The sequence below is a fragment of the Pseudoliparis swirei genome, chromosome 7 (assembly GCF_029220125.1).
Source record: "Pseudoliparis swirei isolate HS2019 ecotype Mariana Trench chromosome 7, NWPU_hadal_v1, whole genome shotgun sequence".
Lineage (NCBI taxonomy): Eukaryota > Metazoa > Chordata > Actinopteri > Perciformes > Liparidae > Pseudoliparis > Pseudoliparis swirei.
This window is the reverse complement of record NC_079394.1, coordinates 7047115-7119203: the sequence shown is the minus strand read 5'-3', so window position 1 is coordinate 7119203 and position 72089 is coordinate 7047115. Positions and strand designations below refer to the sequence as shown.

At 44.2% G+C, this 72089-nt stretch overlaps 1 protein-coding gene across 1 annotated transcript; it reads right to left on the bottom strand.

The window, feature by feature from the left end:
* Positions 1-15532: 15532 nt before the first annotated feature.
* On the bottom strand, positions 15533-61555 carry lmx1bb (LIM homeobox transcription factor 1, beta b). Its single transcript, XM_056418175.1, has 8 exons — positions 60770-61555; positions 60097-60283; positions 23406-23638; positions 21274-21449; positions 20724-20801; positions 20280-20346; positions 17995-18156; positions 15533-16899 (listed from the first exon to the last, which is right to left on the bottom strand). The coding sequence occupies exons 1-8, from the start codon at positions 60906-60908 to the stop codon at positions 16742-16744; spliced, it is 1200 nt and encodes a 399-aa protein (XP_056274150.1). The 5' UTR covers positions 60909-61555; the 3' UTR covers positions 15533-16741.
* Between the last annotated feature and the right edge of the window lie 10534 nt (positions 61556-72089).

Here is a 72089-nt window from a genome sequence, read left to right as displayed (position 1 = left end):
TTTTCTTCCGTGAAGAGGTCCTAAAATGGTTATGGGAGGGAAATGTCAGAGAGGGGATCAGTTTACAGACACGGCACACTTCGGTGAACATGCGCACCGAGATCAAAGCGACCCCCTTTTGCCTACCGCAGTGCATCCCCAACAGATCTGACAAAGTGCCCCCATTGTGTGACCCGGGCCCATTACTGAGAATGGATCGCCTCCAGAACCGCCCCCTCGGAGGCCGAACTGGTCCGGCACATGGACCTGCGGTCTGCGCTCCGAGGAGAGCTGCGGCACGCTGATGAACACACACGATATGACTTGTCAACTTTCATGCAGTCGGACAGCCCCGATCAGGCCGGGGGCCGATGTGAAGTTGTTCTTTCTCTTCGGCGTCTCCCTTTTAAAAATGTGTTTTTTAGATCACCGCTTGGAAATTGGATTCGTACCCTCATGATGAATTCTGATCACCCTTTAGCCACAACTATGCATTTATCAGAAGACAGGATTATGTAGAACTTCAAAGACGATGGACGATTGCCAAGTTTTGCAGAGTTCCTTCCAATTGTTTGATATTTCTGCTGAAGCAGCAATGCCCAGGATTTGGTTTCCAACCGAGCTTTTTCTTTCACTTGCGAGGAAAACCTCCACACATCTGTGACCGTTCGGCGTTTAAAATCGGCTTCATTTAGTTACTCAGCGGTGCCACGGTTTCGGTGTCACCTGATGTCATTATGTTGTTTGTTGTCGAACGAACTCTAGTTGAACAAATGTTGCGCCTAGATACAGGAAGGCACAACAATACATAACCTAGATACTATTGCGGTCGGTCTGATCCGAGTTGTGAACTATTTAAATTATGTGTTTGGGTGTTGCTTGTGTTCTTACTGCGGATACACACACACACACACGCCATGCACACGTAAAACCATTTACAAAACCCGTTACCGTTGTGCTCTTTTACTCTACCACGTCCATGGCCTCGGGCATGTTCTCCGTCCCTCCCTCATAATTACTTTAATGATCAAGGTTGAGCAGTAGTAACGCATACTAACCCTTTAACCTTCCGTGAACTCTCCCATTAGTCCACTGTGGAATCTGATGCACGGTGTCAAACACTGTCGCCCACAACAAGACGGCGAATTAGTCTTGGCATGAATCTAAGAGACGGGTTTAGAGGGCTGCCGATGCCCCCGCGTGAATCAGACGCTGCGGCAGAGACAGCAGGAGCATTAGGGGGTCAAAAATGCAGCGTTATCAAACAATCCCCCTTCTCTGACCCCCTGCCTGGGCTTACAGAAACAGGACAGACTCCCACAACGCACCCTGCCATTCTGCCAGCCCCAAGGGCTCCTCCAGACAGCTCAGGAATTCAGGATAGTGATCCAACAAGGTCTACAGCTGGGAGGAGAAATTCTACCTTTTTCGCCCTCTTATTGTCTGGTACTGGCATCCCGGTGTTCCCTGTCTGGCTCTGTCGTCCTCCCGGCTCAGGGTTTTGATATTATTTTTCCTCAAGGGCAACGGTCATGTTGGTTGTGACATCTTCGTTTGACGGGGAATGAATCGCATACACCGATCGTAATAGAGGTGAAACTTGAAAACTGCAGTTCACCGTGACAGAAAGAGAGATTGAATGAAAGGAGTCTTTGTTATTAGCAAGCGTGCTAATCAAAAAGATATCACCCCGACAGTTACTGTGGATAATCCTCACAATGAGCACACGATTAGTCTGGCTTTACATGTGTGGTTTAACTGCCATCTGGACAGAAATGTGTCCTAAAATGTCTCAAAATAAAGCGTAAACAGTACCTGTTTAGAACTTCAATGGAGGCAGATGGGGAGACTAAGCGATCGGCCCAGGGGGTTGCCATCTTTTCACACTGATCCAGCTTGTTTAGCTGCAGTGAACACACTTTGTTCCAGGGGGCACTATTGAGCTAAGAGAGAGATACACCTTTAAATGTTGAGCCAGAGAGAAACACTTGAGCTGTGTGGAGGCTGGACACATGGAAGGTTAAAGGCAAATAATCAAACCCGTATCATATTCAGCCTGGCTCTTTGCAAAAATGGAGAAAAAAAAGATTCAGCAGCTGAAATAAGTGTGAAAGTTCACTTTGTCACAGGATAGCCACCATCATCACACTGGAACAACGTGTGTGGAATAGAAACCTGGAGTTTGTCAAGTGAGTGCGACTGAATGTTTCCGCGGGGATGGATCCGATAAACCACAGTCATCCAAGTGACGCGTCATCATTTGTTTCATAAGATAATTGATGTTCTGACAAACAGGACAAATATGTAAGAGGAGAGAAGTAAGTGCTTTGACATATGTCTACTCTTTGATGTTGCATCGGATTAACCGGAGTGGTGCTGCAAAAACATATGAACGAAAACAAAATACAACCTATTGCAAATTAGCCACCATATTCTAATATACATCGACGAGACACTCAAATATGACGTGACAAAAAACAAACAGTTTAAATCACAATCTGAGGGGAGATTAAACCAATTTTTTTTTTTAAAGTGCACAATTCATTGTCACCGCTGAATCTTAAAATCAGCTCGGCACCAGCTCGGTGACAGGATGGAAGGAGTGTTCACAGCTGAGGCCACAGGGCCGCCGTCACATCGAGTTTAGACCGGGTGATGGACAGATCAGATTGACTGGGCAGATATTAGGAGTGGGAGTAGGATATGACTGGGATGCAGATGAGGCTTGTCAGAGCCGGGTGAAAGGGGGTGGTAGTTGAAGTAGCCGAGGAAAGGGTGGGGGGGGGGGGGTCATATCCAGGGAGACTGGGCGAGCAGAATGCAGGTGGTGGCTGCGGCTGCTGCTCCTCAGCTGGGACCGCCGCCAGCTTGGCCCCTGGGTGCCCCGCTTTGAATTCAGCCCTTTGTACTGCCCCGGGGAGGTCAGACAAATTCACGTCTCATCATACACTGAGATAGCAATGATACCGGGTAATGACTCAGCTGCAATTTCAACCCTGTCGCCTGTGCTGTAAAAAATGTTCATCAAAACAGCTTATCTCATGTGGCGCGATCAGCTAATAGATTTTTTTTTTTTTTATAGGTGAAAGACATTTTAGAATAACTTAGTTGCATGTTTTTGTGTGCAATGGAAACACAAGCAACCTCGTTTTATCTCTTAAATTAAATGCAACACGAATAATTGATTTTATAGATAATATGTGTTGCATGTGATATTCAATGCAGTTTAGCAATTGGAATGACAAATATAATTTTAGCCATGAATTAATTCAATGTTGCTCGGTTTGGTCCATTTAATTGACAAAAGGGTATTTGTCTTCATATTAAAGCAGTACATATTAATGCTGCCTAATGCCAAAGTAAAATGTTTAATTAGTGGAATATTAATTTCAGTAAATTATTCATGCATATTCATTTGATAGTAAATTGAGATTTCTATGAATTAAATCTTCTTTACTAATACACTTGCTTGGAAACTCACAAAGTCACATAAATTACAGTACGTTTAGTTTTTTTGTGTTTTTTTTTTGGAGGACCAGTACGTCAGTGGACTGGGTGGCGGCCTACTTAGACCCAGTCAGACTAGTGGACAGGCTCTAATGAGAAGCAGGAGTCGTGAGGTGGGAGTGGGACTGCTCTAGGGAAGGGTCACATGGGGTTAACTATCAAAGATGAGTGCAAACCTATCCCTGTGGAAAAGACTCTGAAGAAAACATCACCCTGCACATGCTAAGCTCCCCAAACTGGGAGTTCCTCATCTTAATTAATCCAAGACACAACCTCCCTCCACCCGAACAAACAATTTGCTTCACTCCAGAGAAGAGGGAATGCTCACACACTTTAATGTCATGGTCACTTAGCTCGTAGATATTTCTTAGGCTACACTGTTCATTTTTATCAACTTTGATTGTGCCGGACTGGAAACAGGTTGTGCTTTAAAGCTTTGAAATAATCATATTTGGAGAGCATTACTGTTTTTTTAGACACTTTTATAGTTTCTAATAAAAGAATTTAAAGCACAAAAAGAAGTGAAACATATTTGTGCATTTGAACAAATATCTGGAGAAAAGAAAAGGTTAACCACAGAAAAAAATATTAAAGTAAATCTATAATTGCAGTCCACATTTTGATAAATAGTTAAAACCCACAATAAAAATAAAGACGGGTATAAGTCAATAATTAAGTTTGTCAAAAACAGTGGTTGCAATTAAGTTGTCTCGACGGCTGATTTGTATGATTAAGAGCGGTCTACTCTACCATAATAATAGTAATCATACAGTACATTACATTTTAAGTTTGTCAAATAAACTATAATGATCTAAGCTGTCAGCAGCTGTCACCAAATGTAACTGTGTATGCTACTGTGTAAATCTTTATTCTCAAACACATTCATCATCAAATCTAAAGCGTGTGAAAACAAATCTATGAGTCACAAGATGTTCATTACCATTATAAATGTTTCTGCAGATTCAGATTGTTGGAACAAATGTGAACAAAAACTGTCAACACAATAGGAAACTACTGCAGCATTTTGAAGGAATTAATGAGCAAGTAAACCAATTGGCATACAACCTAAAAAACTTTCTATGTTTTAATGATGAGAACTACACTCAGGAGCAACACACACACACACACACACACCGCTACACTCACAGCAACTAGCTTCATTTGCAGTTGATCTTATCTCCCATATTTGGCTCTTTCTGCAACCCTCACAATGAGAACCTTTCGTCACAGTAACACATTAGTTTCCCTCCGCTTGTCCAGACAAGGATTTCACTGGTAATGGCTCTGTAATGGCCTACAGGTCCGTGGGCATGAAAAGTCTGTAAAGTCTATATTATTGAAAAGTCACTTCTTGACTGACAATTTCTGTACATCTTGTAGAAATTGTCAGGCAGTGACTCCAACCGTCCGCTCAATCCGCCACATTGAACACGGGGCCGCCAAGAATGAAACTGATGAAAGAGAGAGTAGAAGAACACGTCAGAGGGCCAGAATCAGCTCCGCCGACACGACTGTCAGCTTTCTCTATCTGGAACAAGCTGTCTTTCAGCTGCCTCGGAGCACACAAAAGTGTTCTGTTCAGACATGCAGAAGTTTTTTTTCTCCACACCTCCTTTCATATCAAAGAAATGCAACGGAGGCCGAGCAATGATCAGCTAACTGATTGGATTCGTGAAAAGACACAGAAGGACAATGTCTTCGGTGTCTTTGTCCAATTTTGCCACCCAGTGTAAGAACTCTCTTCTCATTACAACATTGCTCAGTACTGACAGTTTACCCCATTGGCACACGTAAGTACTCCCCCATATCCGCCTCAGATGACTTTATTGTTATAGACCGGGGCTCCTCCTGCTGAGATCATTTACTGTTTCAGATTGGTTTCGACTGAAGTTGAGCTGAAATTCAAGCTCCCAGGCATCATGTATTAATCCAGTCTGATCACCGTGATGCCATTTGCTGGAGGATCTTTGTCGAGAACACTAAAGATGGCTGGCACCTGTCTCTGCAGATGCAGCACTGCAGCGGCACCCCGTGTACTTTGCATATTTATGTTTTAATTGTATTACACCCAGCATGGTCTATTAATGTTGTTCTGTTCCAATTGCTTGAGTGACAAAAATATGCCGCGTTCCCCGTCAGCTCCTGTGTCTCTCTGCTCAGGCATGCGGCAGACAAGACACAATGTCGAAGAGTTGGGGGCTTTTCTGCAAATAGAAAGTAAATAACAATGCGCATTATATAGATATTTTCAGCAGGAATTCTAAATCATAGCCTCACCTCAAGATGTCAGACCAGAATGTGGAGACGACTGGCGTATACATTTTTTTGGGAACGGTTAATATTGACTGAGGATTAATGTGTTGCTTCCCTGAATGACATTGAAGTGGTTTATATCTTCTGCATCATCCCAGACATTTTGAGCACAAACTGTGGACCAAGAGGATGGAATACAATGTTCCCAAGGCAAGTTGACAAGAAACGTCAAGAAGAGACATGCACCTTCAAAGGGCAAGCCACAGGCAAGGGTTTGTGGGTAGGTGTCTGCTGTGCACAATGGCAGTTCTCTGTCAGGGCATGCTGTCTCCTCCCGTTCCAAAACACCTGAAGAAGAAAATCAGAATCGTCTGTCAATCTGACGGTGAACACCACTGCTGCACGGCCTTACAATCCTCTTCTTGTTTGGGGAGTTATGAAATAATGAAACTATTTCATCACCATGCATGATGGTAGGACACTGAGATCACAATCTTAAAGCAATATAATTTGACATTTTAGGAAATATTGTCACTTTCTCGCTGAGAGTTCGTGGAGAAGGTTGATATCACCCTCGTGTCGGTTCTAATTGTCTGTATCGATACCAGCAGCTGGTTAGCCTAGCTTAGCTTAAAGACCGGTCTGATACAAACTCCAATGTTAATCCATCCATGTCAGTCGGGGCGACTGTGGGTGGGTCAGTGGTTAGTGGGTCCGTTTTTCAATCAGGGGATTGCCGGTTCAATCCTAGTCAATGTGTTCTTGAGCAAGACACTTCGCCCCCTGTAGCTCTGTGTATGAGTGTAACATGATCATAAGTCAATGAAAAAAATACTTATTTTACCTCACAATCTTCCTCACACTCACCAAGTGTTTGTGTCCACAACTGAGTGTTTTCATAAGTATTCATAAATAGGTTTTAGAATGTGTTGCCGAAGGTAAAAAAAAATCGACATAGCAGCGGCTAAAGGCTTCGCTGATTTCCTTTCAACAGCGTGCTGATAGAACAACCAATAAATAATGCGTTAATTAGGGAGATTTAGGAGAGCAGGGAGGAGGTTGCCATAATTACAGAAAGGTGGTATTAATCTTCTCATTTAACTCGTGTCAAGGAAGAAAATATCTTCCAAAATACCCGTAAACTATTCTTGTAAGGGATTCAGAACCTCTTGCATGCGAACGAAACGCCACCGCCCCACAGTGTGGGATGTATCGTGAATTTTGCAAGGTAACATATTCCATACAGAGTTGTACTTATTCTATTTCAAGGCCCCGCTCGGTGGTTAGCGCTCAACGCCATGGAGCTGATCACGTCTCGCTTGTCAGCAGAGGAAGTCAACAGAGAGCCTCCATTGAGGCGGGGCACGGCCGGTCCGATGACATGTATGAAGGCGGGGGCGAGGACCGTGTGGACTCAGATACGGCTCAGCCACGTGCCCTGAGGAAGCCCCAGAGCACGAGGACTTGGAGATTCAGGAGCCTATTCGGACGCGCCGCCGCCGCGAAGGTCCGACTGCACCAAGCAGGAGCTCTGAGAAACCCGAGCCCGACGCGGAGCGGCACATGCTGATATGCACAGCAGAGAGAAGTGCACCGGCTGAGGCTGGGATCAGGCCAGATATTACTCCTTTCAAAAAAAACACCACAGTACACGGCTGTGTTCTGCTCTGGTGGCTCCACTTAGCTGACCGACTGTAGTGTAATCAATATTTACTCATAACGGCCTCACTGGGAGGTCACGACCTCTCGGTGTTCATGACTGGTTATAATCTTGAGTTCGAGCTCATAGATCCATCAAAGTGTAGAAAAAAACTCTCACTGAACAATTACAGTGCAGGCGTTCAATAATAAATATATGTTGTGGATTAAATATGTTGTAGTTCTACTCAATCAGTAAAGAACACTTCTTTTTTTTTTAAACTGGAAGCATTTTATTTGTCTGTACAAGCCATCAGTGTGTTTTTCGACTTGTGGCGAGGCCTTAAAGGTCACGCTGTTTTTATTGCACCCTACATTTCATCTCGAAATCCATCTTCATTAGACACAGAGGAAGGACAATGGCCTTCTTTGCACTCTCAACACTTAACCTCACCAGGCACAACAATATTGTAAAGGTGCAAATCTCTTTCCAAAATGGTCCCACAGTTAATAATTAAGCCGTGACATTTGGGAGAGACACCAACAAATCCATATGGTGAAATTTACTAACCTTTTGAAAAGCTAGCTTGAGGAGGCTGTTTATATGCAGGTTTATTTGGGTTGTTTTAGTACTTATAATAAAACTGTCAAAAACACACCAATAGGCGGGGCGGTGGACAAAGGATGATTGTCTGCTGTTAACTGGAGGAGAGCGAGAGGCTAATCAATGCACCCCAAATCAAAGCTCTATTAGAGGACCGCCTTCTCGGGGGGGGGGGGGGGGGTTCGGGGGGAGTTGGACACGAAGACACGACTGACAAATGATATTCATATGTAACATTATGGATTATAATTGTCGTGATGAACTGATAATCATGTTGGTTCTTGCTACAATAAAAAAGGTCACACTAGGGCAGAGGAGCACAGACCTATGTCTCGTGAAAACACTGATTATCAAGTTAGAACGGGTCATGCAGGAGGTCAAATGTGGCCCCGTGGTCATTAGACGATCTCTGTGCAATAGTGTGTAGCACTCACCAGATACTGATTTATAGTTTTATAACTATATCTAGGAATCACGAAATTGGATTTAATTTATATAAACAAACCGACGATATAACTTTCAAGCTGGTGGACAGAGGTCAAGCTTCATTTTCAAAGCAACTGTATTTCTTATAAGTTGTTGATGGCATCCAGAAAGCCTCTCATTGGAGTCATTAGGGTATATAATAAATAGGGCATACTGTACATGACAGGAAATGTGCCATAGACAAAATTCCTCACAGTTTGGTTAAGCCCTCACCGGCTGTTGACTTTCAGATTTACTGTCCGTGCTTTGCTCTGAGCGTACACTGCGAGTGATTTATTGAGCCTCACAGGTGAGTTCTGTCGAAACACCCAGGGCTTAGACGTAGAGCTCAGGGCTCACCTTGTCCGGCACCGTGTCCCACATCCAGAGCTAATGTTTTGAAACCGTGTGTGTGAGCCAGAAGAGACGGCCTCCCCTCCTCTACAAGTTCACCCAGACAGAAATAAAACGAGTTATTCTGAAGTCAAACTTTAACAAGCTTTCACATTACACTGATACAATTTCTCTTTTATATGCAAAAATGTTTTGGGGAAGAGGAGTAACACACGTAAAAGGGGATCTTTATTGACACGATTAAATTGCTGAGTAATCTGAACTGCCTCGCGTACTCTCCTCCAACTCTTGCGGTTAACGTGATTGCTGCCTTTATCTGCCTCAGTGACAGGTTTAATTCAGAGCTCCGGTTTGACATGGAGGCCCACGCTACACAAACTGACGAACAACAGTTTGCTTTCCCAGTGCCTCCCTTTTGCCAGAATGTAATTTAAGACGAGTAACAATTATAAACATGCTTCACAAAGTAGTGGTTGGCTGCACATGTCAAGAAGGGCAAAACATATCAGTGCTAATTGCCAACCACTTTCTACAAGTGGAGTTTTAAATCTCTGTTGTCAGAGTTTTGATTTTTACATCCTCTGTACTTGAGAGGACCAGATCTCCTCCCCTGGAGCTAAAGCACCGCCCGATGAATACACCACCGCACAGCCCGGAGCTGATGCACTGATTACAAGAGCAAGATATAGTTTGGGGACAATTAGGACGTCTGTTTGAAGTGTGATTTATTTAAGGGTCTTATTGTGCAGAATAACACTCATCACAGTTCTGAGAACTGAACAAATAAACATGGCACTGACTTCTTTTGAAATTTTCCATCCTATTTGTTTTCTGCTCTCGCGGCATGGCTCATCAGTGACTATGTTCTTCTGTCGGCTCACGGTTCCCAGATCATTTATCCGAGTGACTCGTGATCCCCGGACCTTTCCTCCAGTGTCACCTTGGAGTTCATATTTGTGTTTTTAAAGTGTAACGTTCCGACAACTAGGGGATGCCTTGTCATGCAATGTGCCAACGACATTCTCGCCCCACTCAGATTGAAATGTAGCAGATTTGGTGATCCCTGCAGTTTAAAAAAATGTTCCTTGCAAAAATAATCGCATTCCCTGTAACAGTTTAGCTGCACGCCTTCCTTTTTGTAATAGTTGTTTTCATCCTGTCACACCATCTCGTCAATCCAACTCCCCTCACCTGCCTCTGATCACCTCGTTAGTCCCTCATTCCCTTCACCTGGTCCTCACGCCCTTCTCACCTGCAGCCCATCCCCTCATTAGTCCCTCACTATTTAGCTCCCTCACTTCCACTTGTCCTCCGCCAGATTGTCTTGTGTTTTCGTGCCAAGTTCTCCAGCGTTATTAGAGTATATTCCTGACCTGCCTGTTCTGACCTCTGATTCTCTGCCCCGCCCCTTTTTGGACTTGTTTGCTTCTTCGACTGATCTCCCGGTTTTGACCCAGCCGGTTTCCAACCAAAGACAGTCATCTTTGTTACTCCTATCTGAGTCGTGCTTTTGGGTCCACTCTAATAGCGTCGTGACATTCCCATACTCCCGAGTTGCGCTTTGTATTTAGTGCTAATAAGCAAATGTGAGCATGCTAACATGCGTAACTAAGATGGTCAACATGGTGAATGTGTGCTAAACATCTGCATCATAACGTTGCCATTGTGCGCGATGTTAGCGTGCTGATGTCAGCGTTTAGCTCAAAGCACCACTGTGCCAAAGTCCAGCCTCACCGAGCAGCTCTTATTTATTGCTCTTGCTGTTATACACTTAATATGATGACACACATCATTGTGGTAGCCGATCAAGTTCACTGGAACGTGTCGAAATAGACACATAAAAGTGGTTATAGTTTACGTAGAATGGTTTAAACTAGTTTTCTGGGAACGACCGCAAATAACATAGTATTATTTTGATGTGATTATGAGACTTGTTCTTTAGTTCATCGTCATACCAGAAACTCACATGACTGCTACTCAATTGCCAGATGAATTGGCGAATTGCAAACTCGACAGCGTCTTCGGCAGACAAGAGTGCAGGACTTGGGTTCCGACTTCAAGGGAGAGGCTGCTGGAGGTCAGGAGAGCTGGCTTGTGTTAGACCTTAAGGTCATCATTCCTTCAACTAATGCCCCTGGCATCACCTTCCGCCTTGACTTCAAACACCCTGGCTACATTCCTAGTCCATGTACCAATAAGCACTAATAATGCAGAGAAATAAAAATCAAAACAGATGGGCTCCGATAGTGGAGGGGATTACTGAGCCCTATCCAGGGCTCTATCTGCACCCCTGGGCTCTGAGAAGTGAATCCCACACCATCCTTTTCTCAGCACAGGAACAGAAGTAAGAGGGGAAGAAAAAAAACATTTACAGGTCAGAGAAATGTCTCAAGGTTCAAATGGTCGGTTGTTCTTGGACATGAGGAATGCATGGAATGGACTGCATCTGAACCTTTGAATTGTGGCTTGTAATTTTATTATGTACATGCTTTTGTGTATTGCCACTGCACTCTCCTCTACGACTAGTGTCCACATGTCTGTGTCGAATCCCTTGTGGTGTTTCATTAAAATGGTTTCCTACTGTGGGATCAATAACAAAACGGTAAGCATCTACGTGGGAGCTGTAGCGTTCACACAATGCCTCTCGCCGTTGCCGTGTTCAGTGCTGCTGATTGACACAGTAGAGCAACACTCCTGTGAGGACGTGCTTGGAGGTTTGGCGGTGACCCCTCTCTGTGGTCAAAACCACAGCAGAGTCTGTCATTTGATTCTGCACAAGCCCTCAAGGCTCAGAGAATATGTGTCAGACGTTGGTTCAAAAAATGTCCCGTAACAATTAACCACGAGCCATTGGAAAGTGTTTAAGGAAAACAGCCCCAACGCCCCCCTGTGCCCATTGGGGACTCACGGTGAACTCTGTGAAATCATGAGAAGAAATCTAGACTGTCCTGAACCCACACATATCTGAGTGTCTTTGGCCCTGCATAACAACACTTAATTGGGCTTGGTTTGTTTACAAAAATGTAATGTGGGTCTGTTGTCAATGTGATGTTGAGAAATGAATTAAAATGCCAATTAAAATTACGGTTAATTCAAAACAATGTTGCAAGATTTGAATGAATCACTCCCCGACTGATTTAGTGTGATGAAGCGATTGTGGGACATGCAGCTGTTGTCTACTCTTCTGCTACTGTTTTAGGTCATGCTGTGCTTTTATGAGGCGGCTGGTGAGAATCTGGCTTTAAATTACCCCGAATAACAAATCCAGTTCCGTATGTTTTTCAAGGGCAGGCCAGGAGGAGCTAACAGTTAAGAGGAAAAAAATGAATCACAAACCTCCAATTGTGTGGAACATTTCAGGATGTTGGTTATCTAATGAAAATATTGTCACTAGGCTCATTTCCTATGAGGTGCCAGAACGGCAGAAGAGTAAATGTGTGAACAGTTTACTGAAGGTCGACTCTTAACTCTCCGTGAGTTTGTGTGTGTGTGTCTTCAGTTCGGGTTTCAGCAGGACTGTTTTCATATTGAGGCCACACTTACCTCGACTTCTATGTGTCGTCTTCGGTCGATTCACGGCCAAGCGCCAGTGAACGAGCAGTGACGTCGGTACAAATGGTGAATATAATGCCTACCGGGAAAAGTGTATTTTTGTTTTTAGTTGTTCTACTCCCACGACGACGTCTAACCAGAGTAGACTAGATACTCGATTCATTATTGGTACAGAAATGGTTAATAAAGTCATAAAGTCAGTTTTTTATTCTTGACCTGATGATCTGTTTCCCCTTTCTCACGATGGCCTCTATGGAAATAAAATAAGTGTTGTTGTTTTTTTATCCTGGAAAAAGTCAGAAGTATGTCAGAAGTGACTGCAGTCTTGTATTAAAAAAACTACTAATAATATATACAAATATATATATATAGTAAAGGAGATTTTTAATCTCAATGAGGCATTTCCTGGTTAAATAAATTAAAAATATACCTTATAATATTGCCAAAATAATATCCTTTTCTATTACTCCATTATAGGAACAAATAAGTTTGAACAGAAAAAAGAACAACAATATTTTGGAAAAGTCATCATGTGGGAGAATGTATGGCTGTTGAGGGTCTACTCTCACCTTTCCACTACAATGTCAGCAGCAGAGCCTTTTGTCCTGGGCCTGAACACCTCACTGTAAGCTCACCTGGCCTGCTCTGAAAAGGGAGAGGTTCAAACCAATTGTACCGTCTATCCTGTGCAAACACAACATGTACGTAGCAGCCTCATCCATGTTTACTGTCAATGGGAGCCTTTGTCGCATCTGTTTACTCAGTCTTTCACACTTTTATCCACATCTATACTAGAAACCTGACGCCATCCCGCTCATTGTTCTCAAAAGTCCTGCTTATGGTTACACACATGCACACACTTAAACACAGACAGACAGACTGACTGAGTGTTTCCTGTCCCACATGCTTTTCTTATATCTCAAACAAAGCAACGTCAGCCAGGTAATGAGGAGAAGAAACACAAAATCCACAAACTCATAACAGATCTCATCCAATCGGGTTCTAGACTAAAATGACATCACAGCGCGGCGCTCCTGGCTGTTCTCACCTTCAGGTGTGACAGGCGAAGATAAATGGCAGTGTAACCTTGCAAACAAGTCCAACACCTGGCTGTCAGATTGAAGACGTGATACTATATATATGTATATATATATATACATATATATATATGTATTAGGTCTGTCAGCGTTAACGCGTTAATCTATGCGATTAATTTGGCCGCGATTAACGCACTAAAATATTTTAACGCAATTAACGCAACTTTGTTTAGTTCCGGTGTGCGTTGAAGTTTTTGCACTCCTCTGAGTGTCGAACCGCGGCAGTCCGCCTCCTTCCTCCCGTCTGCTCCTCGATATTCACAGAGAAGCAGAGGGCGACGTGTCGGTGACGCGGGGCGGAAGGTGCAGGGGACTTTTTTTTCTTCTTCTCCGCCACGATGCGCGCGCAGACACGCCGGCATGGAGCTCTGCGGCGCGCGAGACGGAGAGCCGAGAAGAGTGAACGACACGTCGAGACAGAATGACATGCTGGTGTGTAGAGACGATCAACAACAGACGTTTAGTTTAATACAAGAACAAAGACGTCTTGAAGAAAAGAACCTGACATTACTTCTGCTGTAATGTGGCGCTATAGAGAAAATTTCAGGGGGGCGGGGCCTCACCCTGATAGAATGGTGGGGGAAACACTGATATGTGTCATATGCAAAAGACTTTAAAAGGTGAATTTACATAGTTTTGTAAAATCGAGAAAATGAGCCCAGACTCCAGAGGGTTAACATTACATATCAGTCAGTTCCCAAGGCCACTTGTTCTGCTGCTGTTCAATGATAAAGAGGACAGGACCAATGGGGTCTCTAATACACCTTTGTTTACTAATCTGATGTTTCACTGAAGAAACAATTTATCATCCACAATATTAAATACCTCGCTGGCCCTTTATAGGTAGGAGCCTCTTTAAAAACACAGCTCTGTGTGAAGTTTTGTCTTTAAAAAAAGAATACAATTAAACAAGTGTCTAAAATACACGCTGTCTGAAGGGATTACTCGTTCATTTAGAAGATTTAGTCTTTCGAAGAAAAAAAATCTTTTAATCGCGATTAATGAATTTCAAAATGTGCGATTAATTAGTTACTTTTTTTTAATCGATTGACAGCCCTAATATATATATATATACCGCTCTAAACCCTCACAATTTGACAATGTCATGAGCTCCTTTTGCCCAGGCACAGCAGCCAATATTATTAAAGCCTGTCTTGAGTATGACACGAGCAATATATTGAGTAATAGTAAAACAGATTCTCATAAACGCGCTGTATATCGGCGTGGTCATGTGACAACACAGACAGTGGGTGGAAGCTTGCCTGGCCACATTGAGGAGCTGTCAGAGAGATGAAGGAGCACCCAGATGGCACTTCCAAGAAGCCGCCACACAAGCCCTGAGGTTATAGGTGGGGTTCGTACTCCAGTCGTGCAGCTGTATTCGTATGTCACCTGAAGTTCTCGCCGACCACACCATAACTTCACATACGTGTTTCTAACGCAACGTACAGTTACTCTTATCGACAAGTAATTAGTATACTTACACGATTCTAATTGACATTAGGTTCATATAAATGCTGTTCTTTGGCACGGCGATGCAAACGTGTAATACTCTGTAAACATGTTGCCACATTCCTCTAATCGGATTTGAGTGTTGGTGTGCTTACATTGGTTAATTACGGAGCCAAGAAACACTCTATGGGAAGGTCATGAGTTTCCTCGTCAGTTGTCACGATAACATATTTGTGCCACATGAAAAGTCAGGGGAGCATTGGGTTCATGGTTACCATGAATGTTTGTACCAAATAGTGTGGCAGGCTATCCAATAAGTGAGGTAATAATATGTAGGGTTGAGCGACATTCATTAGCATACATTTAATAAAATATGTACGACTATTTTTTCATTAATGTACATCTCAAAATAGGAATGGTTTCCTTTCATATCTAAGAGGGAGCGGGACCTCGACAGAGTTTACACACACATCCTGGCTCCAGTCTTCCACGTATTTCAGTTGGATGCAATCAAATAGAAGTGGAAGTTCAGAAACTGATTTTTATATATTCTATATTAAATCAGACTGATGGCACAGTGCTGTGTATTACATATTTTTATCAACCAGAAATACTTTGCACAGGGGGGGGGGGGGGGACTTGGCTGGAAAAATATTTCACAGGGGGTACATCACTGAAAAAAGGTTGAGATTCTATACGGACCAACATGCCGAGACCTTTATCCTCAGAGCCACACTGCTAGCGTCCGGCTGAAATTAGTGGAGAATACATTGAAATAGGTGATATTTGGGACATGTTACCATTAGAATGATCACTGGATGGCATTTATGTAATGTTATCAGGAGAAAGACATTGTTTATTCATCAAACCAGTCAACTTTGGTCATTTAGCAACTTTAACATTTTGAGAATGCACATATGACAATGACAACAAAAGGTTTATGGTCTGTACGAAATAAATAGCAACATTGCTCATTTACAGCTTGGCTGAAGAAAAAACAAAACAAAAAGGGTTAATCTTCATATTAAAAAAGGCATACAGATAAGTCGAGGAACTCATGAACTCACTAATTGCTCAACGAAAAGAACAAAAATGCTCTCCTTTTTTTAAATAAAGCTTTTCATGTTTAATATGCACCTTCAAGAGCCTGTTATAGTTAAATAAATAGAATGCTTTCCATTTTGTAACATGCACATCCAATTTGCCTGGGGAAAGTATTTACACTTCACTGATCCTACTTGTCCAACACATTCTCCTGTTTCTCTCTCCTCTACACAACTCTCTCACAAACTCTCATACATACACAAATGTACAGTCACTCTTGCAGACATGCTGCACCTATTTACTATTAACACAATATCTAAACCTATTGAAAGTGATCAAAATGCTAACGGTGAACATGGAAATCCATGTAGTGTAAAGAAGAAACAGTCCAAACACCACATCTTAACCAGGGGACAGGGGCTTACAAAAAGCTTGAGTTTACAATTGATCATGCACTGGATGAATTCACTGTGTCATTTGGTTTGAGAGTGTGTAATCAGTGGCTTCAATATATACTCGTTTTCTTTACGGGACCAAAAAAAAGACTAATATCTCCTGTGACAGGTAAGCAATCCTACTGAATAATCTCTAACAATATTTAAGTCTTTTCCCCAGGAATTGCCACTGTCCTACATCAAGTGGTTTTTACGATCTTTGAGTCAGCGTCAGCACATGACCAGGAGCTACTGCCGGGTTTCCTCCGTCGTGTCCGTGTTGGTGTGGAAACTCCCGGGCCATGGCGCTCTAGGTTGAGATGGGCAGTTTATTCTTTGCTGATTTGTGTCGCTCTTCTCTTTCATGATGCGAAGTAAGAGTTCTGCATGGAGTAGAGGCGGTCGATGGGGTTCCCCACGCGGGCCTGCATGGAGTTGACATCCGACGACGCCATGAAGCAGTCGCTGAGGCTGGTTAAAGACGTGTCGCTGTCGATGTCATGGAACGCAGAGTCGTTGCCTGCGAACGACACAGAGGTGGCCGTCAGGATTTGGTGGCGTCATTCAACAGACATACAACAACAACAACCCCGCTCCGACTGTGAAATCAATGCAATCTTATGTTTGAGATTCATAGCAGCGTTGGGAAATTACAGCGACTAATAGTCACTTTGAGAAATGGCCGTTGTGGGTCATCATAATTGGGAGAGCGGTTTTGTTCGATATCAAAGCTCACTTTTTGCTGCCCTCGGTGGGACAATTGCGGTCTATGAGGGAGCATGTAAACAAGGGGCATCCTCCTAAAATATCTGGTTAATAGCAACTGCGTCCGCCTTTCATAAGCCTCAACATGTTATTTCTCTGGAGGGAATAGTTCACTTTATTACACTCTGGATCTTAATGATAGTGTTGCACAAAATGGGGACAGGGTTTTGAGACGTATCTTTTAATGCCTTGCCAATATTGTTCTTTTCCCCAAACCAAAGGAGTGATGAGACTGGGGATTTGGGTTCCTACTACCGAGATGAACTAAATGGAGGCAAATTATAAGGAAGTTATGAACTTCCGCAAATGGTCCCTCTGGGGCTTGTTGAGGACATCGTTCAGAAATGCGTTATTCCAGTAATACTTGATTGACTTATTCCCCCTCCTTATTTCATTTCTGGGTGATGTAGGAAATAATTAAAAAGCAAAGACTTTCCCCCCCTATTGATTAATTAGCTCACACAACCCTCAGTCATTGTCAGGATTGAGCTTCATCTCAAGCTGTCCACACTGACCACATGTTTTCACCGCCAGTGGAACACATCACCATTAACGGGGCATGTCTCCGAGGTGGAGGCGGAGAGTTAAAACGATATTAAACAGATTTGAGAATAAACTTCAAACCCCAATAGCTTCTGAGTGTACGTGTGTTATCTCGTGTGGGAGGAGAAGCCGCCCGTACGTCTCCGTGAGCGGCTTCAATCAGGGGAGCTGTGGCCCGAACACATGTCCCCCACCGGGGCGCGATGAGGTTGATCAAGGGACAGGCATGTGTGTGTGTGCTTTTTTTTGGGGGGGGGGTTTGGTAGAGGGAGAGATGGGGGGGCGGATGGAGTTGGTGAATGCTCACCATATGGGTTCATGTGGTCCCCGGGCATCTGTGGGGGGGTGAGTCCCTGTTGGAACGGGTCTGTACTGTAACCGTTCTGATCCATGGCGACCAGCTGCTGCTGCGGCGGAACCAGCGGTGTGAAGGAGTTCATCATCCCCTCCATCCGATTGGACATCACCTCTGCAAGACGAGGAGAGCAAACGGGAAATAAAACGTCACAGAAGATGACGAAGAAAAAAAAAAGAAATTTGGAGGATTTTTCAGTGGGCTGAAAGGTGTGGCGGACAGGGGGAAACCATGACGATGAGAGCATCGACAGTCAGGACACGTTTCTTGGTAATCTTGGGATTCCCATCCTAATTTTAGATCTTCAAATTCCCCTAAACATACAGTTTGGGTTCAAGTTTTTCAAAAAAAGCTTTTTTTTTTAAAAAAAAAAAAATTTTTTTCAAAAACATTATAACATTAATCAAAATATTCAATTTCAATTATTCAATTTTTCCAATTCACAAATTTTCAAATTCCCAATTAATCAAATTACAAAATCTGTACAATCTGTACACTGCCCCAAAACCTAAAAACTCGACTCACAAACCTCCAGAAAAAACTCCCAAATAAAAAAAGAGGGGAAAAAAAAGAAGGAGAGAGAGGAGAGGCCTCTCAGGATGGGGAGATGCAACAGATGTAATGTGTGTAGAAGGAGAGATTGGAGTTAAAAAAATACATTCCAAAATGAATGACACAGGTAATATGAATCATTAGTAGCATAGTCACGATCCGACCTCACGATCCATCAGGCAGATGGCGGTGGGGAGGAGGGTGGGCGGAGTCTCAACAGGACAGTGGGCAGGACGGTGCAGGAATTCAGAGCAGGAAGATCCATCAGGCGATCCATAGATGCAGTGGGATCTATGCCGTCTCCCCCCCCATGAGGACCCCATCGGGGTCAGTCAGGGGGAAAGCAGAGAGTTAGGAGTGTGATTGATTGAGAAAATGAATCATTCAGAGAGAAAAAAAAGGAAAGAGGGAGATAAGTGCATCCCTAAATCCGTCCCGGTCCCCGGCAGCTATAAGCCTATATCAGCATATGAGGGGGGCAAACCTGATCAGCCCCAAAACTATAATTACTATAAGTCAAAGGGAAGGTCTTACTTCTACTCTTAAGCGGTGTGAGGGTGACTGTGTGACCTCGGGGACTGGGTTGGTTGGTTCCATAATAAGGAGCTTGATAACTAAAGGCTCTAGCTATTTTTCTTTTTAAGACTCTAACTACAAGTCCGTCCATTTAGTTAGTGAGAGCTCTAGTAGAGGCAAATATGGTACGAAATCGAAGACTAATATCTGATGAAAAAACCTTTGTGTGCAATTATGTTAGCACACTAAAAACAGTGAATAGTAGTGTAAATGTCTTTGCCGCACTCCTGTCAAAGCAAGAAGCTCGGACGATTAAAGTTCTGGTTCCTGTCGGATGGACACAATACTCCCAAATACCTGGATTGCTTGGCTGCCTCTGTTAGTATTTCCATGGAAACCAACAGAAGTCTTTCCTGTGGCTTCTCCCACAATTCCCTTCACAAACACACCGCTCTTGGCTAACTGACTTGTGAGAGAGACACAAAAGTCTTGTGGCTTCATCCCTCTGGAACCCCTCCCCCCCCCCCATTCAGCGGTCTCACAGAATGACGTCTGCCATTAATTCCGTTTGGCTAACAGAAAGACTTTCTCGTGTGTTTGATGTTCAGTGTTCTTGTTTACGCATTGACATGTTTGTTATCTGTTATCGAGTGCAACCATTGCACACATTTGACTTTACAGTAACGGAACGCGGCTCGTATATTTTCGGATTCTGCGATTTCACTGATATTTCAGTTTAGCAGACAACAAAAGAAACACTCTAACTAGATTTATGTCTATTTAAAACAATGTATGTTACCTAAAGACTCCCCTCTGACATGTTTTATGACAGAAGAACAATAACTAATAATTTGTGTGTGAAAAGAGTTCAAGCACCTGGGTAAAATATATCGAAATAACATCTCCTGCTCCAGTTGCACTGATGGGACTTTGCTCGGAAGCACAGATTAACTTTCTCCCTCAAAGTGTCAAACTCTGCTCAGTGAAGCTCATACAATCAAATGAAATGACAATCGGCGAACTAAGTGAGTGAAATGGGCCTTTCGAAAGGTAGAAAACGTGAAAGAGAAAAATGAGAATGAATATCTCCCTCCTAAATAGTTTCCCAGAGAAAGAGCCGTGAGACAATGATCTTCCATTGTGTGTGCAGGGTAAGTACAGTCTCCTACCTTGGCCAAGTCTCTGAGAATTCTGTTGTTCTTGTTGTTGCTGCTGTCTTCGTGCCAACTTCTTCATCTGAAACGGAGGAGTCAGAGTGGTGAGGAACCCCCAAAACTAACATGGGCTCTTTAATTTGAAAAGGATGCTCCTCGCTGTTCACCCTCAAATGAACTGCACAGGGTCCGTATCGGAGTGCACTTCATTGTCAAGTATCAAAGGTTTCCACCAGATAATCATCAAAAAAGAGGAGGGCGGAGACATTTAATGCGAGAGGGAGCAAGATTTGCAACTCCTGGTGTGTGTTTTTCTTTTTTTTTTACATTTGAGAAAGGAATGCAGTGATAAGTTTAACACACATAGTTGTGGTGATTTATTAGTTGGACTCTTAAGATGGAACAAGGCTGTTGTATGCGGACGCAAAATCCAATTCATCCCGCGTTGGCTGCTCTCACCTTAGCTCTCTGGTTCTGAAACCACACCTGCACCACCCGAACACTGAGTCCCGTCTCTGCAGCCAGCGTCTCCCTCACCTGAAAGCAGCAAGACAAAAGATTTCCAGCATCCCACGAGAAAGAAAAAAAACACTTCCCAGCACACTGAACTAGTTTGCCTCCTTAACACATCTTCCACATTCCCCGATGGGCACATTGCTTCTCTGATTTCATTGAACTGGTGAATGAATACAGTGGTTCTTTTTGGACCTCTTGGTCAATGCCTCTTCAAAGCCGAGGACCGGGCCTGTTTTAGGGCCCGATAGAACCAGTTCTCCTATCTCAGTGTGACATTTGGTGCAGGCTGCCTCAGTTAACACAGAACAGAAAGCTGCTCGCCACTTCAAAGCAGAGCTCTGAGGTGGGGGAGCCTCTTTTTAATTTGAGAGTTTAATTTGTGAAACTACTGTAGGGCTCGTGGTCGGCACCCGAACACCACAATACCCCAAACACAGTCCAGGGAACACGACTTTCTTTTTTCTCCTCATAGATTATCTAAGCTTGGTCTTACCTTTCTGCAGGGTTTTGAAGACACCTCAAAGGAGGCCTTGAAGGCCCGTCTCTGTTGAGTGGTCAGGATGGTGCGTGGTCTTTTGGGCCTCCTGGGATCCTTCCCATCATCCCCCTTCCCCTGGCCTCCTATGCCTTTCTCCGGCTTGATATCCAACTCCTCATCGTCGCTTTTCTCTGCAGAGGGAGACATTTTTCTGTGTCATCAGCACAAGCTTGAACTAACTACACCCTCTAGTCAGTGACAGTCTGCTGATAAATATGTTTCCTTCTACCCTATACCGGGAGATTCACACACCACAAGTGCATAATCAAAGGAGACATGTGTTTTTGATACTTTGTTATCAATTTATTACAAAAGGAAAAGGCCACATGTACGATTAGACTTACAGAAGTGTGCAGCTCTTGTTCTTGGAGAATGCAGTTAAATATGCACATTTGTCATTGAACTGGACACTGTGTCAAACGTAATTTATTGCACTCAGCTTTGTCTGATTTACACCAAATCAATCTCTGATAAGAACACTACATCAAATGCAACATGAAAAACCAACACGAGCACAAGTGAGAAATGACTCTTCCACGACACGGCAAGAAAATCCATTTATTTGCTCCATTTCAGACCTTAAAATAATAATTGGATTGCTAGATTTGTACCGTCAGTAGCAGGATTTTACAGTTTTAGGTTGTAAAATATGTGTCATTTTTTACGCTTCTATACTAAATGTAATAACTATGTTATTAAATTTCTCATATTAAGAAAATGCCTGTTAGGTAATTTAAGTCTTCTTGCTGTTTGCAGCTGCTATATATCATATAATAAATATTCTCCCAGAACAATTCATTACTTTCACAGTAGTCGAGTATATGATTTTGAGCATCTTTGTACTGAAAAGTGCATTAAAACAACGTGAAACTTGTAAACTTGTGACACACACACACACACTGTGTAAAGTTGATCCTTGATTAAAAGGCAAATTCATTATAATTTTTGCTTCTGATTAAACTTCTGCAGCATGACATAAAATGGAAAATGTTTTACTTAATTCAACATTATCATTATCATTCTGCATCTTAGTTTTACCTGCCACAAAGGCCACAGTGCTATGTAAACATAGCATCAAAATTAATGAATTAAAACAAAAAATCAATTATCCATCTATGTAAGGCTGAAAATAAGTGTTTCTTTATCCAAACCAGCAGCACTGTTCATAAATCCAAATGACGTTGAGGTCTACAGGCTGTCGGGAGGAGAGCACATGATGGCTCGGTGTCTCCTGGTGTCTGGTTCTGATGAGCGTCGACATTTCTCCACTGAAAACCGACATGCTGTCTGTCACAAGGTTAACCTCTGTTCATGTCAACATTTTCTCCATCTTGAAATCCGGAGACGTGCACAAAGGACATGCCTGTGCGACGCACTGGGACACAACCCAACGAGGAAGACGCAGAGCAAATATTCCCACAAGTTGACAAAAGTTGACATAGGCACAGATGTATTTGACAAATTCGCCGCTTTTGTGCATGTTTAAATGTGAGCCAGATGGTAGTGAACAGTGAGGCTTGGCGAGATGCCTCATTGTGTGTGGAGGCTAGAGGCGAGGAACACTAGAGCTGATAAGAGCGGAGGCGCAGGCTTTCTGCAAAAGGCCCCAAATCCCTCTGTCACTCACCGTGATGCAGTGATTTAATTCTTTCCAGCACCAGACCCTGCCCACGGATGGAGAGCCATTAATACAGGGTGGCTTGGCTTCGTCCTGTTTCCACTTCCTACTGTATCATAAAACTACGCTCCACGCTTGAATTAGAATGCGACAAAATCAGCCATTGAAAAGCTGCAGATGGAGCCATGTTTTTAGAAGTGTTCACTGTCTGGGCTGCACATGCAAGATCTCTGAATGATCTCAGATGTTCAGCAAACTATTTGGCAAACTCGGATTATTTGGACAACTTAATCATTTTTCCCTTCAATATTGGTAAGTAAAACCAGTTTGATGGAGTTGCGTGGTGGATGTCTATGTTGGCTGCCACAGTGATGGAACACGGCATACGGAATACAGCAGCCTGGTGCCATGCGACGATCGCACCACCGTGTCGCTCTCACTCTGGTGCGAGAGGGTGCGGAGGGCTCACCTGAGTCTGAGTCATCCGGGCTAACCGAGCTGAGTAAGTCCTTCTCCCTCTCGTAGTCGATCTTGCACAGCAGCTGGCCCTCCTTCAGGACAAACTCGTCGCCCTTCCTCAGCTGCCGGTCACACACACAGCAGCAGAAGCAGTTCAGGTGGTAGACGCACTCCAGGGCGCGCATCACGAACTCTGTGGGGGCGATTTTCTCCATGCAGCCGCTGCACTTGCTCGCAAACAATCTGTAAAACGAGAGAGAGAGAGAGAGAGAGCGATTACAGATGTGTTGAGGACACAACAAACGGCATTGTCAACAGGAACGTTTTAATTCAGAAGAGATACAAAATACACCCTTGCTCACATCAGGAAATGATGTGGTTGTGTTGCTACAACCGTCCTTGGTCGCGTATCGTGGCTCATGTTAGCAAACTTTATCGGAGCTACTGTAACATCCATACTCTCATCTCCTTTGTACCATTACACTACACTTTCGCACTTTTCAATACCCCACAATTGCTATACGTCACCACAATGGCAGCTGTTGAGCAAAAGTAACAAGAGGATCACTTTAAAATGAGACGATGTCTCTTTAAGAAAAGAAACAACACACTCCGTCTCTCTCAAATGCAAAGCAGACATGATAAACCACAGAACGCATCGGTCCTGTGAATTTATTTGGTCCCCGTGGCTATTTTTGAGTCGCGCATAAAGAGTCAAGTTGGCTTGCTGATCCTGCGGGCAGTCAAGGAGGTGACTCCTTTTGGCAGCAACTCATCTGTTAAAATGTCTCGGGTGGGGGCTCGGCTCTGCGTAATTCCATACAAGCTCAGTCATGGGCACCCGAACCTCCTCACAAAGCTAAAAGAGAGGATCACGTTCTAGTGCAGTGATTCCCGAAACCCGATAATCCAAATCAAGCCTTTGCTGACAATCTCCACGTTTCTCTGATATCCAAGACACTTTATATGCATCAGATACCATATCAGAGACCGTGCTCCATCGGCGACTAGCGCGCCGTCCTCTGCTCTGTTCATATTTCATCTTACAGTCTAATATCGAGCTTCTGTGGTTCAACACTGCCTCCATCACCATTTCCTCGACAACACCTCCGTCTTCTTTTATATCCTTTCAGGAAGATGTTTGCATTGTTTTATTGGCGACTGAGAGGCATTTAATTTGTTCTCTGTTGTTCAGAAGACGCCACATTAAATGAAGCAAGAAGGCAGGGAGTGTGGTTGATCTTGTCCAGCCGTTAAAGCTGGATTTATTAGTGGCCTCTTTGTTTGCCCTGGTCTGGAAGACAGCTGGCAGCCGCCTATCTATTTGTGGTGAACATCTATTTCATTGTGCAAGGCGGGGAGGAAGCAAGAGGAGCAATTGACATCATCTGCTGGTTCCCGACGGGGATGAGCGATAGTGATGAATATATTGTGTAAATATGAGCGGGGGAAACCAAAGGATGGTTTTGTTATGGTAATGTTGTTATAGGTGCTGATTGAGTACTGATATCGTGTGTGTGTTTATACGTGTAAATGCATGTGTGTGAGCAGCTGTATGCACGCTGGAAACGGGATAGTGTTGTTTTTGTTGTTGTCCATGCAGCTCTCTAAAATAATTGCTTCCCTTCTGTTCATCAGGTCACCGTTTGAGTTTATGTTATCCTAATTACATCCCATCAGTAGATAGATTATTGTACTAGATCCTTTTATTCTGATCACCACCTGCGTCTGGCGCAGAAAACACCCATCATGCAGCAGCGAAACAACAGAGATATCAGAAGCTGGCACTCCCTGGGTTCATAAAATCCTTTAATCTTTCATTTATTACAATAAATTAAGAAGATTATTATTCAACTACGGAAAAAAACCCACGGATAATCCCTTGAAAAGGAAATGTTGGCGTGTTTCTCAAACGAGCAGAGTTGTAGTTTAAGTGAACCTGAATCGGTCTTCAAAACGATGCTAAAAAAACAAAGAAAAAAAACAACACTACGAATAAAGACAATGTGGAAAAAAATCCCTTGAAAACGAAGAAAGGAAATCTTGGACACAGTCTTGGAGAGATGACCTGAATATTCATCCACTTGTTTCTAGTTTTTAGGGGGATTAGTGTGTAACAAGCTGGGATCAGGGAAAAGAGGTGATGAATCTGTCAAGACAAGTTCCCAGCTCTAACTCTAATGTTTAGCTAATGATTGCCGGCTTAGGGCTAAGAAAGAGAGGGAAAAGTTGAGGAAATGACTTGTTAACGCGGTTTGGATACGTCCAGGGCTCCGCATTCACCTACGACCGCTCTCTCAAATCTTCTCATCTCGATGAAAACATTCTCATTCAGCCCTCTTTCCTTTCTTCTTTCTCCTTGCCGCGTCTAATCTTGTAAGCCATTATTTTTCTATTTCCCCTCTCTGTCACTTTGCATTATTTTTGCTGCTGTAATTCCTATTCGTCCCTTCTGGAATCTTCCTGTCCTGCTTTGTCCTCGGGTCTAATCCGGACTTTCTGCCTGTTTTCAGTCCCCGGTCCCCATTATCAGGCGGGGTTCAGATGGAATAGCCATGCATGACGCCCCTTCTATGGCAACCACACCTCCACAGGAAGGCAACGGCGACTTTTCGGATGGGCAGAGAAGGCCTTTGAGAAGCTGGCAGCAGAAGTAAATCCTTCTCTAAGGAACAAGGAGAATTAGCAGGGAGCAGTGGACTAGGGATTTAACCCTACCCCTCTCCTTTGAAAGGCACAGTCAGTCCCACTCCTGCGGCTAGCCACAATCAAACAGAGGAGGAGTAGGGAGGTGGCAGTGGGGAGCGGAGAACACAAACTCCCTGAATGACACAAGCAGTGGATTGTGGAGGAGCCTAATCCCACTTTAATACCTTTCCAAGTTCAGCTGCTAAAGAATGCTCTTTAAAACAACACCACTGTGTGAGCAGTGAAGGTTGTCCAGGGGGAGGCACGCCATTCAGCCTCCCCAACATTACCTGATTAGTGGATTGAGGACCGGGCCAGTGGGCCAGGAGGAGACGATGTAAATGATGAGTTTACGTATTTATATTTAGAAAAACAATAACCGTGGCGGAAGGGGCGACTTCACAGCTCCGCGTTGAACTCTACTGGGATACTAAAGATATCCAAGTGGTGAAGGTGTGAGTGGAATCAGACTTAAAGTGATGTAGGTGATCATTTACCACGTTCTGCCTCTACTTGATCCCAGTGACCTATCGCACTAAGACTTGTATTCACCCGACATCCACTTTCTGGACGCTCAGCTGCTCGGGTAACATGACTCCCAGTGTGGCAGAGGCAAGCTGCTCAACTCCTTTAAGCTAGTCTGGGTATAAAAAGACACCACAAAGAAGACCACCAGCATGACAAGCCACATCTCCAGCTCTCGCTTTTTCCTCCTCCCACACCTGAGCGCACAGATCAAGTGATGAGACTCCTCCTGGTTGGATTGATGGCCGCATCTCAAGCAGAAGGAAATGTCAATATATGCCCAGGGCCTCCCCAGAACTGGACTCTTGCAGAAGAAGGAAAAGAGCCCATCTCAGCACACACCTTCCTTCCAGAGGAACCACTACATCCCTTTTTTTAATCCCGTGTCCATATGCTTGTAATCCCTTGTCTGTTCTTTCTTACGTTATCTATAGTTCCCTCTTCCTCTCCATGACAGATGATCACACTGCCGAGGCTTGGAACACCACACGGTGCGTTTTCAGCAAAAGCAGAAAAACGCAGACAAGAACCCAAACAAAAAAAAGAGCATTATGAAGAAGACAGAAGCCATCGGGGACTTGCAGTTGTTTTGTCTGATGAACACTTCAGCCGAGCCAAGTGCAGCTGAGAGACTCCGGCCTCTACGCGACTCTTCTTCTTCCCCCCTTTTTCCGGGCACTTTGGAGAACTATGCACTCTGCCTTTGAACAGATTAAAGGCAACTTAAAGTGTGACAACATCTTAAGCTCTCTCTCCACATGTCGCCAATGATTTCCCTTCTTCAGACATTACATTTAATGCTTCTGCCGCAGTGATAAGCATCAGGACTGGGCGGGATAAAAGAAACCCAGACGAATCAGAGCGAGAGCAGAGGTGGGGAGGGGGAGCACGGCGCTGCTTATGGCGCTTGATAATCATGCTACATTCAGCAACACGTGCAGCAGTCTCCCCTCCCCTCTTGCTCTCGAACAACACTCGGAGAAACACCATCACAATTTAGGGAAGAATAGCCCGGGCTATTATGTCATCCCTTCAAAGACAGAGGGGATGAGGATTACCCAGGCAGCAGCTGGAAGCCATTACTTTGAAGATGGGCTCTTGTGTTGGAGCAGGAAACCTGCGGCCGTGCCAATCAGGGCCGAGGTGAGAGACGAGGCCCGGGAGGCAGGTCAGAAACGGGCCTCCGGGCAAGACGAAGGGCATGTGGAGCAATCGGTCGACTGCGCACGCTCGATACTTCCTGATTTAGTGGCTAAACCATCTCGAATCAGGATGCTGACCAAGACATGTTCTGGTTGCCGTGCTTTCAAAGCAGATGCGAGTGTTAACAGAATAGTTAGAGGCTTGAGGAAATACTCTCGTGCGCATTATTGCCAAGGATTGGATAAGAGGGATACCGTTGTCATATCTGTTGGCGGAAAATATGGCAGTGGATTCGCTTAGCTTAGCATAAAGAGTGAAAACAGATGTGTACAAACTTAAATGTGGATTCAGCCAGCCAGGCATCGTCTGAAGCTATTTACCAATAAGATAGGAGCGTGGGATGGATCTTCTCGTCTTACTCACACCAATAAGGCAGATTTCTCAATGTCTAAAACTATTGCTTTCATGTTTTCACATACATCAAAGTCATTTGAACCATAATGAAGCAATAGCTAATTAATTGTCTACATTTTTCGGGTAGTCTCGTTGTCTGGAAATACAACGGTCTACGCAGCAGAACTGTTCAACAGCCACTTCTCAGCTCTTCATGAGGGCATGTCTTAGCATGTGAAAAAGGTTCTTAGCAACCGTATCAAAAGCTTCAGTTCAAGAGGAAAACATTTGATGCCCAGATGTTCAGGCAAACCTTTTCAACTTCTTCCGAGCATCATGAAAATTACTTTGTTATGTACGGGCTGCCGGCCGAGACGCCGATTTAAAAACAGCAACCTGAACTTCACTAATGCAAGTGTTTGATTGCTTGCAGAGGGACGGATGATGAAAGTAGATTCCAAAAAGGTTCCCCTTTAACACAATAGATGTGCGTGTGTAAATAAAAGCCGCCGAAGCATATCCCGATTCATTCTCCATCTACGAGGTTAAAAGAAACTTTCGGACCGGGCGAATTGCACAGTAGAAAAAAAGTGGGGCCGATAATGCCGTCTCAAATGATCTCGGTAGCTGACCCGGTTTCATAGAATCAGCATTTCTCTTTGGAGCATAGATTCATGGAGAGTAATGAAGCCAAATAAAAAGTGCCATCCTTCTGTTCCCAAGGGCCAGCTCCAGTCAGCTCTAAAAGCTGCTTAATCACCATCCGGTGCTTACTACATTAGCATAATAATGGCCTTTAAATTGAGGCTCTTTGTTTTTTAATTAAACTCCCAGCAGGTAAAAGTAAAACACATTAACGGGAGATGTGTACACCACTAATGGCCCAAAGGTGCCTTCTTCATCACGCCGCTCTGGCCACAGGGCTCTGCTTGTCCCCGGCGCTGAAGCACAGCAACTGGCGGCCGGCGAGCTCACAGGGGAGGAATGAGACGAGCCGATTGCACTCGGCATCGCAGAGATGACGGCGGAGACGTGTTCGGTGCGTTGGCGTCTGCAGACGCACCTGCCCTCCATCTCAGAGGGAACACACTTAGCAGGACCACGGCGAATCTGTAACCGGACGCTGGTTACAGTTCGTCTGCAGCGAGGCGCTTCCAGGTTCCCGTCCCAAACGTCCGTTATTGTGAAAATAAATACGGCCACTTTATTTCTACGGCAGCACGATCTCCCATGTGCTGGAATGTGCCGCTCCTCAGACGAGTCCCCGGCCAGACAGGCATCCCAGGCATATCTGTCCATAACGCGATACCGCACAGCTGTACAAAGAAATCCTCTCACCCGTAAGTCGTCATTCAAATGATCTCATTCCGACGGGCTGCGTTTCCCCAGATTACTTAACTCCACGAGGCGCTCGTGTGCGTTCTGACCGGCTGTACACGCGTAAAACACACACAAATACTGCACATCAACATCTTTCATAATGTTTGACTCCAGCGACGACGAGACGGGGTGCAACCGACGCTGCATTATAACGATGTGAAACGCGACAAATGGCCCCCACCGCGTGTTCAATGGGAAGCTCCAAGAGCAACAGCGGTATGCCGAGAATTGCCTCGCAAGCGTCAAGCGGCCGATGTATCCGCTAATGAGTCACTAGGAAAACAGCGTGGAAATAATCCTCCCCAGCCACACAGGTAGAACAAAGCTCATGGAGTGAAAAGGACGGTGTACTGGGCAGCAGAGGAGGCTAAGTACACATTTAAATACAAGAGTAAGCAGGCGAGCACACACAATGCTGTTTGGACAGCTGGTGTTCCCGAGTATGTAAAATGAGTAAAACATTGCATTTAGGCTCAGTTCTTAAAGCTCGCAGCCAACAATACTCTGGGCATCAGCATCGGGAGTGCGAGAGGGCGGGTGATGTATTTTTATTACAGCTTTTTTTCTGCCTTTTTTGAATTTTTTTACCTTTTCCCAAAGTGGAGTTGATCCTTGAACAAATAAATGAAAAGACTGTAAATTACGGGGGCTGTTATAAAGTGCTCCGCTCTGCTTTGCGTCACTCCGGTAAGTGAAGCGGTTTGTTAGGGCCATCGCCGCCGGAGATGTGACATGTTTACAACACGGTGCCTCTAAAAGCAAAAGACGCCAAGAACTTAACCGTCCTTCCCGTTAAAAGCACCTGTAAAATCATCTGCACCCATTTGATATATTTCTTGAAATATTTCTCGCACGGGGTCTCCGTCCCTTCCGAGCTAATCTGCGGGAGGTGGAGCAGAGCGCACCATTAAGGGCTCGACCCGCTCAACGAGCCACAGTGAGTGATTGCTGCTTCTGAAAGAGAGTGGAGAGAGGAGAGAGGGATGGCTACAATAAGCGTAATGGCTATCACATGTTATACAGCTAGGGCTGACTGTAACTGCCCCCAGATACACAAGGTTTATCTTAAATTATAATTATGTTTCTAATGAGATTAGAATAGAAATCATGACGCTTCTGGGGGAATAAGAACAGTTGTGGTCTCACGTCCAGAATAAGTTCCGAAAAGCTAGACGAATCGACGAAGAGAAGTATCATACTTTACTTTCTTTGTTGTAAGAAAATAGATGGAGTCATCTTACTGGATCCAGAGCTGGAATGGTTAAAAAACAACATTTGGATTGGAGGGCTTTATAATTACTATTGACCCAGAGGTTCTGGGTCTAAGAAATATAACAAACAGTAATATGAGGTGCTCTAAAGCACAAGTCTGCAAATATGCAAAGACAGGGTCTGGTGGAGAGCATCACGCTTTGGCTGCTTTTCTCCGCTCCTAATCTGTGGGCCTACACAATATTAAGACGGCTTTGGAGCCACTTGTGACCCAGCTGTGCACTAATGAAAAATTCCACAGCTCTGTGCAGAGGCCATTGGAGCTTGACCCCATTCCACCGTGAACCAAGCAATGTCCATCTTGAGGAGTTTACCAGGGCTGAAAGATACTGGATTAATAGGTAGCAAAGGAGAAAGAGAGACAATCTGGGAAAGACTGGAAAAGCCCTCGTGTGTTTCCCCCTCTTTCTCTTCCTCCAATCTTAAGTATATCGGTGTGAAGTAAAGTGTTTGCCCAGGTTTTAATGGGCAGAGATGATGTGGAGATCATTGTGATGGAGGCTGGCTGGATGAGGGGGATCTGTTTATTTAACAGAGATTCAGTCTAAGCCCAAAATTAGTTTGGGGGGGACAGAATGTGAGGCAACTAGGAATTAGACGTTGTTCACGAGATCCAGATTCATGCGTTTGTGATCCCGGTGCCCTTGATTCTCTGTGTCAAAAGAACGAAGGCCAGGCCGGGTGAAGTCTGCTGACTGGATGAGGATATACAGTGAGCAATTATAGACCAATGTACGCCATGTTAACTACTCGGATAAGTCAATAAGCAGTAGTCGTTTTCCTAAGGATGTATATGTTTTGGTCTGATCTGCTTTTCATTATCTTGTCCCTTTTTTCTTGGCATATATTTATCTGCACTAAAACTTAATTTATAGAAGACCAACATCAGCCACCCACTCGTCTCAACAATCAACCACACAGACACACCGTGATGCAGAGAACATCGAGGAATAGAGCAAAGCCATCGAGAGGAAAATAGACAAACATTGAAGATGGAGACAGAACAGAAATAGCCTTTTTTTATGACAGATTGACAAAATATTATTACAATTTAAAATGAAAATACTGAGCAAAAGTTTAAAATTCGAAATAGCTGATGCTACAGCGTGAATATCAGGCGGCGATAGCATGCATCAATTAAGTGGGATCAATGCCAATAACTTCACCCAGAGCAACCTTCCACACCAATTTTAATTCTCATCAAAACCAATGCTAATAATCCACGTCTATAGGAGCATCCATTGATGCTCTTAAATAGCCACATACTTTATAGATGAGTCCATCCTTCATATCCTTGGGGGAATACCGCTAAATAAGGGTTGGGGGACAAGGGGGAGGGTGCGAGAAAATGAAAAAGGGAAAGCAAATGAAAAATAAACATTGTTATTGAAAGAGAGGATGCTTTAAGACCCGGGGGCCAGGGATTAACATTCAAATAATATATTTGAATTTCTGATCAGCAATCCTCTTCAAAGAGCTAAATCCCAAGATTAGCAGGTGTTATGCTAAAAAGCTGTGTTTTTTTGTCAGGAACGTAGCTACACTAGCCAAACAAATATGTCTTTGAGTACGAGGGGCTGGCATGGATGTATGGCTGTAACCATGGCGACTGGCTGGTAGTTAGGAGCCTAGGAGAGGGGTGCAGTGTTGGAATGTGTCAAACAGACAGAGGGGCGCACATACACCACAGAGCAAACCTAAAACCTGCTGTTCCACTAAAGACCGTCCGCTACATTATTGAGACCACCAGCAAATTCCAGGGATCTTTGGTCGACAGGGAAGGAAAGGTCATTTTGCATCATCTTTTTTTTTTTTTTTACACATTCTTTCTCAATTGGTTGTTTTTAAGATGTCTAGCTGAGCCAGTCGCACATAAAAGTGATTAATTTGTATTAGAAGAATGAAAAAAATGATTTAAAGCTCGACTTAAGAATCACATTGTGTGCACCTCTTTTTTATCTACCAGGGGTCACTCAGTTACTTCTCACACAATGACATTAAAGTAGAGAGGCTTTTTAAATACAGAAAGGAATGTGCAAACTATCTGTTGTTGAAAGTAATTCAATTAAATGTACCGCAATTTACCTATATTTTATGTGCAGTACATTAAGGGAGCTACTAAGAGTTTAACTGCAGTAATACGTATTAATATTGATTAAAATTAGACACCGATTTCTGCTACTTGGAGTTTATGATTCAATTTACACATGGTTTCTATTTATATATTATCACATACCCACAGATGCAAGAGCTGTTACATCTTAAATATAATGAAAAATAAAATAGTTGTGTTACATCTATTATTAGCTGTAAATGAATATTGGTGTGAAAAAGACTAAATACATTTACTTCTGTGCTTTCAGGAACATTGAAGTATTTGGTAGCAATAGTTAGAGATGAATACTTTATAAACAAACCACCATCACCAAGAACAGCAATATGCTACCAATAATCAAATAATATAATATAGAATGGTATAACACGAACTTGGCTTATTTTAGAATCAAGAGTTTTATATTTTTTGTCATAGTTTAAAAAAAAAACTTAGATTCCAGTGTTTTTAAAAATTGTTAAGGCCAGACCAGTTAGCGATAGTGGAGTATTTAGCACATTAGTTGTATTAAAGTAAAAGAACTGAAGACGACATCCATCACTTACCAAGACAGACATGTTCACAAATTTAACAAATCAAATCAGCAAATTTACTGCAGAATCATCTGCTGTCTAAATGTACATTAATGTTGCTACTTTTCATTTATTTCTCACAAAAACATTTGTTATTCGTATAGTCAGGCATCCTCAGAGATGTACGGGCAAATCAGTATTTACATCTGAACTATAAAGAACAAGATTGTAATGTTTTAATATTTATGTTATCTTAAAAAATATTTTTTTAAACCGCAGCACAGAGTGTTCCTGTTGATAATGTCATCATAGTCATCAACACTAAACATTTCACACGAGGAACAAAAATAACAATACATTAATTGTCTGGACTTGCTGCAACCTGCGCGATGTACGAGTCTGCGTTTGTGCGTTTAATCTTGAAAGCAAAATTATCTTTCCATCGGAGCAGCTGATGTTACTGTGAAACTATTGAGTTCGTGTCTTGAAGCTTTCAGGCATGCATTTGGCCCCAGGAGTTCTGGCAGAGGACTCGTCTGATGCCTCTTCTCTCTCCTTTCGTCCGTCTTTCCCACACACCGCGCACACCGAGCGCGGTGTGTTTCTCTGTCATGCGGTTGGCACGGAGTAAAAATCTCATCTCTCCAGCGAGAAGAGAACAGGTTCGGCAAAATTCCCTTTTCTCCACGTGAAGCCTCGGAGGCATGAAATGGAATGGTGCGGCGTGGCACGGCATGTCTGCTCTCCCCGCAACCGGCAGTGGATCTGCACGGCCCCGCGGTGCCGAATGCGAGCCAGCTCAGTGATCTCGCCGTGGCCCTTTAGTGACTGTGTTATGACCCCGAACTGAGCACTGACACGGTGTGTTCTCCCTTGCGCTTCAGCTTGTGACTCAATAAATAGACATTGCATTGTTGCGACGCCCACGGACGTACAGGTGCCGCGACTCCGGATGACTCATACATATAACGCCTGGTTAAACGCCCCGATCTGAATTCTCAAGGGAGGGCGATGCGGGCCGGAGCTGTAGTTACGCATATTCGGCTGTGAACGAGGCCGACCTCGTCGGTGCCTCCGTCATTGTACAAATGACGGGGCCGGTGTGGATGCTTATTTGTCTTCAAAGGCGATGACAATGTCTCGCGCCGCAGTGACACCCGCGGTCAGCCCTCTCGGCCGAGGGAAAAAGGGTTTGTATTCACAAACCAATTTTACACTCTCTTTAGGTCCAGGAGTGTCTTTGTGTGCCGGGGAGCTGCCCCATTCTCTGCAGCTGTCTGAAAAAAGAAGCTGTTTCTATAATGCTGTGGCGGCACTTTATGTTGCAGAATGATAAATGAAGGGGAAGAGGCAACGCCGAGGTGCAGCTGAAACGCACACACACAGAAACAATGGCATCGGAGGGTCTGAGCGCGACATGGACATGCTCTCTACGTCCCTCTCTTTCAGCCTGCCTCTCTGTTACTCACACACACACACACACACACACACACTCTCTGCAGGTTAGACTCCCGGAGCTCGACCATAGCCAGAGGTTATGTGAGCGTGTTGAAGCTGGGGGGGCAAACAGACTGACACGTCCCACCAGTCCCAATGCAGACCCGGGGGAATGAGAGGTTGCGGCCGCCGTCCCACGGGGACCTGTCGCTCCTCTGGCCTCGGGGCAGTCATCTTCCTTTCCACCACCAACCTAATGACAGAGCCCCGAGGCCTCATCAGCCCCCCCCTCCCAGCTCCTCTCTCTCTCCCCGTTGTCCTACCCAGGTGCCTGTCAGAGGGGTGTCTGCTCCGTGACTGGTGTAGCCGTCCACATAAAGGCTCCCCCTCCCACTGCTCCTCCTCCCCGTGGCCCCCGGGCTCAGCCTTTCATTTTGAAGTGGCGCAGACCAGCTCTGCACCAGCCTGGGCCCTCGGCCTGCAGCCTGCTCCATTGTTTAGCCTCAGAGAAAGACTATTATTTCAACTCAATTTACTGTGAGTAAACACTGAGTGATAAGGCCCCCCCGTCCAATGCCTCACACACTCACACACACACACGCTTCTCTGATCCCTCCCTCCCTGACCGTGGGCTGTAATCTACACTGCCAACAAATCACTGCTCTCGGCCCATTGCTATCACTGGCTTTAGAACGGAGCTTACTAATTCACTTTCCAACACAGATCAGAGGACAGGCCTCGTGTGTTTCAGAATATGCTCCGCCACCGTGCAGAATTTAAAGGGGCTTGTGGCCCTATGGTGGACGGTTATAAATTTTAAGCACCAGCATTCTCACATCTTTACCGTACCATTCACATGCTAAACCCGCGCTAATCAGATACAAATATGCAAAGATCGAAACAGCGCTTTATTAAAACACCGAATTGTAATCACTTTCGCCATCAGTAATATCAAACACAAACCATATGATGAATGTCTGCTTAGATAGATCAGCTGAGCTCAGAATAATTAGAATGGTAGCTTTGTGTGTTTGCGAGACAATAGATGCAGAGTGATTCGTGTCCCACAGCTGCAGGAATGAGGCATTGTGGCCGCGTGTTTAGTCAACGCTATTCAGAAAGTGACGTTAGTCATTTTTCTGCAGCACCTCTTTTGCTTCTTTAAAATGTGAATTGTTGTTTTTCATTGCTTCACCACAGAAAAAGCTCTCGATTCTTCTGCTGCGCGAGTATACCTGTACTATGTCTTAATTATACAGAATTATCAGCCAGCTTTAAATAGCAGTCGTTTGCACTGTCTCCGCCTTATGTGGCTAACATCATTATTCGGAGCCTCCTTTATCTTGGGCAGAAAGAGGCTGACACAGTAGCACAAACTAATGCGATAAAAGCTTAGCATATCACAGCTTGATTCGAGGTTTTTAAAGGTAACTGTTTATGACAAGGTAATAATGCCTCATGCAAAAGGCTGGCCTGTAAATTGGTTAGTTAAGGCATGATGGATGAGGGGGAGCCTAACCTTATTTCCAATAGTGCCTCTTGATTTCTAGAGCTGTGGATAATGAATTTGATTTAATTAGACAATCCCTCATCTAATTAAGAGTGGGAGAAATCTGACCCTGTGCGTAGTCTTAAAACTGGCACTGCCTTGAACCACGAGGACATCGGATCAACTGCAAATTCAGCATTTGGGGAGAAAAAAAAGAAACCCTTTGTTCAAGAGTCGTCACAATGACTATTTATCTACCCCATCTTTCATGAAATAAGTAACACAAACTTAATCATTTAAGAATATGATTATTGCATGACATAAAAACAAACTACCAGCCAATTAAAAACAGAGTTGAGAAGATGGTACTAGGGATTAGGAAACAGCTATAAAGGTCCAATTAAAGTAGTGATTCATCATCAGATTATTAATGAAGCTTGTGAGGGTCCTCTGCAGTATTGGTAATGGGCTGCTTGGCCTATCTTCTCCTAAACCCTCTGGGTAGACCTGCTCCTTACACTGCCAAGGTAATCTCTTTAAAGGCCACGAAGATCCAGCCCACCAGGCCCCTAAAGGCATCCTGTAGTTGCTCCCACCGCCTGCTCTACTCTGCGCTTCACCTCCCAGGCTTGACAACTCTCATTATGGCTCCAACTTTTCTAGGCTTCACCTTAGAGAAACAAAAACAAAAAAACTCTCTCAACTTGATCATTCTGACAGCCCCGGGCGTTGTATTTGTCATCCTCCGACTAAATGGACGTGCTCGCGAGCGCCGGGGATCTGAGGAGAAATGATGTAAAAGTCTGCCCTGTCCAGAGCCAGATATCCACAGCCAGTTCTGATTTGCTTCTGGCTCTGATGACGTCTGCGGGTGTGGGAGGATAATATCTCTTTCTAAAATATCTCAAATCGGCCATTATTACAGCTACACTAGAAAGCCTTACACTAGTTATCATTGGCAGTCCATCTCCTAGAGTCCCTTGTAGGTCGAAGAACCAGCTCACACCAGCCCATAGATGCTTAGGTAGCCAACAACACCACAGATCCAATTACCTGTAATACACACTTCAGTTTATCTCACTCCCAGTCATTATCTAAATTGCCAACATATTATTAGGGCACCTGCTTGAGAAGTGTGTGTGTGTGTGGGTTTCTCTTTGTCTCCTAATAGGGCCCAAAGGGAATGTTGTTCCGTATGTAACCCTCAGTGGGCTGTAAAGGAATGGGCTTTAGAACCGTTTTTCCAAAACGAAAGCATGCGGGAAGCAAGGAGCACTTCACCATTATGCACCAAACACAAACGTATCTGTCATGACATGGGGAGTGGTGGAATCAGGAGATTAATTATGTGATTGTGAAGAAAGGAGCCCAGGCCTCAGTCGGCCTGGTCCCTCATTACATTACCTCGGCCTCCAGAGGAACCCAATTGACTTTGGAGGCACACGGCTCCTCCACGGAAGAGCCACACTGATTGAGAAGTGTGACAACGATTAAGGGTTGATGTTGCGTGGCTTCCGCAGCGCTACTCGAGTGTAATTCCAGCAGGTCAAAATGAAACCACTGAGGTTAAAATCCTCTTTTTGTGGCGTTCTGGGAGTCACTTTCACACTCTGGACTCTTATTCAGATTGATGGAATACTTTGGATTTCATGTCCACTTGTATGCCACATTCTCTTCTCTATAACATTCTTGTTCTCTTTCTTGACAGTTTTTTTCCCCCAGTGAAATCCAGAGTTAAGTAAGTTCAGAAAAAAAGCAAATTCCTTAAAAACCATGGATAATCCTGGAGCCTTTTTATTTCAAATGGAAGTGCTTTTAAAAGCAGCAGAGTGCATTGCTTTCAACCGCCAACATTCCTTTAAAGATCACAGATATTAAGAAACAATCATACCCGAAGAGGAAGGAACCTCAAACTGCAATGAGTGTATTCGACTGTTGCTTCTACAGTTTTTAGGAAAGCCTGTGCTGATGCATTTGCTTAACAGTCACTGTTTTGTTTAATGGTGGCACATATTCAATGTCACAAGCCCTCTAAGGGAGAACTGAAGGCCAATCGCACCTCGTGTCATTCAAATCATGTCCATGCAAGTGAGATGTACTCTTGACACTGGCCGCTCCTCGGAGGGCGATATATGCAATTGCAGAATAGCTGCGGCTAGAAAATGTCTCATCCATAGGGACTCTCACAAGCAATAACACAGCGAATGAGAGACAGACAGCTAGATTGAATAGAGAGACAGCTAGACAGGCAGAGATCAAGTCCAATCCCGCTCCCGTCATCTGGCTGTACGTTCGCAGGTCAGGCTTAGATAATCTAATTCCTGGGCTTTCCCACAAAAAGCCAAGTGCCACTCAGGAGAAGTGGCAGAGAGAGGGAGAGCGAGAGAGAGAAGGGTTTGGGAAGTGGATGTGGAGTGGGTGGTGTTGGTGGTGGGCTTGAATAATTATGAATCAGGGAGCTTAACCTTCTGGGGAGTTAATTTGAAGAGCACTGGGGATAGGGGAGTGGGACTCTTTATTTCCCTGGGGTGCCCCTAATGCCATTGTGAGGGAATGGAGAGATCAGGACACGCAGCAATATCGTGTCTGTTAGCCACCATACGACGAGCTGACCCCAGAGCCTCGCTTCACAATCACACCTGCCGTCATCAGGGATAATTTGTAAAACATATCAATAGCGCTCTGCTGGCCTTTTCTTTGCCACGCCGGACCATTGATCCAGCCGCCGCGCTGAGTGACAACCCCCCCCCCCCCCTCATCTTCTCCGCCAACAGACACATCAAATCACAAGCGACCTTTAGGCTGTACTTTAAAAAAAAAAAAGTTGGATGACAGTCAATGCACCAATAAATAAATTCATGTTATATCTGTCGGCACTGTTGCAACAATGTCATGCCAGTCTGCAAACCTAATAAAATCCCATTTACATTCGTGGCGGGGTTTTTGTTTTTTTGCCAGCATGGTAAGCAGTAAGAGACAGAAACTAAGAGACGAGGGAAGACAAAGAGAGGCTGGAGACACGGGCCGAGGGTTCGAGACATCACAGCGTGCAGAGGAGAGATACTTGTGCAGCCTCGGCTCTCTGCAAGGGCCGCGAGCTTGAATTATTTTACACTGAGCTGGGGCCTCCGTCCCAGGCGCTCACATGTCTGTCTCCCGGTCTCCTGTCATGTTTGCAAGCATGGCGGTTGAGAGGTTGGCTGGCTAGCGGCTGGCTGGCAGAAAGAGCCCGTTGTGTGGCGGCGGCAGCAGGGCGGCAGCAGAGCAGCCTGTGGCAGCACGGACCTCGACATCTGGATCCGGTTAGCTGGGAGCAGTGAGATAGGCCCGACTCTGCCGAGGGAAATCTCAAACCTTTGATTCCTACGCTCATGGCCCGCTCTAATTGTCATCCCTCATTATTTAGTCAAAAGGTGGCGGGATGAATCATAAACTATGACAGAAAAATGACATTTCCTGCTCCGAGAGAAATCCTCCTCAACCTCGCTCCCCCTGTCATCGCAGCTGATAAGGACAATGAAATGTGTACGTGGCTGGAGTGCAAACACGGCTCATCTCCGCTCCCATCGTCGAGATGCGGCCGAGAGGGTCTGCGTTCTTCTGAAACCGCAAGCGATGCACGAGAGGAGGGGGTGAGAGTTGCAGCCGATTTGACGACGGTCCTCAATTAAAGAGGGGATCTTTGCCGTCAAGGGAAATGTTTACAAAATAAAAGCATGTGTTCCAATGGGCCTTAACAGAGGCATCTGCAGGCTTAACTACAAATAAAAGCAATGTGTTTTCTATTGTAGAGAGTACATATGGCAACACTGCAGATATGTTTATAAAGATCTTTTCCAAGTGAATCATCAGAAATGGTACTCTTAAGATGCTCGTAATGTATTGCCAATAGAGGTTTATGTATGGAGCATCTTCAGGTGGCTTTTCAGTAACGTCTGTAAATTAATCATCTCATGGAAGTTATCTTTCAAACTCAACCCATCCTGCAACTTTAAAATATGAGTTCATCATTATGTTTCTCATCAAATACATTCCAGGAACTTATTAGTCCATCTTGTGGAACAACAGCACTTGTAATTAGCTGAATGACCAAGACAAGTGCATACTTAAACACAATAATTATTTTTGTAAAAAGATAAAAAATAATGAAAGTGACATTAAAAAAACACAATATCATGTAATTTGTGCTTGCCGTCATTACAGCAACAACTAACTCAAGCCTGGCCAGTAATGACAGGTCTGTGCACAGCACCGAGCCCAATGAAGAAAGGTTCTGTTAACCTGTAGTAGATCATGGACCCAGAGCTTTACGGCCTATGCCTTTGATATGTGCTCCGTTTATTTTGGACACTCCATGCTGCGAGAATATGTCTCGTGCTCGCAGGTGTTTGAGTGCCCGTCCTTTCGCCCTGACCCAGCAGGCCAGTTCTGCTTTCTAAGACACACGACAGCAACCGTCTGTCATTCAGCCTCTCGGCATCAGAGAACCGGCGTGACGACAGATCGCTTGATCCTTTTAAAGATAATTTCATTTTAATCTGAATACGTTGCGATAAAGCTCTTGAAATAAAGCTCTCCTCTATCAATGCTCTCTCAACCAAGACGGGTTCCGGCGTCATGTACTACGGACTGTAGATTTGCTGGAACACTGAATGAGAAAGATGTGTATCAGCTCCTTCTCTCTCTCCCATCGCTTCTTTAAACGGTCGTCATTCACTCACCACGGGCTAGATGAGCCATTTTTCCTACTGGATGTAAAGCCTACCATCAGATTAAGCGGTCTCTGATTTCAGTACTAATTGTGCACGTCCACTTAAGAAGCTGACAGCTTGGCGAATGAGGAGACTTGCAGGCCTCTGCGGCATGACACTCATCCATCACAGCCTAACCGATTGCATCCCTCTGAAGGCTCAACACGCTAACACCATTAGCTCTACTGCTGGGCATCTAACTAGCACATCACTCACATGGCTACATGCTAACAGCATTACGGCTAATGCTGCCCCTCGAACTAACACATCCGTCATCGGGCGAGAAATCCTACGGCTGTACAGGAACACGCGGAGCCGCACCGTCTCTCTCCGAGACAATCGGCCGCATTACTTTGCCTCGCTTACGTTTGTTGCTCTGCTGCTAATACGCTCATTTGTCTCCGAGGATGCTGAATGCCACTGAAGGAAAGTTGTTTTTTATTCGGTTTCATCCTGCCCACAACAGATCTGGGCGTATTGGTTGAATATGCATGCCTCTGTGAAGGGAGCCATTCAAATCAGATTATGATTTCATATTTCACACAGACAGCACAGCACTAGGATGATTTTTAATTAGAACCAGAATCAGTAAAAAAAAAAAAAAAAAAGAATGGGGCAAGGAGACAATAAAATGAGGAATGCATTCATCCATGCGATGATTCTCGAGCTTTATTTAAGATCCGTGCCAATGTGCTAACAGCATTAATGAAGTTATAAAGAATTATGAGGGGAAATCAAATTTGCCTCGCCACTTGAGCGCCACTAAAATGCCAAACAATAAACTACCAGATTGCAAATTAGATCAGTAAAAATATCAAACACATTGCGGTGCAGGAAAATCCATAATTGCATTTAGTGCCTGGCCTCTCCTGGGGGAAGAGACACTAAAGATCATCAGCAGGCTACACGGGAGCCGCTATTGACAGAGCGGTAAAAATCGACAGGCTAACTAAATAAACACTCCAGGCTCCATTAAATATTCAACGGCTGAGATTTGACAGTCTAGCGTGCCTGCCTCTCCCCATCGCCTCCATTGGCTTCTCTCTGCAGCACATCTTCTCCCCGTCTCTCCTCCTCCTGCACCCCCCCCCCCCTCTCTTCTCTTCCCCCTCCTCTCCCCTGTGACTCCTGACAGCAATAAATGATGCGGTGCCTGAGGGCGCTGCTCCAGTGGGAGACCTGGAAGGATAGAGCAGGAGAGCAAAAGAAATAAAGGGGAGACAGCCTATGACCAATGGCCATTAACCAAGGACTGAGACAGGGCCCTATGACATCCGCTGACACCCCACCCCCTCAACACACTCTCATTCTCTCAGGCAGACTCACGCGTGCACACACAATGTTACAAACCTGAGCCACCACAGCCTCCTCTCTCCATGCTGTTGTTTATGTTCTAATAGCACAACGACAGCTGAGCCAGAGAGCTCTGCGGAACAGGAGAAACACTGGATGCATCTTTCACTCTGCCAACTTAATTACAATTAAACAGTTTATCCTGCGTGTTTGGAACAAAACTAGCACCTAGAAGGAGGGGGGAAAAAAAACCTCCACTCACACGCCACTAAAACTCCTGCAGCCACCTGACAAGATCATATGCATTCATCTGCTGTGGCGAGCCGAGGCGAGGTTATGCAAATGAGAGATGACAGTGTTATTGTGTGAGGAATATCAATGGAGTAATTACTGTTCCATGTCGGGCTATTGGCCCTCCACTGCCGCGCCCAGCCAGCTCGCTTCATTTCTCAGCCGCCCTCTCAGGGGAGAGATGAGCGGCGTGCTCTGGAGAGCAGAGCTAATAATGGCAGCACGGATACAGGCAGAGCTTAGACGAGCCCCGGGGTCCTGAGCTGCAGACTGCTAAACGTTGCAGGGGTCTCAGGAGAGCCCCCCAGCAAAGATGAAATGATTAAAAAACCACCCAACCTGACTGACAAGCTGACCGGCCACCTATAACTCTTCGCGCGGTGGGTCAAACCACCAGCGCTCGCTTCAATCATAACGGCGGGTGACCTTTTTTTGACATTAATTGGCTGCCTGACAATGATTCTTAGTAGAGTTTTGGTGAAGAAGAAAAAAGCACCCCAAAAAAAAAAGCAATATTGGGAGATAAGAAGAAATGTTCCAGTCAGCTAACCAGCCAAAATGTGCAACACAGACAGGGATACACAACACGTTTTTTAAGATGAATCAAATGGATTAAAGGGATTTGTAAGTCAAAAAAGTGATAGATAGGTAAATAGAAAATTATCCTGTAAGCACTTTGCCTCGCTGTCACTGTCTGTAAGATCATAATGATCTGGTCTGGCTTATTTTTAGTTTTTTTGGCAGCCATCAAATGAGCAAACTCCTCTGGCATGTAAGTGTCATCATATATAAAAGCTGAAATTTGTTTGGGTTTTGGCACTCCCCTCAACGTTGACAGTCTGTAACACGTCAACTTTATCATCTCATACATGTGAGGTATTGTCTAATATAGGAACATGCTACAGGGCCGCAAGTTCACCTGACAGGAGAAGAGACACCTCAAAGAATGACAGCTGGTACAGGCCTTGGGGCTGGGAATTAACATACCAAGCAGAATTAATGCTTCTCCCACACACCTTAGTGGACCGGCAACCGAATCACTTTCCTCTTCCAGAAAAACGTCCTATTCCTTAATTGTGTTTGTTCATTATTGTGAACAAAATAAAGTGTTTAGATATGAGCACTGAATGTGCATTATAGCTAAACATACATGTTGAGATTTTACTTTTATAAAGTAATATTATATACATTTTAGGGACTGTACAAAACACATTAGGCAGGGAGGTTTATGCATTTCATATTTTTGCTGAAGGGATTGAAACCAGACTTTTTTGGGAGACTATCATTTTTTATTGACCCAAGATTAATATTTCGGGATTACTTTCCATGAACATATAAGACCTCGGTACTTTCGTAATATTTTGATATATTGCTTGGACAGTATTGCCGTTGCAAGTCAAGGCTCCAAATAAAATGTCAACACACACATACGTACTTTGGATATTTAAAGAGTAAAGCATACAGTTCAACACACGTCATCCTTAGAGAGTGATGTTTTAACCTAAACACCAGAGAAAAATCTTAGAATCCCTCAAAAATACAACTTAACATCTCTTTCGAGATCTGGGTCATTGCGCTGACAAGACAGCGGCCGGATGAATAAGGAGGTTCATGTGCTGCACTTGTACCTTCACGCCATTCATTTCCAGGTCAGGTGCACCTCTCACAGTGCCCAGACACCTCATACATCTCCGTAGGCCCGGGCCGCCTTATCTCCATACTTATCTCCCAAGTCATAATTCCCACTTAAAGCTGTAGCCTCAAGCAAATGACTGGACAGGACGGGCCCGGGTGGTACACCACTCCCACTCCCGCAGATATCCTACAGGCTACACACACGTAGAAAAAAAATCTTGTGCTCATAAAGCAGCCAAACTCCTAAAGCCTGACTTGAACACGTAATCAAAAAAATAAAAAAAACATATAGTTTACCTTCCCTCGGGTCTAAAAAGTCAAATGGATTCTTTCGCCTGCCCCTCTGCGTCATCTTGCGTGGGGCATTCAGGGGGCATTGGTGAACCGACGCAGCTCAAACCGTCAACTCAATCAGCCGTTCCCGGTCGACGAGCACCAGAGAGGAGCCGACCCGGCCCGTACACGAAGGCTCTCGTCTCACGCTAAAATACTTTCCCTTGTAAAATAGACCCCAGCAATTCATCGAGAAGAAGAAGAAAAAAACAGACAAACACAATTTCATCCAATCAGTGAAAAACTAACGGAACGGCGATAGAAAGCGCAAAAAAAATCATTATAGTGTACACTACCGTTCAAAAGTTTGGGATCATCCAGACAATTTTGTGTCTTCCATGAAAACTCACTTTTATTTATCAAATGAATTGAAAATTGAATAGAACATATAGTCAAGACATTGACAAGGTTAGAAATAATGATTAATATTTGAAGTATTAATTTTGTTCTTCAAACTTCAAGCTCAAAGGAAGGCCAGTTGTATAGCTTATATCACCAGCATAACTGTTTTCAGCTGTGCTAGCATAATTGCACAAGGGTTTTCAAATCAGATATTAGTCTTCTAAGGCGATTAGCAAACACAATGTACCATTAGAACACTGGAGTGATAGTTGATATTTCATTAGAAACCAGATGTTTCCACCTAGAATAGTCATTTACCACATTAACAATGTATAGTGTGTATTTTTGATTAATGTTATCTTTATTGAAAAAACAGTGCTTTTCTTTGAAAAATAAAGACATTTCTAAGTGACCCCAAACTTTTGAACGGTAGTGTATCTTTACGGTGCGAAATCTCAAACGCTTCCCAACCTTCCTCGCTGCTATTGTTCTTTTTACTTAACCGTCTTGTTTTTTTGGACTGCAAGACGATAAAGAACAGCCCGACAGAAACCTGCCTCTCTCTCCCCGACGTGGTTTTGTGATGTCATAAATCGGATTGTATGACTAACTGGCTGCTTTGTTTATTATTCGCGTTTTGTTGCTTAATGTCCTCTCGGCAGAGCTTTGATCCTGCTAACCTTATGGATCTTCACCGTAAACTCTTACCTTCTGCAGACACTTTTATCACCGCGAGGCTCGATGCCAGGCGTCTGCGCGGAAGTGCAGGAACAGATAAAACTGTTACTAGCCAGGGCAAAGAAGACAACACACTCTCGGAGTGAAACGTTTGGAAGCTCCTCCGTCGCGGTTCGGGGCGGTGGTGGGCTGCAGATTTGGCGTGAAGACGTACATCATGCACGTCTTTTATCTATTCTGCTATTGAAGCATGTGACTATCTCACCCGGGTTAATGAAATCACCGCAATCTCCCATGTTTTGGACGGCAAATCACAACTCTGATGTCATGCTCGACCAAAGGAGCATGACATCACTCCATTTCAAGAATGTACAAATGGAACCGATGATCAAATCCAACCAGATTAAATCGAAATTCTCGCTATTTTTTTTGGTACGGTACCGATTATTTCTGATCTAATGTCGTGAATTATTGAAAAGGCACCAAAGCGCACACTCAAAACCCGGCATGTCTAAGCATACGTCAGAACACACAAAACCACCCGTAAACACTCAATCGTTGCCAGTGATGTTACTTTGAACAGGAGACCACAGGAATTGTTTATCGCTGTGAATCAGAGGGACTAACCAGAAGCAGGCGGTTTCTTCTTGAACCTGTGCGAGGTTGAGACGTTTCCTCGTCCCACACAGAGACGTACGTGCCATGGCATGACCTACCCCTCTCCTCCTCCTCCTCCTGCTCCTCGTCCTACTTAGAGTAGTACTTGGCTAACCCTGGTGCCGGCTCCACATCCAAAGGGACTCTCTGTGATGTTCTGCTGTTCCAGCGGGACTACAAAGACCCGCGCTGTGGGCAGCAGAACGCAGAGAACCACGCTTTACTCAAGACAAATGTTCCCTTTCGTTCGGGTTTATTTATCCCACCCGTAATCTTAATAATTAGCAGATAATGCATATTCTTTCCACTCATTGCTCTCAGCCATTCTTCGGGATATCAAAGGCAACGACAAATAATTATGGTAAATGGATTTTAGAGGGGAACGCAATGTGATAGCTCGGCAAAGTAAGAGTTTCCATTAGCAAAGTACCATTAAATGTTATGAGCACATCAAGGCCCACAGAACATGTTGGTGAGCACAGTGGGAGGATGACATCTTACACTGTGCAGGGCCTCATGCTGGACCCTGCAGACAGCTTCAAAAGAACTGAACCGTAAGGGGTAACAGTCTGTAGTGCAACAGCACCAAGAGATACATGTTGAACCGACTTAAATGTAACACGATGTATTATAGAGAGTTACGCAACATTTCTTCCTTTAAAGCAACAACAAGCTGATCGAAATATCCAGTCCAGGCCAAACGCCATGAACAGAGAGAAACACTGACACTGAGAGAAGTGATGGACCTCTGGTGCCCATGAGGGATGTTTCAAAGCCACTCGAACGCTTGTCAGTGCAGTTTATTACTTCCTTGAAATATCTGTAAAAGAGGAACCATTGAGCAAAAAGAAAACTGTTTAAGAGCTAGGGGTGTAAATCTCTTTTAATGCTGCTGATCCCTGTGTTAGTGCCGCTTCCACAAGCCGCTCGCTGGTTCTCCTTCCCTACGGGTCCCCCATTACGCATCATCGAGGAGAAATGGCCACCTTTTCACTTCGCCTTCTCAAATATTGCAAAGTATAAGCGGCATTCTAAGTTATAACTGCAGGGGCTATGTCTGCCAAGAGTATGTAGCTGATACTTTGCCCCCCCCCCCCCCTTTCTTTATGTCTGTGGCTGTTGGTTAAGCCATGTCACAAAGCCAAAGTTGTGACATGTTGTTGTAGTATGAACTTAATGTGGATATTAGGGATACCACAAGAACTTCTTACAGTGGATTCTGATGGCTGCTAAATGACTAATGTTTCTATTCAACATTGATCAAGGAGAAGAAACTGGTTTTTTTTTTCCCTGTGTATTTTCTTCCAGTGAAGATAGATTTTGACAAGAGTCCTGAAGCCCTCCATTTCTGCCCCAGGTTAGGTTAGTTCCTGGTGGGATGTTTTTGTGCAGAGAGGCCACTTCTCTTTCTTATCTTCCTGTCATCTCTGTGGGACGGCAGGGCACGACTCCTTCTCTGGCTCCAGAACCACAGGCTTCCCCTGGACACCAAACCGCCGCTCCACACTAGATGTACTCTTTGAGAGGGTGGTTGTTTAGGGCGTGTCAGAGCCTATTAGAGCAAGAATGTGTGAAAAGCGTAGCACAAGACTATTTGCTAAATATGTTTTTATGGCTTGTTTCGCTGGTCTGAAGTGCCAAATCTCAAGGAAATAGCCGGAGAAGGTTCTTTTTGTGATGGACAGCTTAACGTTTTATGATTCGGTAAACTACATCCCACTGCTATTTGGAGATGGATAAAATAAATGCCACTAAACTGAATTACTACAACCTTTATTCTTGGAAGGAAGTTGGTGCTTGGGTATAAATATTATATTCCCACCCTCGAAATCAGTGGATCCCAAACTAGCACAGCCCTGTCAGATGAACTCTTACCTCTTCAGTGACATTGATCTTAAAAGTGATATTATTCAACTATTAATGATGAACAGCGGTTGTTAACAAATTTGACTGGACATTTCTGCCATTTATTTACTACTTTTAGCTATTGCGGCCATTTATTCCTTTTTCTATTTCAATTGTTTATCCATTTACAATAAACTTATTCAACTGTTTATTACTTTACGGTTTCAGCAAACCATATAAACTGTTTATTACTTTTAGCATACTATTTTAACAGCTTATTTACTATTCTAAGCAATATATTTGTTCATCTTTTACCACTGTTTATCTTTTAAGGATGCACCAATCTTTTACTAATACCTGGGCTTATAGTCTGACAGAGTACAGATCCAACCAGTTTTTAATTAATTTTTAAATATGCCTCATTGTGTGGCAGGGACTGGGATCATTCTTTAATGTGTAAGGTCACATCTGGCGAGACTTAAACGTTAGCTTTCACAACTTTGTAAAACAAAATCTAACAAATTGACACAAATATACATTTTCTGTATTGTTATTTATTATTAAAATAGTAAATTGCACACTAGCAACTTCTAAAATGAACAGGAATGTAAGTGTACAGCAACACAGTGGTCCAAACGTATCTGGAATTTAAATTGCAGAATATAATCTTTCCAGTGTATAAAATAACTGATTTGAATATATTGGCCCCAATATCACCAAAACCTGATCCAGCATTTTTAGTCAGAAATGGTCCGATTTCCAATCTCAGGGCATCCGTGTTACATTTTGATATTGAAATCACGTTCAGCGATTATTTTATTACTTTTTGCTTACAATTTGACTCTGTTACTAGTGTGACCTGCATAGGACCTGCTCGTGGTGTTCACAAGTTATCGCAGTATTTATTTGAACTTTTGCAATATATTGACATGCACCCACCGGCAACTGCTTAATACCCCCTTGGCACAAGCACGCCTGGTTGTAAATCCCCGCCTGCTGACAGTAATGATGACCCTTTAGTTGCCCGTAACACACTAAATATATACTAAAATACATGCAAATAGAAGCATATGTGGTTAACATGAGATTACACAATTTGAAAAAGAGACATAAAGCATTAGTCTTTTCTATGTATGAGATGTGGTGAGGCGAAAACCTATAATAAAATCATGAATGGCAGCATGTGTGTCGATAGTCCCCGACATGGACATACTTGTGGGCAATAAGAAAAACATACACCGCGCACTGAGGCGCTGAACCTGCATGCAGCTTGGAGAATGTTAATGAGGATTATGGTCAATGTACTTATAATATTCTACGCAAAGGCCAAGCGTGTCTTGCCACTGTCTTTGAAGAGGCCGAGGCTTCTGCCAAGCAACAACAGCTTTCATGTTTATGTTGTGGGGGGGGGGGGGTAAAAAAATCTCTGTCAAATTTAGCTAAAAGAAAGTGCAGCTTAAATAAGACGGAACCCTCAAGAGGAACAGATAGAAATTCCTTCTCGGCCAGACAGAACGAGGCTATAATTTTTCGAACATATAAGCCATGAAGAGATGCTGATGCCAAGAGAGCGTGCTGCGACCCTGACGACCTTGCGCCTGCTGCCGTGCCTCTGGTTAGTGTAAGCAGCATCCAGCTGAAAGCTACCAGAGGCCTTCATGTGTATGTGTGATGTTTCCAAGGAGAGATGGACCAATTAATCTGATTATAGTCGCAAATCCTCCGACATGTGCAGGCCTGTCTGCCACCATGTGCGGTGCAGATGTGTGTCCACGTGTGTGTACGCATGTATGTACGTGTGTATAAGATAATGGGACCCGTACACACAGGAACAAGGTAAGGCGCCATGTCTATATGCACCACATCTGAATCGTGGCAGAAAATATATGACCCACGAGGTTTATAGAATATCTTGAGTAGGAATTTTTACACATTCATCAATCTCATAAATGAGAACTGGTCTTTTCAGGTGTCGCTGGATGCAGACACACACACATGAGTCAGAGAGCAACTGGTGAAAGTACCTGAAATTAAATACTGGGTGAAATAGTAAACCGTATGTCAAAGCGTCCGCGGTCTGTTTAAAAACACAACACCCGAGCACTTAAGGGTTTATTATGCAGCCACTTTTCATTGGCATGGTTATGAATATGCCTTTTCTGAGGGAGATCCTTTCATTTTCGAGCCGGAGATCGGAGTCGGTCGCAGCTCGGCGTGTGTTGGTGCCACTGACTGCAGCCTGCGCTGAGGGGCGGGAGGAAGTGGGACGAGGAGCTGACAGACAGGGCCTGATACTGCACTTCCACCACAGGCCAATCCCCAGCTAACCCCTGTGCTGACAGCCAGGATGTAGCACTCATCCACAGGCCACAGCCCAGGCTCTGGGGCCCCAGAAAAGGAGAGCATGGAGAGCGGGGAGAAGGGCCGGTCTGCTGATGATAGAAAGGAGGGTGGGGGGGGGTTGGCTGGTGGTTTGGGTGGCACGCACCGCTTTCTGCCTCCAGAGCAGCACGACCGAGAGGAGAATCCACAGACTGTGTCGCCAGCCAACAGCATGTCCAACGATTGGCCGAGTGACAGACCCGCTACACACACACACACACACACACACACGAGGGCTCGCTACACACACATATGGCTGCACACATGCACGCACGTTCACACAGGAATGCTAAAAAGCACGATTGAATGCAAAGTGAAGCTGGAACCTCCAGGAGACCGTCTGAGAAACACGCCGGGGTGAGAAACCTCAAAAACACAAACTTTAAGAAACATTCACGCCAGTCACCCTAAAAGTGGCATTTTACCGAAAACCAGTTAGTATGGTTACTTTACAGATTAAAGTTTTTAACCCTTGTGTTGCCTTCGGGTCAATTTGACCCGATTCAATGTTTCACCCTCCTGTTACCTTTATATTTACTAACATATTTTACCCTTGAGGTCAATATGACCCCAGCTATTAAAATCTCCAGAAAATTATTAGAATTAATATTGTTTTCCAAGTTTAAGTGTGAGGTACTTTATGTTTGTTTGTTGACTCCCGAAAGAACACCGACATTAAACATTGAATCGGGTCAAAATGACCCGAAGGCAACACAAGGGTTAAGCGAGACCATCCAACATAGACATAACAGATGACTTTGCATTTCCCTGACTGAGTGCTATTGCTGACAGTACAAGTCATGCGAAACATTCATCTTGAAAATTGCATCGGCAGAGCTAACATTGTGCGGAGCTTAATCTCCCATTCTACACATGCAATTGATTGACATTTGTTGCTAGACAGAGTCTTAGAAGAACCGAAGCCTTTGGGTCAATAAATAACGTCGACCGGGTCGGTGTTGTGCAGAGGCGCGGTGGAGTGATGAAGGTTGAGAGGCCACCGGTGACCCCGGCTGCACGCTGCGAGAGCGCTCCGCTCAGAGCCAGAGCTGTCTCTCCAGCTGGGATCACAACACAACGACGGAGCTCCGGTTTCAGAGCACAACTCCGGCCCGGGGCCGGTGCTCCCCTGTGAGGCTGGGGCCTGCAGGGCCCGGCGTTAAGGCAGACAGACACCCGAGGGGTCAGTCGACCCACCCACTCTCAGGAGGAGGCAGGCGACAAGCATAGAGGCCAAAGACTGATTGGAGCCGCCTCAGACCGGAGCTTTGCTTTTTTTAAACTGCCGAGTCGGGGGTTTGCACCGAGCCTCCGTCGACTACGGCGATTCCTGTTGAATGGGGTTTCCAGTGAACTGGCCCCGGAGGCAGATTCCGTGCAGAAATAATGTGCGATGAGGCCGAGAGCTTGAATCAAACAATACTATCAGCGAGAGGGGAACATTTAGATGAATGGAGCCAACAACGCAGCCTTCAAATGCCGCAGCACATTTCTCTTATCGAGGCGACCGCATTTCCATCTCGAGAGCACTCCGGAATCGCAGAAAAACATTTTGAAAAAATCTTTATGTTTTTATCCCCATATCTATCCCTTTCAGAGACGCACCAGATCATTTCGCAGCGGGATTCCAGAGAAAGCGTAGTGGAGCAGCTTTCTGGGAAACATTAATATCCAACCGGCAGAAGAAAGGTAAAGGGAGAGGAGGAGGGATGGGGGGGGGGGGGTTACAGCAGGGGGGTGAAGCACAGATGATCAGTATCAGAGCACGATACCTGATGATAACGTGCTCCTTCCATTCCAACCCCCTCGTGAACAGTTTCCTCCACTGTTGGCTGCCGTGTTGTGCGGAGCGTGGCGCCTGTGTTCCAGCTGTCCGTTGGGACACTAGTGGCGGGTGTCTGGATATAAGAGTCCAGGATGGACGGTCATCTTCTCTGCGCACACTTCCCTGTCATCGCGGCTGCACTGCAGAGACTCCACATCTGCCTTGCCTTACACCGCTTAGCCCTGCTCTTACCAAGCCCCCCTCCCCATCACCTCTGCCTCCCCCCCACGTCTGCACTCCCCCATCAGGATCATCCAAATATTTCCCCTCGGTGCTTTTTGAAGCTTCCATGGGTCAAGCGACCTCATGCACAAATCACGCTGGCTGGCCGTGGGGGGGCCGGCCAGAGAGGAGGAGAACGAGTCGGATGCATGGAAACCCAATCCGCACTGTTTTCGTACGGGGTTAGTTCCCTCGCCAAGACGGCCATAACCAATCAGCGGTGGGTTCTAAACAGCGATCTTCGGGAGCTCTCACTGTAGATGGCGGCCCTGGCAGCTGATTTCAACCATATTCCCCAGCCACGCCGGGGGGAAGAGGCGGAGAGTAAATTCAGAAAGCCTGACAGCCTGCAACGGTTTAACACGGGGGTTAGTCCCAAATACATAGCTCCGGATTTATGTTGATGGATGGATAACCAAATCCGTCTCATTGTTTGCAATAAAACATCGATGTTAGTTTTTACACGGTGACACCACACTTGCCATGGTGCTGAATTACGATCTGGAGCGAGAGAGAGACACATTTCCGTCAGCCACCAGCGTTGGCGCTTACACTTTTTCAGATGCAAGGCAGAAAAAGAATAAACTCAAACACACGAGGATAATAAAGGACTCAAGACGGCTCGACAGTGTGTCGGCACAGGAGGGCCGATAACCAATGCAGCGTTCCCAGAAGCCCGTGAACCAGGCTGGTAAACAGGGCAGCCAGAGCGGGATGAGCTGGTGCGGACCTTCCCTCCCACCTGCAGGGCACACCAGCTCCGGGTGAGAGGAGACGCTGGGCAGGAATCTGCAAGTGCTGGTGAAAGTAATCACATTGGTTTCACTGCATCTGATCTGCAGTCTAACAGACTTCCAAACAGTTGAATGAGTAAATAAAGTGCCCCAGGGGACTCCCGCCGGAGATGGATTACCACAAGAGTGCACACACAAAAGGAGCTGAAGCCCCACAACCCGATGTGAGCCGCAGACAAAAGCCTGGCGTTGGACCTCGACCAGGGAACCGGCAAACTTTATTAATCTCATCCGAGACTGAAACCTCCCGCTATTGCCATCCACGCACTCGCAGACGGTCTCATGCTCGGCCGCGAGCGGGTTTCCACTCTCTCGCAAAATGACTGTGCGTGTGTTGCGCCGCGTCCGATTGGTCGCACGAGCGGCCGAACATATGCGTTGGGACACGAGACGGTGTATTCCGGACCGTGTGCATTTGCTTGAGCACACATTTCAACATACTGTAGATGCACAAATGCGCGCATGAGTGTGTATGCGCCCGCTCGAGTGCAAAGACCACATAGGATGAGTCTCATGCTCACTTGGCTGTGGAGGCCGGGTCTGAAGGGCCGTGGCATTCTGCGGCCCCCATCCCACCCCGGCCCCATTCTTCCCTATTTCTGGGTCTGACACAAATAAAAGGATTAGGAGCCCCCCGTTTCCGTCAGACCCTCCATTCAAGACAAAGCGCCGACCAGCTTAGTGTCACACTTAATGATAAAAGTGCAAATCTCTGTCAGTCACTTTGGGCAGGAATACCGGTATTTGGGGGGGCTAATCTCATTTGATGAAGATTAAAAGAGGTAGGGGAAAGAGACAAATAAATGTGTATCGGTACGACAATCTATCGTGCTGACATTTAGACATTACATGTAGCAACTAAGATGAGGTGCTGAACTCAATCTTTAAAAATACAGACAGCGACTGTGAGGCAGAGGAGAGAGCTTAGAGCCAAAGAAAGAAAAGGAGCAGCGAGAGGAAGCAAGTGTGCACACACACACACACACACACACACACAGAAACCTGTATGTAGACAAACACACTGCTCGGCCCATTCCCATGTAGAGCTAGAATGTGTGACGCGAGTGTGAGAGTAAGCCTTGGGCACACAACAGTCTGAATGCAGCACTTGCCACTGTGATGCCAGTCCTCTCTAGTGCATCTGTGAAAAGCCTACGTGTTGGAAAAACATTCCAGAGCGGGATCACATATACATAGTTGAGGCCAGCAGCGATGCTGCGAGCCAGCGGCAGAGGCCATGTCTCGATTTCTCATGCACGTTCGACCGGGCTGCCTGGAAGAAACAAATGTGGGCTATTTCCAAAGTGGGGAAGCAGAACGGGACAAAATAAAATATGAAACGTCGGTTAAAAAAAACACGAGAAATGAGCGGAAATAATGATGCAAATGTTACATGTTCTCACACAGCGTAAATTATTATTCAAATGAACCATTTCGGCGTGGCAAAAGAAAAAATCCCAGTCAGTAAAGAAATGCTTCTATTCCGATTTGAACATGTAATCTGGCAAATTGAAATTGAAAACATTTGCCGAGTGTGTGTATTTCTCTGCTGGCTACTTTACGAAAGCTATTACAGTATTTCACAGATTTAGCCAAAATCTAATTTGTAAATTGCATTTAATGGTTTGTGGTTTGCTTTCCTTTTCGTTCTGGAGAGTTGTCATGCTGAGAAAATAAACCTGGAGGCCCGTGGACTTGGAGCCAGTAATGAAAATCACTGCATTGCCGAGCCGAGGGCTTTCTCTCCACCGTCACTGATTAGCATTCCCGATTGACTGACATGTCCCACTGGCTGCCTAACAGCCGGCTTTAGGAGATGAGGTTAAATTGTGGCTACCAACAAATTGCATGCTTGAGTTCCTCTGCACCCCTCTGCCATCAGCCAGTGTAATGTGAGCACACCAGGCAGATCCCTCTGCAGATCCTTCTCCTCCCCTGCACGACGACTCCCCCACACAAAGCCACAGAGACCTCTTTCCACATCCCTCGCCACCAGTCTGGCCTCCAAAGTGGTGATGGGCATTACCACGGCTGAACCTCTGTGGCTTCCCAGAGCATCCTGCAAAGTGCTTTGTGTTCCAGCCGCTGCTCCATACACAGTCACACACACTATTATACTTCTTGCTCCCCTCACACACACTCATACTGCTTCCACTCATGGATACTAAAAACACAGAAATTACTTTATAATAGAAACCTTCATGAAATCATCCGATTTCATAACAGTCAATACTAATACTTCAGATTTACTGACAGCATTACAAAAAGTTAATATTTTTAAAAAAAGGCAATTGAAGCTGGTGGGAAATGTATAACAGCATTGTCCATATAGACAAAAGGTTCCTATAAAACGATACGTCTAAATCAAATATTTATCACCAAATAGCTATTTGTGGGTACGGAAAAGGACCAAAAAAAACAGAGTAGCCAAATTGTAGCTTGTGATGCAAATGAATACCACTCCAACAGGTCCTTTAATGGGTCTAGATGTGCTGGGGAGGGGGGACAGTTTGCAAACCATGAGATGACAGATGATGCATCCTAGTAGGCTGCTGGGGCAGGCCGAGCCATGTTGACATAAAACCCAATACTTCCTTACAGAGGAACGTGGCCAGCACCAGCTAGCTCCTTGTGGAGGACTAAAAACCCCAGCAAGCTGAAGCAATATTATCTGGCTTAGTGTTTCTAACAGTAGATGCGTCTCTCGGTAGAGGTCCTTCTTTTATTTACCCAAGAGCAGCGGCTAAAGACACATTTTTATTCTTTTTATGGAAAATAAAAAAACAACAAGAATGTACGGCTGAAGGTTTAAATGTTTTTTCCACAAAGAAACGTACGCCCACCTATCAAAGCTGCTTCTGGAATACTTTAGACGGAGGGCAGTCTTTAATTTACTGCTAAACTACCCAGCTGGGTTGACAACACAGAGAGTACATCCTAGGTTTTTTTTTAAACCTTTTTTTTCTTTTTTTTGCGGTGTGTAAGAGTGTTCACAAAGTGCCAGGCCACGCGGGAGTGCCCTCGAGTGAGTAAAACACACACACTCGGTGAGCTAACAGAGAAACCCGGCCGTCAGCATCTATCCGGCACACACTGCTGCAGAGTCCCAAGCACAGCTAATTAAAAAACAACAATTTCACAGGAGGGCACTCCAAACATTTCTAAAAAGCACCTCTCAGCACACCGGGGGATCGTCCAGCGTACATGGGAGGTGAGACAGGTTCCGGGAGCTCGGCTTTTATGGCTTCATCACTGCTGTGTTTTCCTACTACTCATACTACCGTGACCTGAATTTAATTCTGCTTACAGCACGTGAATTTGGAAATTTGGAGAAAAAGAAGAAAAAAAAATCTGCTGCATGTTGAAAAAACCATTTGCAAGAAAGTGAAAGTTTACAGAGTGGAATGCGAAGTTTAAACATCAGCAGGACCCCAAAGTAGACACAGCACGGGGTAAAATAGAGTTTAGTTCATGTTATGTTTTGTAGAGGGAGCCCATGGCCGTTTCTAACAAGGCAGTCCATTACAGGGGTGTTGTCCAACACTTTGGTCAAGTGATAGGCCTTATTACATGGCTCCTTTCAAAGCATCTGCTTGGTTAGAGAAGAGGTCTCCCCGGGGAAAAGATCTCCCTCCTCCTAATGATGTATAATTGACCTCCAAACACCAGGGCACAACAAACTCTCTCGGGGTGGTGTAATCCCACTCTACACATTACATACCGCCCGTCTCGTTCAAGCTTGTTCCTCCTCTGCGGCGATGGCTCCCGTCCAACTGACAGTTCTCCCCCCATTTGCCCTCAGTTAAAAAAAATATATATTCGTGCAAAAGGCAGTGCGCGCTACATTGCTGCGTTTCTCCTCCTCTGGAATATATTGACGTCTATTCTCCCCTCTGGAAAATATTTCCACGCAGACGATCTGCACACGTGCGTTGCTTCGGACCCTGAATTGTAAAGCCATCAAACATCTTCCTTATTCACAAATTGTGTACGAAGACAGGGACGATAAATACCGGGCAGCTGCTTGGCATAAAAAGAGGCCAATATAATCCAATCTTGTTACTATATAATTGCACTATATGGAGTAAGATGTGTTGAACTGTGTTGGTGGGAGTTTTAATAACACAGTACACAATTGTTTTCCCCCGTCTGCACTTAAACCTGTTCCAAAGGTGCGAAAAAAGACTGCTTGCCAATTCCTTGATTTATTATAGCTAGTGAGAGCTGATTACGGGGCATGAATCAGTTGCTATAGGAATGTAATTAGGCACGAAGACCTCTGTAAGGCAAGGAGCTCTCTACACAGCCCAAAGCAGTTTGTGGGCTGACAAATGCATCTTAAATGGGTGTCATAAAAGTCAAAAAGGTGCCAATTACACCTTTTAAGTATCCCATCAATGCAAATAGAATAAACCCCAAAAAAAGGGATAATTGTGTCTATGTGATGAGGGACCCTCCAGCTAGCATTTAAACTGAGAAGGGTAAAAAAAAATGAACAACAACAAAAAATAAGTGGGGTAAGGAGGGTGAAGAAATAAAAGAAGTGATGAATAACGGTGTGTGAGAGCAGGACGTTGCCCAGCAGGTTGCTGTGTTTGGCTGAGCCGACTTGCCACACAAGCTCACAGCTTTCAGAGTGTCGCAGAGAAGAGGGGGAAATGGTCAGCTGTACACCAAATATGGAGCCTCAAAAGGCACACGGCAAACTGAATGCCGGGAAAGAGTATTATTTGGAAGGAGAAAAAAAAGAGAGCTCCGTCTCTGTCTGTTTACGTCTGTCTTCTTCTCTTTACACACACCAAACAAAAAGCACAAGTGGAGAGCGCTGCGTAACAGGCATGAGAAAGAGATCCTTCTCCCTGCCGGACAGTCTCAGCTTGCAGCCACCTCTGAGCCGTGACGCCGGGGCTCTGGTCTGGTATCCCATAGTTACTGCTATGAATTTTCCATTGTTATCAGGCGACTACGCTGCTGTCACAAAGCTGGATGAATGGCACGCATGGCAATGGATGTAACTCTTTGTTGCTCGCGAGGTATCTAGGAGAGAGCCATAATGTCCCGGTAATCGAAGTAGAATTGTTAAAAAGGCCGGACACAAAAAGCTGAAAATGTAGTGACAAGCATGAAAAGCGCTCATGCTATGAGAAACACAGGGCACCCTGGGGTCCTCACAGGCCGGACACCCTCAGCATTGTTGTTACTTATAGCTCCAATATTTGTGTCACTCTATCTGCCATTGCTGCTGACTTTATGTGATAATTCTTTAATTCAATTTACTAATTTATCCTAGACCATGGCTAATGGTTGCCATGATACTTCCTGTCACAGGCCCAATATAAAATGTAAAAATGTATTGTAATCACCTATAAAGAAGAAAAAAAAGGGTAAGGGGGCAATTCCTAAATTATTTCAATGTATCTATAATTATTGGAATTATTATTTTAGTGGCTGTAATATTAATAATTATGTTTGTCATTTATTGTGTTGCTGTGAATTTGACAGAACAAATTATCAAATTAACAAGCTGGATTTAATCACATTAGTCTGCTGCATTAATCAAACTCCGGCATTTAAATCCCAAATGAGTTCGATTTATTAAAAAAATTTAAACGGTGAAACTTGTAATTTAACACTAAATTATTAATGGATTTAAAACGGTGTGCGTGTTTTTGTCGATACTTTAGTCACACCGTGCGCAAATTTTGAAACTACAAATTATGTATTCACTTCTTACAAAAACGACATTGGGACATTTAGCTTTCGTTACGTCATCGACACAAGACGCGCAGGTTGTTTTTTTACTAAAGCGATAAATTGTCTCATGTACCGCGTGTAAAAACACTTCATATTTAATACAGATTAAATGGCCTGAAATAAAATGAAAATGTCATACAAATTAATTAAAAACACGATTGATCCGTAACGTGGAATAAAAAAAATATATATGAAAATATAATATTGCATGCAAATCGAGGCATTTGGATAAAAAAGGTGAATTTGGGCCGATCGTAAAAAATAAATCTCAAATGCGTGGTGGATTCACTCAATAAACAACCTTACACAAATTATGATTTACATATTTTGAAAGAATTTGAAGCGGCTGGTGTGGAAATGTGACATGAAGCAACCAGGAAGTATAGCTGACAGAGCGGGATGAAAACCCGAGCTGAGCTGAGCTCTCCTGTGTTGATCTCATCTTTTTGTTTAAAGCTCGTTCCGCAGACACAAATGTGGGAACGCGGAGAGCCACTGTGACGATGAGGAAGCCAAGCAGGCATACGACAATAATACATGGCCGCTGAGGCCGAGCCATGGACAGCACTCTGCTGCAGACCTTCCCATATCTCACTCATTATTAAAAATATTTCTGCGAGGTAAAAAAAAAAAATAATAAAAAATGTCAGATTTAATTCCACTTGTTCTTGTTGATTTTATAATGCGTCTGCATGTCGTTTTAACTCCAGCAGAGAAAACGATGCTAACAGTTGAATAAACATTCATGTTGACGGATATATTTCTTAAATCTATCACAATTCAAATAAACCCTCACACTGTATTTTACGCACGAGGCCTCCTGGCCAACCAAAAGCCTTCACTGTGCTTTAAAAAAAAAAAAATTCTCTTTTTCTTTTTAAAACCCGCTGAAGCAAATTTGCACACACACACAAAACGCCGAAAGTGAGACAGAGACGTGTGCTTACTGTTGGTAGTCGTGTTTGCAGTAAAGTTTCCTTTCTCTGAAGTAGCAGCTGGTGGTGAGGGGCTGTTGACACACGGTGCATTGCAAACACTCCTCGTGCCACGAGGAGTCGTTGACTCTCATCAAGAAGCGGTCGGAGATGGGCCGCTGGCATCCCTCACACGCCGACGGATGGTGGCAGTCGGTCCCTGAAACGGCAGAGCAGTCGGGGCCCGTGAGAACGGCGAGAAGGCCGGAGTCAAGAGCTGCGACTCTCACGCGGGGCACACTGGAGCAATCAATGCACGTGCACGGTTTGAATCCAATACAAACATTTTTTTTTTTTTTTTTAAACGTGGGATTTACTTTTATATTTTGTTCCTCCAATAAAGCAATGCAGATTACATCACACACACACACACACACACACACACACACCCTTCACACGAGTGAGTCGCACGTGATGTGTTTCCTTCACAATTACATAAAATAAAACTACATTTGTTCATTATTATGTGAATTTTTTATTTGTATTTATACTCTCTTCTTATGCATAGAAAACAAACTTCTGATGATCATAAGCACAACAGCAGAGCAGGCTCATGGCATCCGGACTGGGGACAGCAGTGCTGTGGTTGACCTGTGCACACTTCACACAGGGAAGGAAAAGAAGAAAAAAGAAGACGAAGACTCACCGAGCAGGACTCCGAGCGTGGCGTGTCCCGATCGCATGGGATGGTCTTCAATTTTAATGCCGTCCAGCATGATGCACGTCTCGGACGGGTCTCTCGCGGAGAGGCGCTCCAGCGACACCAGGCCTGTTGCAATATCCATAAGAACCCGGTGGCAGTCGGCTCGAGGAACCCGGGCGCACACACCGCGGCGTGGAGGCGGCGCGAGGACGAGGCACAAACCTGTTGAAGCCGCTCGAGTTCCGCTTGACACGCAGCCTGCAGCGCGCAGCCGGAGAAGTCCGAATAATGAGCTGCGATCAAACGCACACACACACACGAGAGAAAAAAAGAAGAAAAAAAGCAGCTCGACTGTGCTGATCACAAGAGTTAAAAAGGGTCGAGGCAAGTGTCCAGCGGCTCCACGGATCCCCGACGCGTCACGAGACAACCGGCGTGGACAGAGTCTCTCGGCAGTCACCTGTTCTGAGCAGAGGACCGAGCGAGCTTTATCTTCTCGTCCTCGACGGGAGGAAGCTGGGGATTTTCTTCACGGAAGAGCAGTGTCGTCAGAGGTTGGAAACGGGAGGGCAGCGGCGCAACTTGACAACAAATCCAAAAATAGGAGTGTGTATGTATGTAGATGTCCCGGCAGTAACTCTTTGGAAGTAGCAGAGACGGTTGGTTGGTTGTGCCCCTGTCGCTGCAGAGCTCTGAGATCCAGATTGAAGCGAGTGGATCCTCCCACTCCTGCATGCATGGCTACACTTTTTTCATTCCTCCATTCACTGCCATCGGGACGCTATTGGAGAAGAGTACAGTGCGCTGCACGCAGTCCAATAACAACACACACACATGGAGGGAGAGCACAACATCTAATGCCATAATTACAACAATAATACGACTAACCATAACCCTGTATGACTACTAGTACTACTACTAATCATAATAATAACAACAGATAATAAGACACTGGAAGTGTATCATTAAGCGGTATTACAGAGAAAACAATGCATTCTAATAATGTGATGCTATCGTTTGGCAGACGTTAACTAAATAAATATTGAAGTGAGAGAATACACATTTTAAAATTCGTCATGAATTTGTATTTATAATTCTGTCACTATGTGAAAAATAGTGATCAGCATCGCATGGCCCCCTTGCTCCTTTGTGTATTGTTTCCAGTTGGAACTGCTGTCCCCTTTCAGCTGATGCACCTGGCGATCAGTGGTGATAACAGCGGTGTGTCCAGCAGCAGCCATCCATCTCTGGGTTAGAGAGAAGCACCAATATTACCATCATTATTAATAATAATAATCTGTATTATTATTATGATTATTATTAGTAGTACGGCCTGTGCTGTTATTATGTTTTACATGAACACATCAGCTATCATCATATCTTATGGGAATGAGCCCTCATGTCAAACCCAATCTAAATAAATACCAAAACAATTAAATAAGCATTATTAAAAAATGTTATATAATAATTATTGAGAGACCGGTTCATATATTTAAGGTGTTATCGAGACGTGTGCAGAGGTGCTGGGTGACGCTGCATTGAGGCCTGCCTGACGTTGCAGGGCTGCTAAAGGGATCGTGCGCTGCTCCTCATGTCACGCTGCACGAGATGCTCATAGTTATCCGTCTTTAAATAAGCTACAGCCGCAGAGACGCACTGCACACCGCACACACGTCGTAGGACACGTCTCGCAAAGCAGTGTTGCTCTAGAAACTCACGCTAACTTTCATTTTTTTCCATTTTAATTAAAAAAATAACTAGCTGCTGCTGAATTACACACAATGACGACATTATAGGAGAATACGACTGACGCAACAGCCACGGCGGTCATATGGTTATTAGAATACATTGAGATCATCTGGAGAAAAGACACGTGTCATATATTTCCAATGACTTCTTTGAAGGGAATCAAAAGGAAGGAAACACGTCCACGTTCGTGTGCACGTTATACCTCCAATCCAAAGGCCTCGCTGATGGTGCGTTTGATGTCCTTTGTGGAGCATCAAGGCGGTGACCTGTAGCCCAGTTTGGAGACAGAGAGCCGGCTGTTGGCGTTGCCCTCTGCCGTTCACCGAGAGAACAGCTGACAGCCAGCAGCACACACAGACAAGTATTTCCACCTATAGTGCCACAGTTTATGAATTCTAACACACGCATATAAATAAATAAAATATACATACTGCGTATATACGTGTGTCATTAAAAGGACACATGTAGTAATCACAATGTACCTGCCAGTGATGAAGTCATCCATCCCTGGCTGGCTTAGCTGTTTTGTGTGTGTGTGTGTTTTCTTCTATTTGCAGCACTTCTATCAGCATGGGGTCAATTACCTCCGCCTCACACACTCTTGGATTATCGTACCACGATGAAGCATTACGAGTTGAGCACTATACAATATAATCAATACATTTCTTAAAAACATAGAGGCTAATATATCACGTGTGCCGTCCTCCTCTCCCCCCTCCCCCCCCCCCCCGCGTCCCATCAGTTATCGGCCAGGTCACTTGTGTGTAAGAGGACATCAAACATTCATTCAATAAATCAATCCGCCAACTTTTACCCGGCGGTGTTTTAATGAGCCTCAGCATGACCAGCCCTCCCTCGCCTGCCGTTATAAGGCAGGAAGAAAAAGGAGGAAAAAAACGTTGCAGCAGGTGTGCAGTACAGAAAGCAATGGCCTCCTTAAGTTAAGCAATTTGCTTTAAAGTATCCAGAACTGTTGCATCCATCGACAAGGTAAGAGACCATTATAATGCGCCATTAGAGGAGCGCGCATTCCTGCAGGCTGCTGCTGGGATTCCGATTAGTTTTCCCGGTGAGTGAAATGTCTTTGAATATGAAAATAAATTAGCTTCGAATGGAGAAGAGCAGCAAATTATTTCTGGAAGAAAACGCGAAATATATGATATTGTAGTTAAATGGTTAAATGGCGAAACAAAGAACAGTTTAATGCCACATTGTCAGATTGGTTTACAATAGAAGAGACAGAAAGTTGGTGTAAAAGTGAACTCAGAAAACCAAAACAATCAGTGGCTATTTAAAATAACGTGTTTTGTTATTAATGAATGCCTGGTCTGAAAAGATAAATAATTACCAGAATGATACACAACTGACACTCAATAAATTAAACAGCAAATCATTTCATGACTTCGTTACAGTTCAATCTAATCCAAACAAAACGCATCAATCAAATTAAAATATACAAACATATCGACCATTGTCTACTTTAATTACATTAACATCACGCTGTTTATACGCCACGCAGGATCCATTCACGTTCCGACCCAGAGAATAACTCACACATCCCACACTGAGTCGGGCCTCAAACGCGCCCGCAGGCTGCAATCAGCGCGTTGCAGAAATCACACACAACAATAATCATCAACGTCAAGGCATAACATATTAAATCGTGAATATGTGGACTGTAATAAAATCTGCATCTATGTCATTATTGATTTGTTTTTTTGTTGTTGCTTTAATAATGAGAGCATATCAATTATGCCAGCAGAGATAATCATTTAAAAAATAAAATACCTGAGTGTAAATGGGAAGAACAGTTGAAATCCTCAAAGGAGAAACTCAGCAGACTAAAGACATAATGGCTCCCTAAATGGCACGGCGAGAAGACTTTGATAGTTAACTCACTTTGATCTTTTAATGAGTGTTTCTAAACTCAAATGAGAGAAAAAAAGAGAGAAGAAAACCGGCTTCTTTATAATTTGTTTGCGGAGTTGCACTTGAGCATCCGACCAGCAGCAGCGGCGCGTTCCTCCGGCTGAAGGCAGCGGGGCCAATGGTGTTGGTCATTCTTCGTTTAGCCCGCACACACACGCACACACGCACACACTCACGCACATATGGACGCGTGAGTGAAATCTTGACTGCGGCTGTGAGACGGTTTTCGACGGAGCTGCTTCTGGATCAGCTGTAAGGCGCACTGAAGGTTTGCATCGCGGCAATTTGCAAAGATTCAACTGTAACGTGATCGGTTTATTCCTCTTGCTTCATTTTGAGGGGTTTCCGCATTTTTTAAAAGTTGCTTTCCTGCTTTAAAAAGTGAATGTTGTTGCACAGAGATTTCACACAGAAGGCAAACAGCGGCGGCGCTGCTGTATCACAGAGGGGATGCGATGCAGGGCCCTCAGGCCTCAGGGCCCCTGAATACTGGAGGAGCACACAACTGCTTTGGATTTTGAATTCAACTCACAAATAGAGTGCATCCGATTTTGTACATGTTTCTTAATATTTCCTATCAGCATTGCTTATTAATTAGATTTTACTTAAATTCAAAGATGCACATATAGAGACAGTGTAGCTTTCCCCCTCATATGCCATTTCCCAACATATTTCTGCTTGTATTCGACTGAACCACATGGGGGGAAAAAGAAAAAAAGATACTGCAGGATAATCTCAACTCCCCCAGGATTTAGCCAAAGTATAATACAGCACTGTCAACCCATGGCTAGATTTGTTTATGTTATGATTTATTAGATTCAGCTTCTTCTTTTTTTTCTCACTGAAAAATGTATTGCGTTGTTGACAGATGGCCTGCCAGAGCCCTGTGTGGCAGCGCGCTGACCTACAGGTTTGAAATGTGAGACTGAGAACTGTTTACCTGCATTTGGTCGTTTGTTGAGGCTCGGAGCAAAACTGAGCTGTAATTTAATTAATATAAGATCTGATAAAATATCCCCATATATAGACTATATGATACAAATATAAAGGCGCGTAACAACAAATGCTTAGACCTGTAACAACTGATTTGATCACTATGCAAGTTTGAAAAAGAGTTTAACAAAAAAATTTTTTACAAATAAGATATATCCATATTTGAAATCATAAAAAATGACACAATCTTGATTTAATTGAATAATGTGTGGATATGGACCATTAAATCAAAGGAAAATACCAAAATAATATCCAAGTATAGATGTAAACATTCCTGTTTAAAGTCCTCCATCTATTCTGTGTTAAAAATATGTACATATGTCAGAGCAATGCTTTTGATATTTAAATGCAAGGGTTTTTACACGTTTAATACAATAAATAAGACAATATAATAATAAGCACAACTATGTAATTTAAATCTTGAGAATTGCTGCAATGAATTTTGTTCAATCCATTCAAATTTTTGCCATTTTGGTAAAGATCCATACTACAAATCATCATTCTGAGCTACAGAGCAGACTGTGTGTCACCTGATGACAGTGATCCAGGATGCAGTCAGATTTATGCACCTGGTCCCCTGACTCAGTCTTAACATATATTACTACTCAGTTGGATGCTGATATTACCCGGACACCCGAAAACCTCTATCTGAATTACAATATTGCCCCCTGCTGGACAGAATCAGGCAGTACAACCCACGCTGCTGCTCCACAGCAGAACTTCGATTATATTAAAAATCCTCCCAACTGAAGAAATACTTATAGGAAATAATGTGAAACGGGTAGAGAATGGAGTAGTAAAGGAATTAAACAAAATTAACATTACTCTATTCTTTCAAGTCAGACAAAATGGCATGCTATTATTGTTTGTTTAAATGTCAATGAAGTATACTGGTTGTGCATTTACTTTACTTAAGTAAAGTAAACGTAAAGCCTTATTTAAAAAAATACTTTCAAAAAAAATTACAAGCAAACTTTTAGAGCATATGTTTTAATAGATTAATTTCCCAACGTGTTTCCTTTGTAAAGCTTTTTGATAAGAATAAAAGAAACACAAGGTTTGGTATTTCTATTTTCATATAACAGTGTTTCACGAGAAAAAAAAGATCTGTAATAAATCTTGAATCATGCAAAGATATTTATTTTCAAACCCATTAATTTAAATGTTCTCAATTAGAAAAAATCTGAGACTTTACCCCAACGTGTGATATTATATATATTACTTTGACATTTTTTCGTATAATAGTCTGTGTCAGTTTTGTTATTTTCTAGTATAATAGTATGTGTCAGTTTTGTTATTTTCTCTTCTATATACGGTTTATGTTAAATAGTGTTTGTCAACCATTCATACCTGTATTACTCTTGTGAAGTGTTAGTTGCACTGCACTCTTTTGGTTCAGAGAAAATAAAAATATACACACACACACACATATATATATATATATTCTTTCTGAGAAGTTTGTAGATGAAACATAATTTGGCAGCAATAGAATGACCTCTAACTGTTGGTTCAGTGCATCTGTAATGACACCATCTTTGCAGAATGTACTTTAATAAAAATTCAAATTACAGGATAAAAAAAGTGTGAGAAATACTTAACATTTTTAATTATTAAGTGTTTTATTTTGTACATTTACATTTTAAAAAATCCCATATTTGACATCTTTCATAATTGATTAGCTCTGATTTGCAGTAAATTACATTAACTCAAGTTATTATTTCCCCCCCACATTTTTTTGTGGTTAAGTCATGAGAACTAAAATGCTAAATGAGGTCATTTTTGAATTGTGCCATGCAATAATACTAAAAAACAAAAACGAAATGTCTGTGAAAACCAAATGAATATTTTCTTTTTCCAAAGGATTATCTTCAAAACATTTCCAAAAAGTTGCTCAAAGATGGATCGCAGATGGCAACAGATGATGCATTATGAAACCCAGCAATAACACAATCTGTTTATTCTGTCATGTGGGATCTCCCGCTCCCTTCTGTTTCACTTCACGCACAGACGATGGCCAAGCCAGTCTGCATGTGAGCTGCTCAGACACACGAGGAATAACTTACCGCGTGGGGATTTTAAACTAAATTAAACCATTGTCTCCAAATGTCACACACCCACATGTATTGGGGACTTTTCAGACGAGAGCCTAAACTATTTGAAATATTTCCCCAACAAGGACCATTCAATATTCCTCACAGGGATGCCGAGTGGAACAGCGACATGGAAACCAAGCAATGGTTTGCCCCCTTTGAGAAAAGGCTTTCAAAAACTTGGAAAGCGCTGGCTTTTGTATATACGAGCAACTGATATATGACCGCCATGTCACCGCGGGGTACGAGGCATTTGTTGTTACGCGACTGTTTTCATCATTAGCTAAAGGGCCTCAGCTCAGGCAAGGTGTGCAGCGGCTTTCATCAGATGATGATGTTGGTCAGTGGATTTGTCTCCGCAAAAAAAACCAACGTTTCCTCGGACACACAAAAAAGTGGAGGCCGCAAGAGGCCAGGAGCATGATTTTAGGATGTGTGCCATTAACAACAAGCGTAGGCCTTCGCGAGCCGCTCCTCATGTGGAATGCATACATTCTGTGTCTGCGGAATAAATTGCATGTGCTGGCAGACTTCGCGGCTGAAGTAGTGAAAGATATTCTAAATACATCGACGTACGGAGCTGGGATCGCTCTGTTTTCACGGCAAACAAATGGGTGGAGGAACACACTTGAAGCAATGCAGAAAAAAGGACCCAAAAAATGACAAATTAAAAATAAATTAAAAATATGCAGCAATAAAACAAATACTTATCACCAAACATCTGCAGATGTGTGATTCTTTTGTCTTCGTCTCCACAAACACGCTGGAAGTGTTTTCTGTGTCGTGAATGCGAGAGTACGGACACATGCACGATTGTGGGTGTGTCACTAATGGGCTGCACTTCAGAGAAAAAGGTAGAAATCCAGCCACATGTTTTGCAGCTGGGTGGATCTGGTAGTGAAGATCTAGACAGCATCTGTCACAGGCAAACCTTTTTTAATCTGTCCTGAACATTAGGCAGAGAGCACTAAAAACCCATCACTGGCCGCATGTGCTGCTCAGTTCACAATGTGCTAATCATCGGCTCTGCAGCTCGGCCTCGAGAAAGCTCAAAGTTGAACACAAAAAATGTAATAATCATCATAATCATGAGCAGTGGCGAGGCAATCTGAAATATTCCTCTACGTTTTCTCTAAAGTCTTCTTCTTCAAGCAGAATGTGCATAGCTGCTAAACCTTTAGAAATCAAAACAAAGTTCAACAGGCTAACTAAAGTTATGAGGGCAGAGTGCCTGAGGCTGGAGACCAGCGCTTTGAACTAGCGGTCCAGCTGAGCTTAGTGAGGTCAACGTCTGTCACACAGCAAGCAGAACTAACGCCACCGTGTTCTGGATGGACCGTTTCTTCAAAGAACTTCGGTTGTGCATTTAAAAAAAAAAAGAGTAATGCGTTGAAGCTGTGACATCCACTCCCATTTACATTATAGCTTCTATCAATCATTTAAAAAAGTAAATAGGTCTAAAGGACGCTTTCTGAGAAAAGTAAAGCGTGCTCACATATAGATGCAACCGTTGAAAAAACACTCTCTAATTAGCTGTGGCCATCGCTGCTTCCCGCAAGATATTCCTGAAAACCTAGACAATTATATATCTAGAGTGGCTCTAAAAATGCATTTTCGAGCCACCTTGGATGTGTTTCGGTCCAACACTCCGTTTGGGAACTGTGGGAATGGCTCCGCGCTGACCTTGATGGTCTCTAGATATTCCCTTCCTGAGTTCATGTGCCTAGTTACCAGTTGGTCAACCTCGTGCCCTGTGAACTGACCCTGTCCTCCCTCCGAGGTTTGAAAGGAAAAGAAACCCAATTCTCCGGGGAGCGCTCCGACTAACAAGAAAACTGCTGGCCCGAATCTCTCAGAAGTGCTGTGTTTTCCCACTGGGCCACTTTCAGCTTAATAAACATCTTAACTAGCCAGAGGTCCCACGGGAGCTGCTGGGAAATCCTCTGGGCAGCTAGAGCTCAGGAGCTGGTCCTTTATTGCATCCAGGTGGCTGCTAAAAAAATGCTGGCCGGCCCTAAATGTCCAATAAAATGCAAGTGGCACCTTCAGAGGTGGACAGGGTCAGTGCACCTGTCTGTGGACGAAAGCTCCCTCCGCTCCCCTGGTCCAAATGGTTTGATGTCAAACTCTACACTATGTTGTGGCACCGCCATGCCCACAGAGGCATTACTGAACGGGCCGAACTGACCCGGGACAAAGGCCCAAGGGGTCAGGGGGCAACTGGGCCCGAGCCATAACAAACACATCGAAATGCAAACCGCCTACAAAGAGATGCAACCAAAGATATATATATATATATATATATATATAAATATAAATATATATATTTATAAATATATATATATAAATATAAATATATATATATACAAATATAAATATATATATTTATAAATATATATATACTTACATATATACACACACATAAAAATAGACACAATATGACCAAAAAGTAATGCAAAATAACCTCAAAGAAACAAGCTAACAACAAATGGATGCAAAAAGACCACAAACACAGACAAAGCGACACAAAGTACACACACTAAGAGACAAAAAAGGCCACAAGAGACAGAAACAACGATAAAGAAAGACAGAAAAAGCAGCACATCAGCATCGTTTGCAGTTGTTTCGTGTCTCTTTCAGTCGGGTGCCTTGCTCCCATGTAGGCGGGCCGGGGGGCTTTTACATGTCTGTTCCCAGGGGCCCATTTGTCTTATAATCCAGCCATGGTCGTGCCAGTCACATGTCATCTTACATCCGTTAAAATAAATACAGAAGTCAAAGTCCCCTTTTTCGTTTTGGCTCGACGTCCCCTGCACATTAATTAAAACGTATTATCCTGTTGTGTTGATGCCCAGCTAACTGGTAAATTAGGGGTGTGCTGATCACTTCCCATTTGTTTACAACCGCTTCACACGTATGTGAACAGTGGCAGCGGCCCCCCTTCATCTGTCCAGCCTGGTCTCTGTCCAAAGGGAGAGTTAATTGTCCCCCAGGTTGTGGAGAGACCTGGACGGTGTATTGGGCCTTTGATCTGACTTGAAAGGAGTTAATTGATTTCTGTGTTACGGGCAGACTTAGACGGATGAAGAAAGAAAAAAAAGAGATGCTTGCTGGTCATTTCACAACATGTGGAGGAATATCTGAGGGAGAAAGAGAGAGCAAAGGAGAGAGGGAGGGAGGGGATGAAGAGAGAGATCACCTCACACCCGACTCCATCCTTGCTCAATTACGATAATTTGACTCACATGGGCAGGCTGCTGTGGCGGAGCGCGAGGGGAGGAGGGCCGCTGTGTGGGGGAGAGGGGATCCCTGCACGGGGAGATCACTCATCTTACCTCGAGCTGAGGTACAGAGAGACAGATTTGCTGTGAGGCTCCCCTCGGAGTGCAGCCCGGGGGCTTGTTAGGGTGGCAGCTATGGAGAAGACCACACGGCCAACCTCACGCTTTACGTCTCTCTGGGGCACTCCACCGTGCGATGACGTCATCATGGCATGAAGACGCCAGACTGCCGGAGTTAACCGGTAAATGGCAGAGAACGTGTTTCCACTCGCTACAACTCGTGTGTCTCGGTTTCTTAGAATAATACTTTTTTCTAACAAACCTTTTCCTGTTTTAAGGTCATGGGAAGTTCAGCTCGTCCCAGCATGCACTGGGCTGAAGGAGTCGCGTTCGGAAACACTTCTCCTCCGTTTCCTGTTTTTTCTTGTTATGAAAATAGGAATAACGTGAACATTCGGCGTTACGTCTTCCGCCGGTGTGATTTGCTCCATCACCTGCCTGTGAGTGTTCACCGTGGGTCCAGGCCTGGTCTGCTTTGACAGGTTTCCTGCCTTCACTCCTTCACCTCTCTCCGTCTCTGGTCACCCCTGCTCAGGGGGAAACGGGGCTGTCAGAGGGAGAGTGGCAGGCTAAGCCTGTCTTAACACAGCACCTCAAACCACCTCATAAATACAGGCTTCCTTTTCCAATTTCGAAGCGGCCCATCCACCTCTGTCTACATGCTTACACACTGCTCCATGTCATGCGCCGGGGTGTGAGTTTAAAAATGACCACGGGACATCTGGCCCACTGACAGAGGGTGGGGCTTTGATCTGTTGCTCTGCAGTGCAACACGACTTCAGCGGCGAGGAGCGTAGAGCGGGGCCTGGTAGGTTAGAGATAGGGAGTTACAAAGATGCCTTCAAACACATTGGCCCTATGGGAAATGCGTAGACACACAACAGCCCTTCACTCCTCCTTTAGCCTTCCGACTGCTACACGGCTTACAGATGCAAAAATGTTGTTTCCATTTTAATTTTAGAATGCGGTCTCTGAAAATCATTATTATTTTCCATATCATAAAGTGAAGTGAAAGGAAAAGTAAAACCATGTGAGGCGGCTTTTTGATGGGTGACGCTGGGCAGGGCTCATGAGGGAGTTGTGGTCCTGAAAGCTGCGTGCCCATCTGGAGCGTTCGGCTGCAGCGCTTCTCATGCCAAGAACACAGAACCGGGGATTAGCTTCATCTAAACAGCCACATCTGACCTGCAGCGCTCACGCCACACTCGACCTGCTGAGAAC

Excerpts from the sequence above, each read along its gene's own strand:
- lmx1bb (XM_056418175.1), bottom strand. The coding sequence starts at position 60,908 with ATGGATATTGCAACAGGCCTGGTGTCGCTGGAGCGCCTCTCCGCGAGA. Across the intron at positions 23,639-60,096 it reads TGCAAACACGACTACCAACA|ATTGTTTGCGAGCAAGTGCA; the intron begins GTAAGCACACGT and ends CTCGTTTTACAG. Across the intron at positions 16,900-17,994 it reads GGACCACATGAACCCATATG|GCAACGACTCTGCGTTCCAT; the intron begins GTGAGCATTCAC and ends TGTCGTTCGCAG.